This window comes from Miscanthus floridulus, chromosome 19 (genome assembly GCF_019320115.1).
Source record: "Miscanthus floridulus cultivar M001 chromosome 19, ASM1932011v1, whole genome shotgun sequence".
Taxonomy (NCBI): Eukaryota; Viridiplantae; Streptophyta; class Magnoliopsida; order Poales; family Poaceae; genus Miscanthus; species Miscanthus floridulus.
This window is the reverse complement of record NC_089598.1, coordinates 20,713,235-20,785,323: the sequence shown is the minus strand read 5'-3', so window position 1 is coordinate 20,785,323 and position 72,089 is coordinate 20,713,235. Positions and strand designations below refer to the sequence as shown.

General features: G+C 47.5%; 2 protein-coding genes, 1 long non-coding RNA gene and 1 pseudogene across 4 annotated transcripts; 1 reads left to right on the top strand and 3 right to left on the bottom strand.

Moving 5' to 3' along the window:
- Positions 1 to 11,693: 11,693 nt before the first annotated feature.
- On the bottom strand, positions 11,694 to 15,799 carry LOC136529137 (uncharacterized). 2 transcript variants are annotated; one of them, XR_010777211.1, is made up of 5 exons: positions 15,589 to 15,799; positions 13,623 to 13,749; positions 13,508 to 13,550; positions 12,332 to 13,426; positions 11,694 to 12,159 (listed from the first exon to the last, which is right to left on the bottom strand). It is a non-coding gene; the product is annotated as an uncharacterized lncRNA (long non-coding RNA). The 2 variants fall into 2 exon arrangements; XR_010777210.1 differs by having other exon boundaries at positions 13,508 to 13,749.
- A 16,176-nt stretch (positions 15,800 to 31,975) lies between these two features.
- On the bottom strand, positions 31,976 to 32,278 carry LOC136525692 (uncharacterized). Its single transcript, XM_066518588.1, has one exon. The coding sequence runs from the start codon at positions 32,276 to 32,278 to the stop codon at positions 31,976 to 31,978; it is 303 nt and encodes a 100-aa protein (XP_066374685.1).
- Positions 32,279 to 47,654: 15,376 nt separating this feature from the next.
- On the bottom strand, positions 47,655 to 51,149 carry LOC136527316 (probable galactinol--sucrose galactosyltransferase 6). The gene is made up of 7 exons (XM_066520004.1): positions 50,897 to 51,149; positions 50,482 to 50,775; positions 49,242 to 50,354; positions 48,923 to 49,132; positions 48,677 to 48,811; positions 48,259 to 48,568; positions 47,655 to 48,168 (listed from the first exon to the last, which is right to left on the bottom strand). Exons 1-7 carry the CDS (start codon positions 51,091 to 51,093, stop codon positions 47,833 to 47,835), a joined length of 2,595 nt encoding a protein of 864 aa, XP_066376101.1. The 5' UTR covers positions 51,094 to 51,149; the 3' UTR covers positions 47,655 to 47,832.
- Positions 51,150 to 71,546: 20,397 nt separating this feature from the next.
- LOC136528854 (probable galactinol--sucrose galactosyltransferase 6) overlaps positions 71,547 to 72,089 on the top strand; it is a 2,924-nt pseudogene continuing 2,381 nt past the window's right edge.

The window sequence follows — 72,089 nt, the reverse complement described above, 5'->3', positions numbered from 1 at the left end:
AGGCTTACACGTGCCACATGTGAAGGGAACATCAAGTTTGGGATTTTCCGGAGATGGTTTGCTACTTTATGAGGTTTAATTGAATTTCTGCGCAACGACACCGTTTAATTATAGGTTGAACTGAGTCTACCCATGAAAAGACTAGAAATAGTGCCAAACTTTTACACAAGCTCTAATGTACCCTAGGGATAAGAATTTTGTGGAGGTAGATGAAAAAATCTATTGGGTCCAAGATGAAATTCACCCTCTTTTTATCTCATTCAGCACACAGAAAAATATAATAAATAGAAAAACTGATCAGAAAAACCTAAGATCCTGTATGTGGTCTTAATTTTGATGTACATGCTTGCCAAAAAAATTCAAGGCATTTCGATATAGGTGGAGTATACATGCTTCATAGAGGTACATGTGTCCTTTCATCGAACAATGACTATACACATAGATTATCAAGGTTTCTATGGTTCATACGCATTCCGGTGTTGTATTGGTCTTAAACTTTTTCTTAGGCTTGCACGTGTCACGTGTGAAGAAAACACCTAGTTTGGGATTTTCTGAAGATGATTTGCTACTTTCTGAGGTTCAATTGAATTTCCGCGTGACAACACTGATTAATTATAGGTTGAACTGAGTCTACCCACAAAAAGATCTGAAATGGTGCCAAACTTTTACACATACTCTAATGTGCCCTAGGGATAAGAATTTTGTGGAGGTGGATGAAAAAATCTATTGGGTCCAAGATAAAATTTACCGTCTTTTGTCTCATTCAGCACACAAAAAATATGATAAATAAAAAACTGATCAGAAAAACCTAAGATCCAGTGTGGGGTCTTAATTTTGGTGTACAAGCCTGCCAAAAAAATTCAAGCCATTTCGACATAGGAATACATATGCTTCTATTTATTTAGTACATAAAAGAATTTTTGTTAATATATATAAACATCATTGTCGATTTAAAGAAACCGACATTGATGAGAATAAACTGACAATGATGCTAGTTATCACTATCGGATTTTTTTAAAAACAGGTAGTGATATATAAAAAATTAAAAAAATTGTGCTAACCCTCGGGTTCGAACACGGGTCTCGGGATGCAGAGTTCAGAGACTTAACCATTGCGCTAGTATAGGATGTGTGTCAAGGGCTATTTATTTTTTTCTTTTGACCTTTAGGCCGCTTAATAAATTATAAAATAGAACAAAAAATTTGGGCCGCCTGGGACTCGAACACGGGTATCGGGGGCTAAGTTGAGGGGTCTTAACCGTTGCGCAAGTAGGAGGAGTTCGAAAGAAAACTAAAAGTTATCCTACTAACACCTAACTGTTACACCACTTCACTACTGGTTTGGAGAATGACCCGGCAGTGATATACCCCCATCACTGTCAGTTTATAATCAAAACCGGCAGTGATGAGCTATTTTCCGAAGTAAATTAATAATTTATAAAATAGAACAAAAAAATTTGGGCCACTTGGGACTCGAATACGGGTCTTAGGGGCTAAGTTGATGGGTCTTAACCGTTGTGCCAGTAGGAGGAGTTCGAAAAAAATAAAAAGTTATCCTACTTAACACCTAACTTAACACTTAACTGCTACACCACATCACTGTCGGTTTGGGGAATGACCCAGTAGTGATGTACCCCATCACTGTCGGTTTACAATCAAAACCGGTAGTAATGAGCTATTTCCCGAAGTAAATTAATAATTTATAAAATAGATCAAAAAATTTGGGCCGCCTAGGACTCAAACATGGGTCTCGAGGGCTAAGTTGAGGGGTCTTAACCGTTGCGCCAGTAGAAGGAGTTCGAAAGAAAACAAAAAGTTATCCTACTTAACCCCTAACTTAACACCTAACTGCTACACCACATCACTACCGGTTTGGGGAATGACCCGGCAGTGTTGTACCCCATCACTGTCGGTTTACAATCAAAACCGGCAGTGATGAGCTACCTGTATAAAAGAGGCGCGGGTTGAAATTATCCAAATTCATTTCAACCCTGCGCCAACCCCTCCCCCCGTGCCACCGGAGCACCAGCCCACGCCAGAGCACCGCCCCATGTCGTCCACCGCCCCACGCCATCCACCGCCCCACACCGAAGCACCGCCCCACACTGTCCACCGCCCCAAGCCAGAGCACCGCGCCGTCCATGCCCTTGTTCCTCATCCACGACGCCGGCCATGCCCTTGTTCCTCATCCACGACGCCGGCCATGCCTCTCTTCCTCCACACCTACACTCCCACCACCGAGGCCTTCGGAGCGCACGGATAGCTGCTTTCCCACCCCCACAGTGAGTGCGTGGCTCACTGCCCGCTATGTGTCTGATGAAATGTCCCACAGTGTTGCTGCTTACTTGAATTAGTAGAGGTGTTGCTGTGAATCAATAGAGGTGTTGCTGCTTACTTGAATCCAGTAATACTTATTTTGGAGGAACGTTTGTGTAACACATTTTTACCAATTCACTTCTAAGAAGAAAAAAGTTGACTTATATCTACATTAAGTGACAGTATGTGATTATGTTTCTTGGCTATTCGTGTATTGCTGGTCAGGGGCGAAGCTAGAGCAAAATGATTGGGGGTGCATCACTTAATTCATAACTACACTAACCGATATGATGTTCAATCAAAAATAGCATAACTAATGTGCAACTACCATATTTTAATATCAAATTCAACTTCTAGCAATAGAGTTGAGATTTTGGTCCAAACATAACACTCACCATTTAACAAAAAGAAGACAACATTGATCACTTTAGTGTAGTCATCATTGATAGAATCCCAAAATCATGAACAAAACATGCCCCATTTAGCATAATATGTGATCCAGGAGACCATGATGAAGATCCCACTAGCCTAGAAGGAAAGAAAACAGATAGGTTAGTCATTTAGCAAATAAACTGTAGAATTGTCCATTAATAGTAGATGCATTGCATTACCTATCAGAGATCATATTTATGCCCTTTTCCTTCCATTATCATGAAACGTCGAACCACGGTCTCATTGGTCACTTTCTTCATTTCTTCTTTCTCTAGATAGCAAATAAGTCTAGGACTCAAGTGCTGATCACCCATGCGATTAGACAAAGTTGTTTTGACAATCTTCATTCCCCAAAAGCATCTCTCAACTGTTGCAGTAGCGACAGGCAATACTAGCAAAGCAATGCACATAATAAGCTGTTTTACTTTCTCTCATGATCAATGATTGCAAAGTGAGTGTTTTGTGTGCATTATGTGATTTAGTAAAATAGACTTTGCAGCCCTACAAAATTTTCATTTGAAATGTAACCTGGATTGCTTGGAGGATGAGTAACATGCTTTTATTTGCATTCCTAGCAGCCTACTTCAACGTTTTGTTTTTTACAGGCTAGGGTGTCCATGCCTATCCAAAGTAAAGTATGCTTGCTTACTTGAGAAATTCACATGAGCACCCCTGTTGCTAACTATTAACCAATGACATATGATACTGCATGCTAGCAAGTATGATTACTAAACCACATTGATCTCTGAATAATAAATAGTCCCATTATTTAGGTAATTTTTTATCATGTCAAGGATAAAGAACATTAAATAGATTTAGTTTAGCCATATAACTTGAATAATAACTCTTGTTCAGTGAGTTACCATTACCACTTACCACATGCCTAATTTACTTAAATGTATAGGCAACCATGGCATGGTATGTAGTGCATGTTGGTCACATGCCTAGGATTTATCGAACCTAGGAAGATTGCTATGCTCAAGTCAATCGCTACCCTAGTAATTTGCACAAAAAGTACAACACAAAAGCTGAATCTTTGAGGGCCTACTATAGTCATCCGACCTACCTTGCAAACCATGGGCAACCGGCCTACTATGGTCCAATGAATGCAAACCATGGCCATCCGCTGGCACTGGAGATTGAAGAGAAGCCACCTGCCGGAGATGTGAAGATTAGGAGAATTGCTCCTTAGTCTTAGAAAGATATCATGCTTTTATTTATGGCTATGGTCATTGCTTTTCTTATTTGGAAGTTGATGTAGGCTTAGTTTCATAGAACAGTAGGTGGACTTTGTTGTATGTGGTCAATCAAACAATAAATTTGTTCTAGGTGAACATATGCTATTATTTGACTTTGTTGTATGTGGACTTATTATTAGACTTTGCATTAAACATATTATATATATATATATGAACATATGCTATTAGTAGTTGTCCGTAGCCAAAACTAACCACGATCGTGTCACAGCCATGACTCATCGTCGCCTGTTACCCTGTCACCGAAGAACAGATCGGCAACAAGAAGCGGCTGATATCGCTGGGATGGGAGAGCCGCATGATCCGACAAACGGTGATGGTGCCAATCAAGACGGTGAGAATGGGCAGTCATGGACCCCGTTCGACCTGCTCGATCTAGGTCAAAATGACCAAGATGGCCAGGTAACTTTGGTATCATGTGACTATGTAGCCACACACGCTAATCAATTGAGAGGGTCATAGCTTACTTGGTGTCTCTAGCAGGAGCCTCCGCCGACCGAGGAGCCAGAGGGTTCGGGTAGCAGGAAGGCCAGATCTAAGCACAGCGTGTCAAAGATTCCTATTGGTAGGAATACACATTGTAACATTACTGAGTTCGATGAATTCGGGGATCCACTCTCACCGCCTATAGCTTTGACCAAATACAAGACTATCCTCGGGTTACTTGTTAGGGACTTCATCCCGATTAGGTACAGGAAGTGGATTGGGAAAGATGATGACACATGGAGGGTTCCCAAAAGTGAGAAGGATTACATATGGGATATCAAGATCCCAGAGTATTTCACTTTCCCAACGGAGTATGACAAGGAGTTAGTCAAGAAAAAGCAAAAGAAATCATGGGTCATGCTTCAAGAATTTCAAGGGGACTTTATACAAGAATTTTGTCCTACAAAATAAAGAGCCAGATTTCGATGGTGGACAGTTTAGCAAGCAGAAGGACTTCTGGCAGGATTTCAAGGAATACAGGTTATCCGAGGAGTACTTAGAACTGAGCAGGAAGAATAAGGAGAACTCACAGAAAGCGACAAGTCCTCATCATCTTGGCTCTCGTGGCTACGCCAAAAAGATGCCAGAATTTGAAGCAGAACTTGAAAAGATGGATCGCCTTGCTGAGGAAGGCGTTCTGGTTGAGACCGCTGATTGGGAGCCAAGATCGGTAATATACTGTATGGGGAGGAATGTACGCCACGTAGAGGATAGGAGCTTTAGCTCCACAAATCAACCCATGAGCGAACTCATCCAGATGATCTCCCAGGTAACTGAGGACGTGAGGCAAGGGACTCGCACTTCTAATAGGGAGAAAGACGTGCTCACCCAAGCACTCGGAACCAAGGAGCACCCTGGTCACACTAGAGGAACCGGTGTTGTTCCTTAGAAACTAGCATTCCCCCAAAAATCTAACACTTACCGGAGCCGCTCGAGGGGTAGAGCGGATCAGGAGGCAGAGTATTTGAGGCGACTAAAAGAGATGGAAGAAAGAATGGATGCACAGATTGAGGCAACTGTTGAAGCACGAGTCCAGTAAATTTTGCTGTCCAAGGGGTCAGGAGTACCACAAAACCCTACTCCTACTACCTTTAGCCCACAGTTTAGGGGTCACAGCAACTGTGGATCGACCCCGCTCGACGAAGAAGATGCAAATGTGTCTCATCTGGTGGACGGCATCACTGAACCCATCAATGTCAAGTTGTACATCCATCAGGAATGGACAAAAGATGACGTGGTGCTCGGCCAGGCCTGGCCTACGGGAGATGGGACCATTAATGGCCGCCCAATTCCACAGGGTATGCTCGTGTCACCATTGATATAATACTTGATAAGAAGTATAACAAGATACACATTGAGTACTCCGTAGCGGAAGATAGGCCGAAACTTGGTCATAACAAGGGCTCTCAAGTGGCCTAGCGCAAGCGCTTCATTAAGATTGACCGTCAATTATCCTCTGATGATGAGGACGATTGCGAGTCTTCTCCCACCCACGATGATCACTCACCATCTCCCAACAGAGATCACTCCCCTCCTCATCCCTTGCCATCACCCCCAAGAAGACAGAGGTCTCCTATTCCTCCTCGTCTGACTCCATCTTCATCAGCCCTGAGAAAAGAGAAGACTCCTCCTCCCCCTCCTCCATCTTCATCAGCCCTGGGAAAATAGAATTCTCGTCGTCATCCTCTTCCTCCTCCACCTCAGCCCAAAACAAGATCAAAGGCATCCTCGCAGTCGTAGAAAAGGTCCTTGGATTCGGTCGCTAATGCTCCCAAAGTGGACCAACAAAAAAGAAAAAGGTCGTTCAGTGGCAACATTACAAACTTAATGGAAGGAAAATTTACAGCACACATCTCGAAGGAAGATTGTATTTGTTTCTTCAATCTCTGTGGCTCACTGCCTCTATTTTTGTTGAAGTCCGAATTCGAAAGGCAAACATAGAATCAGTACGCTACAACAAGAGCCAATGAAATACACAATGAAGATTTAAGGAAGATACAGAAGTTCGTCGAAGACAACCCCGAATTAACCATGGAAGAGGCTGCGGCCATCTATTATGGTGTATAAGGGACGGCAACACCGGCAATGAAGTATGAAAGGGTCAATCTTTTGGTTCCCGATGACGAGTATAAAAATTTGACAACATATATGCGCCAATTGCATGAATATTACATGGCTCAAACAACAGAGACGGAGTACTTTGGTTTTGAGGTTATTATCCGTTCGCCACATGTTTTTAATTATCCTAAAGAAGAGAAAATCGATGTCGAGTGGGAGTACTTGTTCCAGCTACCAGAAACGCTCTCTCAATACATAAATGTTGACTTTATGGACTATGTAAGTACCCTACACGCACGATATTACAATTAACTACTCTCTCAGGACATAAATTGTTAACTTTTGAGCACTTCCCATGATTTTATGTAGGTGTATAGCAAAATTTTGCATTCTAAAAAGCAAATGGGATAACATAGGCTTCTTGTACCTCTTGCGAGTCAATGAGAAGACATGTCTAGGCCTCCATGGATGTGACGTGGAAGACCTGAAACAGAGATTGATTGCTGTTTTCAACAAATTCAAGATGAAGAACAAAACCCACATACTTCTAGCCTACAACTGCGAGTATGTGTTCTCGGCTTTTAATTTTATGCTTCTTTTTTCGTTAAGATTATTCTATAATTAGGATTCTGTGATTGCAGCCACTATTTCGTCTTCATTTATGATAATCTTACCAAAAATCTGATCAAGGTTTGGGACTCAAAGAAAAAAACATTTTATCATCTGGATGCACTAGTGGCAGTGCTGAATTAGTAAGCGATCCTAATAACATATTATTTTCTAATCACACATACCGTTTTCTACCGTTTCTCCTTTTAATGTTGCTCAATGTCCGAAGAAGACATATCGGTGGGACGCAAGTCCCATTCAAGGTTGTCGAAATAGAGGGGAAGTGCCTAAAACAGCCGGCGAGAAACAATGAATGCGGGTTTTATGTAATGTGAACAATGCTTCGCTACATCGACGGGAAATCAGAAGAAGCCGATAAGTTGGCGTGTATAATCCCTATTTTATTTATGTCTGTTAATCATTCAACGAAATGATTTACTGATTCCTCTTTGGATATCATCTTTTTTGAACAATAGCGCAAGAAATATAACCACGAAAGGCTGTTAGACAAGGAGATCGTCACGCTGCAATCGGAGCTGGCAAAATTCATCTTAGCCGAGGTATTGCAACAAGATGGAGTATTTTCCATTCCACAATCTATGAAGTTCAAGGACCAGTATGGCCCAGAGCGGCCCGCCAGATTGTCGTAAGAAGTCCGAGAAGCATTGCACAATCTATGAAGTCCGAGAACATTTCTTTTTTATTTTAAGGAATCGAGATCTTGATAAGAACATTTGAACTGTAACCGTAACATTTGTAATATTTAATATTGATGGACCTATCGTCTAAGTAGCGTATATAAAGCGAAACCCGATTCCACAAAAAAATATAAATTAAAATAAATTATAAAACAATAAAATGCGAACGTGACATCACTACCGGTTAGCAACAAACCGACAGTGATGGCACTGCCGGCTGGAGCCACAAACCGGCAGCGTTGGCTTAGCCATCACTGTCGGTTCTTATCACAAACCGGCAGTGATTCGTACGATAACACTGCCGGTTCAAACACAAACCGACAGTGTTGGTGGAAATGAACTCTACCGGGTGGTCTTATGAACCGGTAGTGTTGATGGAACTGAACTCTGCCGGTTGTGTAAAGAACCGGCAGTGAAGTTGAAGAACACTGCCGGTTTGTAGGAACCGACAGCGATAGCTTACCCTCATCACTGCCGGTATGGTTGTGCCGGTTCAAGATCCGACAGTGATGGGGTATTTTGAACCGACAGTGAAATACAATTCTGACGTAGTGGTTTATCACCACCGAATTGAATTACCAATCGATGATGATAATGGTTTATTTCAAATCAAAAGAAGCCTGATTAGCCATGACGATGAGCCTACTAGCCCATCATTTAAGCCAATTGTCGAGCTCCTTGCCATTGAGAAGCTTTGATCTATACAGGGATTTGGAGCGAGAAGACCACAGTGGGTAGACCCACACCAAGGGGGCGATGTGCTAGGTGTCTCCTGCATCGAAGGCCGTCGGGTCGTCCACGCTACCGGGGCACCATGCGTGGCTGCGTCGAAGGCCAACCACACTAGGGTACCACACCGGGCCGGTGCCGGAGGCCACCCACCTCGGCTACTAGCCCCTCTATGGGGGGATAAAGAGAAAGGGATAAGTACAGGAGAAATATAATAGGAAGGGAGGGAGAGAGAGAGAGCGAGCGGTGGTAGAAAAGTATGAGTACGATCCTGTAGTGGGTCCATTGGTCTACCCCACTAGCACCAATCACAAAGTGACACATGGGCCATTCGGCCTCACCTGTCATCTACCCTACGTGGTGGGGGTCACACATCATGTCGTTGGCGAAAACCGTTTTTTAGTAGTGAACCAATTAGGGTTCTAATCTCTAATTTATCACGTACTACCACTTTTAGTAAAACAAGCTACGACGGCACCGAAAAATGGTGGGACACATGGGTTGAGAGAGAGAGCGATGAACCAAAATTTTGAAATAGTACATACACATAAACTATAGTGAGATGAGCGGAAAGAATCCATTGTCCAGACGACGAAATATCATCATCTACGCCCATACATTTGCACGTAATTTTTTTCGCGAGAACACAAAAACCCAACAAAATGAACAGGATGGATGCTCTAATTAAATTGCCAGACGCCGACAAGAAAAGCGAAGACCCGTTTCACTCCATCACAAGTAATGTTTCACGCGCTGGCTCCTCGCCGTTGTTACTGCCGCCGACGCTAGTGCCCTGGCTCGACGGCGACGGCGATACCTGACGCGGCGACGCTAGAAGGCCGAGCGACGACAAGTACTTGTGCTTGAGCGCGTCCTCCTCGCGGCCGCTTTCGTCGAAGTTCTGCGCGTAACTGCGAGCGTCGTAGTGGAAATTCCCGGGCCGGCGGGGCGTGTGCTTGCCCGACCCGAAGCCGTGACCCTTCGATCGGATCCATGCTGTCGGAGACCGGAGCAGGGACGGCGACGCCGGCCGGTCCTGGTGGTGGTGGGCGGGGCCGGAGGCGTGTTCGTCGCTGCCGCAGGGAGCTGATGCCGGGCCAGAAGGGCGGCCGGACCAGCCGGAGCTTGCGGGAACGGGGACCTGGATGTGGAGGCGGTTGAGTAGGCGCCGCCGGTGCAGCTTTGGAGAGCTATGAGGACGGTCCGTGCCGCCGGCCGTTGTGTTGTGTTCAGGTGTTGAGGCGGAGGCAGCAGCCATGAGAATTATTGTCTTTTTTATTATCGGAGCTGTTGAGCAAAACTAGAGGGGGGTTTCGCTGAGCTCTGTTTCCCGTTCCCTCCTAGAGTGACAGATGAATATGATGATGAGTGTAGTAAGGCGTTTCAAACTGCTTGTCTTTATATATAGCATTAATGTTCTCATCTAGATTTTCTTTAATTTTGTGTAGCATTTTTAATTTTGAGTAGCATTTTTAGATTCACTGCACGTCGTACTTTATGTTTCGTGAACGCGGAGAAAAGGCTGCGTGTGAGGCGTGCATGGCACAACAGTCGACACTCAACAGCCCTTCCGTCCGAGGTGATGAAGGATGAGCGGGATCTCCGACGTGCATGCATGTGCTGTGATATCCTTCCGATCGCCTGGTCGGTTCCACGACTCTCCTTCACCTCAGGCTCAGCCATACCAGTGAAACCACCTTCACGACTTTTGTTATTTTGGAAACAGGTGGGAGGTATCTAACTAGATGGAGATAGGAGTATTTGTTGCCACTCTCAGCTTCCCACCACATTTAGAAAGACTCCGACGTAAATGACACATGGGAGAGAGAAAAAAACACTAACTTCTTGCTACTCTATACTCCCTCCATCCCTAAATAATAACTCTTCTTTTTTATTTCCGTGCCGTAAGTTTGACTACATTTGTATATCCAAATAAATTGATTATGAAATAGATTCAACAATCAATCTAATGATATTAATTATATACCATAAATATTAATATTTTTATATAAAATTAGTCAAAGTTATTTGTTGGAAAGCGAGAACGATAGTTATTTACGGATAGTGAGAGTACTACCAGCCTAGCCACTATTTTCTGTTTCATCTCCCAACCACCCTTGTGAAGTTGTTTTACTTTATTTCGTTAGGCACAAAATAGCTTCAAACAACTCTTGAAAGTGGTGGAGAAGTTGTGTCAAACAGAACCATAGTATAGCACATGTTTAGCTTAAAATTATCACGATATTTTATTTTTTTGCAATGCACGGGTATAATCATAATTCTTACAAAATTAGTTTAACACGTGCTTAAAATATTGGTTTTACACTTTTTTAAAAAAAATTATCCACACTCCCAACTTCGGCCAGCAAAAGATATACATTTTTTTGAGAAATGCCAACGAAAGATGAGCACGGCGAGCCGGCGACAAGGAATGGAGAAATCAAGGCTGAAGGAGGAGTCGGAGGCGACCTCGCTCAATCAGTTGACCAAGGCCCTTGCCGAGACGCCAATCGGAAGTCAAAGACGAGCCTCCGTGGTCCGTGCAAACGAATCAACGCTAGGCCTTCGGAAGTCTGCCAGGCGATCAGAAAACAATTCTGGGCTAGGCATTAATGGGCCAAATGGGCTACATCGCTGCAAATTAAGGGCCTGTGCCGTCCCACGGTCTGCACGCCCCAGGAAGGCCCTGATCTGCTCCTCTCAAGCAGAGCAGGGACAAGGCATGCTAAAAAAAAATCCAGCAGATCAGCAACTCTTTGCACTTGCACTCCTATACCACATATATAAGCCAGGCTACCACTGTCGTCCTATTGTGATTTGGGAGGATCATCGACTAGGCATGCCAAGTTGCCAACATGACTGTGCTCTATCACCTATCCCCTGAACACGTGCTTTGCGTAGAGTTCAGAGTCCGTTGGCATGCAATGATACAAAAAAAAAAATCTCATTACGGTTGTCTAGGTATAGCAGTTGTCATCAGTAGATAAGATACTCTGATGCGTCATGTGCTTCGTACAGTCATACTGAAACGTTTGGAAACGAGCGATTGGAAGTCCTGTAATAAAATGCCGAAACCAGTTGTTCAGACTTCAGACAAGCAGAACAGTCTAACAGTATGCGCATATTCCCTTCAATTGTATCATGAATCAGATTTGCCTAACAAACCATACACCACTCGAGTCCCTACCAATAATATGCTAGGACAACTTTATACTCATCAGAGGGGACTCTGATTACCAATTACCAATGAACCTAAATTTTTGTACCACTGGCAGCAATAGCCGCAATACCACCCTACAACTCAATAACAATCTTGTGAACCCTCTCCTTGGGCATCTTCTGCAGCTGAAGAATCACCAGCCCTGAGGAAGAATCATAGGTGAACTCCAGCTGAGCTGAACCCAGCATGCACTTCCTTGGCCTGACTGAAGAGTAAGCTAGGAGCCGGAAGCGGAACCGTTGCCATCAAGCAGCTTCGCACCACCGAGGAGGTGGTTAGGTCAGGCCTTCCACCGCCCCACCGCTGAACATGTCAACCAGTCCGATCGGGGCGAACCTGAAACCAGGTGCCAAATCCTGCAGGAAGTACATATAATTTCATCAGTTACTTTACTTGTTCACCAACTTCACTAATTCACGTCACTTGACAAACGGGCAGTGAATGTGACTGACATTAATTGGTTCCTTATTTTTCTTATCATAAATGTTGCTCATCATAGTACAAGAGAAGATAGAGATAAGTACTCACAATAGCATTCTGTGCATTCTCAATAAAAACTGTCTTGCTGCTGCAGTGGGTTTCCTTGAATAGATCAATCACGGTTGGGGTGCATCCTTGTATTTAGTTTGCTTCTGAGATTACATAGAAACCACAAATTAAACAAGTGACAGATAATACTAATAACAGAAATAAACTAACTGGACCATGCAATTCAAAATTTTGATATATAGTTTATTAGTGGCCAAGTGGCACCTAAAGACTGCTCACCACCTTGACTGCATGCACTACTAACTGACTAACCAACAAGCAAAAGACTTTGACAAACAAAAGATAGGAACAATTAGCATGTTCATACAATTGTAGACAACACAATGCAAACATACAATTCAGAGCTTACTGTTTCAGGCAAAGATCAAAACTAGCATGTCTACAGTACTCTGTTCTACTCTGTACACCTGTACAGAGAAGAAACTGTACAGAGACCTAAAACAAAACAAAGCAGCACAGCTGTACACCTGTACGAACCCGAACAAAAAAGAGAGAAGGGGACTAGCTAACCAAATAGTCCTAACTCAGAAAGGGCAACAGTTAAACTTTTAAAATGAAATTTAGTTTTTGAATAGATTGAAGTAGATTAAAAATATTCTTAAAAATAGATACCAGAATATAACTGAAGTTTAGTGCACTTCCGAGAGAGAAAACATGATAGTGTGATGCCAAAATGACAAAAGTAGGCTAAACTTAAATAGACAAAAGTCTGGATAACACTGTGGGTATGAAGTGGCCTATATTTTAATATGCTGTTAGATCATCATGCAATGTGACAGAAAATCGAAAGGTGCAGCGGTGATATGGTCTGCTGGTTCACACATACATGCAGCAGTTTGATGTGGCAACAGCCTGATTTCAAAATCATTTCTGTAAAAGGCTTAGGACTCTGAAATGCAAAGCCTAGACTATCCACCCCTCAATACAGAAACATTTGGACGCAACAGGGCATTTTTCATTTATGTCACAAATCATAATAGTAGCTTATCGCGACATAGCAATGAGCGATGTAGGACCGAGATCCAGTCTTTTGCTGTATAGCTCACGGCTATCTTTGGCTTTCAGACACTTCTCCTGTAGAAAGGCAACCATTAGTGAGACAGGTGGCCCATTTACTTTACTTAAACATTTGCGAGCGATATTTAGAAAGGATACCTTGTGCTTTGGGTTAGACCACATCTCCAAAAGTTTTTTTCCACTGCAATGATGTACCAGCAAATGAAGTGAGAACAACTTCACTCATACAGGCCAGTGGTGAAGTTGTTCTCACTTGGTTTGCTGGTACATCATTGAAGTATTTCTTCTTCAACATGTGCCTCATTCCGCTGTCCTTTTTTGAGTATATCTGAGCATGCATCTTTCACTGGCTGACTGTTTATGTCAATGTCGAATTGAATCTGCACAAGAGCATGAACATATGGTTAAAAGACACTCAAAGCATATAATTATGGTATGAGAAGTAACATAACATGCATATTCAAGAGCTAATTATGCTATGTGAGAAAACATAACAGCAGCAGATTATTTAACAAGTCAGCCTCATTTTTTCAATGGGATAGAACCATTTCAATTTGGATTGTTACTTTTAGTGGCTGGAATGACAGCTGAAATTTTAGCTAAAGAAAATGATAAGAACATGTACACTAGCATGCACCTAGACACCGGGTTATTTCCAACAGTGACTGATACAGTGCTACTTGTGTGCCATCCTTTCCTACTCTGATCTACAGTGTCTTGCAGCAACGTATGATTGCCAGTGCATGAAAAAAAAAGAGCCAAATTTCATTTCTACAATTATTTGTAAGGTGTTAATTCTTGGACTGTGTAAATGAAAACAGATACGTATGCATGAACTTTATTCAGGTTTGTGATGGAACACTTGATGTGTTGTCGTTCTCAACCACATGTACAATTAATATATTAGTTGCTGCAACACACCTATACAGGCTGCAAAAAAAAAAAAAAAGAAGAGAACTCGGCTGTGCTACTGCTGCATGCTGCAGCTGCAGAGCATCAGCCAGCCACTAATGCAGAGCACACACTAATGCAAAACAGCAGCAGCTACAGCCAGCCGGAAGTAGCTCATCTAATCAGGCCCGTTATCCACTGCTCCAATCAGTAACTAGCTAGCAATTAAGGTATATAATACAAGTCTGCAATGTAATATTACGACCAGTTGCTTCAAGAAGTTGAAGTTTACAACTTCAGCAGCCTATGATAGAAGAGTTATTCTCTACACATATAATTACTTGAAATAGTCATGACCCAACGCACTCAATCTCCCCTTAATGTTCCTACTGGAGTCAATGACATTATCTAAAAAAGAAATAGGGCTCCAATCTGCATAGGGAAGATACATCATACATAATGATAAAAATGGTATTTGACTTATTGTTCGATGCACCTATTTAACTCATTTTGAATCATGGATATCATGATCAATAGTTACCAGTGTTGTTCTAAAAATATGCCTCTAACAGATCACCAGGAACTCACCCACAGCCGAACACACATGAGCACAATGGTTTTTGGTGGCTGGAATGACTTTGATGGATAAGTCTCTGTGCTGCTTTGCGGGGCTGTTGGCTGTACTGCTGCCACAAGGAGGGGACTGCTGTTGCTGCCAAGTGCCAAGGACAGCACAGCACCCTTGACTAGCATCTTAGCATCTAGGACTAGCATCTAGGACAGCATGTTAGAGGACAGCATATTAGGACAGCATATTAGCATCTTAGACTAGCATCATATTAGGACAGCATATTAGCATCTTAGACTAGCATCTTAGACTAGCATCTTGGCATATGCTTGGCTGCCTAGCAGCTATAAATATGTAACCCCAACCCCTCAGGTTGGCATGGCATTTGTGTGAGCTTGTGTGAGAAATAGACAAGAAAATTGCCCCAACTCCTAGTGTCATCCTCTCTCAATAAGAGTAAGAATTCTCCTACTACCAAGAGTGAGAATTCAGCGACTAACAGACTTAGCTGAAATTTAGCTAAAGAAAATGCTATGAACCTGGACACTAGCATGCAACCAGACACCAGATTATTTCCAACAGTGATATTCAACACAAATCATACGACTTAGCAGAGATCTCGAGTTAGCATCAGCTGTACATAATCAACGCAAATCATACGACTTAGCATATGACAACCATCTTCCAAACTAAGCGATGGCAAAACAACAAAAGCCATCCTTCATTGAGGCTAAGCAAGGAAAAACAGGAGGTATCTTACCTCTTGGTTCAGCGCTGGTTGGCTTCCGGTTCTTCGGCTTCTTACCAGGAGCCATCTCGGACGTCGCGGTGGGGCGGATGGGGTCGGTGGGCGAGCGGCACTGGGGGGCGACGGGGTCCGTCATCCGTGGGCGGGCGGCGTCGCCGGTCCGCGGTCGTGGTGCTCGTGGAGCAGCGCAGTGGCGGCGGCAGGTGGTGGAAAAAGGATGAGACTTTTCCCTGTGTGCCCTTATAAAAGATCGTAATTCCCTGTGTGCCCCTGAAAAAATTCAGCGGTCTTCAGCGCCACTACTCCAACTTTTTCGTGTCATCCATGCCACTTCCGTCAGTTTGGGCTCTAACGCCGTTAAACTGCAGGTGTGAAAAGACGAAAATGCCCTTAAGTTCAAATATGTTATTAATTTTTTTGAGCATCTTAACGACTTCAAATGAAAAAACTCAAAACTAGAAAGTTGTAGATCTCGTCGAGATCTATAATTTTCATATAAATTTTTTTTTCATTTAATTTCGCAAAAAAAATAATATGATTTTTCTAAGATATATTAATCATATCAAATCATATTTTTTTTGCGAAATTAAATGAAAAAAAAAATTTATATGAAAATTATAGATCTCGACGAGATCTACAACTTTCTAGTTTTGAGTTTTTTCATTTGAAGTCGTTAAGATGCTCAAAAAAAATTAATAACATATTTGAACTTAAGGGCATTTTCGTCTTTTCACACCTGCAGTTTAACGGCGTTAGAGCCCAAACTGACGGAAGTGGCATGGATGACACGAAAAAGTTGAAGTAGTGGCGCTGAAGACCGCTGAATTTTTTCAGGGGCATAAAGGGAATTACGATCTTTTATAAGGGCACACAGGGAAAAGTCTCAAAAAGGATTTGGAGCGTCTCCAGCGGTTCCCTAATAATTTTTCCCTAATCTATCTATTATTTTACTACTTAAAAAACGAGGACGGGTTTCGTCCAATGAAAATTTCGCGTGCGCGCCTTTCCTGCTGGCCCCACCACCGTCCGCAGCGCCCGCGAAGTCTCCGACTCTGATGGGCTCGTGAAGGCTGGGTAAAAATAACCGACAACCGACAACCGAATCGAAAGAACCGGACCAAAACCGAAAGAACCGCAACTAAAAATTTCGGTTAGTTATTCGGTTCTCAGTTCTCAGGAACCGAATTAACTGATCAAATTTCGGTTCCTGGGCTCGGTTAACCGAAATAACCGAAGGAACCGAAATTCACAAACAAGTCCAATAAACCTTACACCCTAGGCCTAATACCAATTTAACCCTAGATATAAAAGGTGGATGACACCCCCTCACAGCCTCACACCCTCACATTTTTTTAAATCTTGGCATTGTGCTTTTTTAAAAATCTTTTTTTCTATTTTTTCTATTTTTTTTTGCTGCTAGTGTAAATCCTCGGTTAGTTTGATCGGAACCGGAACCGAACCAAACTAACCGAAACCGATTTTGCTCGGTTCCGAGATTTACGAAGAACCGATCGGTTCCTATTTGTAGAGAACCACGAATTTATATGATAAACCGAAGAACCGAACCGAAACCGATCGGTTAACCAACGCCCAGGCCACGAGGTCTCCAACTCTCGCACAGTCGGAAAGCCCCAACGCTGCCGCCGATCCGAGCAGACCCACGCGACCACGTCACCGCGAGCTCAATAGGCCTCTCCGCCGTCGCCGGATGAGCGGCACAAGCTCCAGTGCAGCGGCGCCGCCGCCACATCTCACCTGGTCCGCCACAAGCTGCGCCTGGATGCTGCGTAGGTCATGGAGCGGCCACGGCAGCTGCGCCGATGGAGGCATGGTGCGTCTTGGCCTCTTGGGTGTTCGATACGCACACAATATGTTCGAAGAAATGCCGGTGGAGGTGCTGTGACATGGGAATCCTTCCTCACCTCCCTCTTTGTATTTGATTTGAGATGCAACCTTGAAGAAGATAGCAGAAAACGCAAGGCCAAATATGATATGTTTGGCAAGAGCTTCACCCTACGATCGAATATTGATCAGGTTCAAGGTTAATACTTCAGTTCATCTTGCGTATGGGTTAGCAAGCTGCCACCCCTCGCATTAAATTCCACCTTGGTCAGGTACATACACTTTTGCTGGGAAATTCATTGTCAATTTGCTGAATTACAATTAACTGAACTAATGATAAGAGTTACCAATAATAGTCTGCAAGTCTCGCTGTCATTGTTTTTTGAACAAACTGATTTTAGCCAGACTCAACACTTGTTTTCCTATGCATTCATTGTATCACTAATCACTAAAGTGGTAGTACAATAATGTCGTTCACTGTACGGCAACAGTGGTCATATATCCATCTAAAATACTACCTGCTATCCCGTCAGCAATGTCTCCTCGTATTAAAAAAGCTCGTATATTTGTGTCCACTAATCACACAAGGCAAGAGAGGACACAGAAAATGTGTAACAAAAACAAAAACATGAATATACTGTCTAGAATTAGCTTTTTCTCACAAATTTTTGATTTCTCACAATCTGCTGTCTAACATAAAAATATTTCGATTTCGGATAATCATATTGGTTCCCTGCTTGGCATTGATTTTGACTTGGATAACAAAATTCACAAATTTTTTTTTATTTGCTACCGTGGAACGGACGGGCACACATCTAGTATACATATATTGGGGTAGCCTAATATTATCTTTTGTTAATATTGGGAGAGTTGCTGCAACATTATCTCAATATATCTCAACCAATACCTAAATGGAAGGTAAGTTTCACAAGAGTGTAAGAGAAAATATGGCTAAAAAGTGTTAGTTGGGATGATCTCCGTGATATTGGGAGAGTTATATCTCCCCCTTTCTTTAAGGGGAGATGAGGAAAATACTGGTAGCCACAAAAAAAAAGAGAGGTATCGGGGAATTATTGGAGCAAGAAAAAAGTATAGCTGTCCTCAATATGACAGTTTCATGGGATAAGGAGGTATTAGAGAACTGCTGAAGATGCTCGGTTTGGGAGAGCGGATAGGTAACAAGGTCCGGACAGTGGTAAAATCATCTTACTACCCTTGGCCTGAGTAAAGAGGTTCTAGAATATGTGTGGACAAAAAGATCATTTTGCAGCCAAAATTTCGGTCTAGCGGGAGGACATGTGCCCAAGGAATTTCTGTACGCGCTCACACAGTCACAGGCGAACTATACATATCAACCCTAGTATTTCAGTAACTTTGAAGCATTTTTTTTTTTTTGCCTTTTGGTGCATTTTTGTTTGGGTACAAGCCAACTTGAAGCTGACACATTCATGTCGAAATTCATAAAAAAATGCTCTCTTTGCTGAATTGGTAGAACAGGTTAACCTGAAGCTGGTACATTCATGTTCAAATCCAAATCAACAACTAGCACTGGTAAATTAAAGAAGAAATTAAAAAGAAACTATGTTAGATTGAGGACGTAAATTTAGATAACGGGGTTGTATCGTAAGAAACCTAATCAATTGAGCGTTTGTATCTTATATTCTTATAAAACAAAACTCCACTAGCTATTTATCTAAACATTCAAGCTGTCTAACTAGGCAATGCACTGTCACGTATAATTAAAATCCACTAAGCAAAACCCAACTAGCTATTTATCTCAAGTTCTCAACATGCCTATGCAACTAGGCAATGCGCTATCAGATAAAATTAAAATCCACTAGCACATGTCCACGTCATCAAAGACACATATATAAGCATTTTGTTGTCCACGTCATCATACCATGCAATCCAATAATCCATAATTTCCGTAGACAACGCGCGAGGTATGCTTCTAATTTATACTATTTAATAACACCTTCGACGAGGTGAGTTGAAAATGATGAGTTAATAGTGTGTTTCCGAATCATAACTGCGAGGTATATACGTCAAGTTAATTACTCTACAAAGAAAAAAAAATAGAGGGAGAGATATGGTATACACATCAAGGTAATTACTCTACATAGAAAGAGATGGTCAATACTCATGTAGGATTGAGTGATATTATACACCACCGTCAATTTTTTTGCGCGAGCTGTAGTATGAATTTAGAGAAACAACATCTGTCGCCGCCCTGTCTTTATATCATCTCACAACAGCTGTACGTAACATATATCATGCCCTCGATCTTTCTCTATCTCCATCTATCACGCATCCGTCGCCACCCTCTCTCTTCCCGTGTCGACCGTCATAGAGGCGAAGCTGGGCTCTTGCCCCTGCTTCTCCATCCATCTAAAAAGTTTTAGGGTCTCGTGTATCGTCTATTCCGACTAGCAATAGGTCTCAAAACCGTGTTCAACTCTCAAATACCTTCAGAGCAATGGAGGGACCTATGTCAGAAGCAATAGATCTCAAAAAATTAATTATGGACGGTATTTAGGAGGCAGACACTCGCATTTGGTGGGCAGAAGCAATGGAGACCTTGCCGGACGAGGTGGCTATCAGGGTTGCGGACTTGCGGTGACTACGTGGGCTATCTGGTACGTGCGAAGAAAATCTTTGCATGAAAATTTGTTTCAGAGTCCGCTGTCCACAACATCGGTTTATTGAGAGGTATATCGCTGACCTGAACTTGATTAAGCCGGATCAGCATCCAACACGAGGGGTTCAGCACAAGGGCCCGAAGGTGGATCGCTCCACCGGAGGGGTTTTCCAGATCAATGTCGATGCTGCCATTTCCAAGAGCAAGAACACAGGAGGAGCAGTAGCCGCAGCTATTGCAAGAAGCGCAGCGGGTGTCTTTCAAGGCGCTTCAATTTGGTGATCGAGGGTATCAGGGACCCAGAGACAGTGGAGGCAATTACATGCAGGGAGGGGCTGGCACTAGCTTCCAACCTCACGTTGAACAGGGTTTGGTTGGCCTGCGACAACAGTAGGGTGGTGAGAAGCTCTAAAGAAGAAGGCTTTTGGATCCTTGGCCAAATCATCCAAGAAATCGACGCCAAGGCTTGTTTGCCAGAGTCTTTTGTTCTTGTTCATGAGAACAGAGCTAGTAATGTGGGTACTCACTCTTTAGCTAGAAGTTCTATCTTTTTTGAGTTAGGTAGAAAGTTTGGCTGCTCCACCGCCGGAAGGCGTTTGTAATATTGTAACCCAAATTGATCAATAAAGAGCTATGCTTCTCAAAAGAAAAAACAACACTGCTAGCGCCCGAACATCCGGACGGACGCTCGCATCTAGACGCCCACGACTGCAGCCGGTTTCCCCTCCGTTTTGCGCGTCCACGCGTGGGCCCGCGTCGTTCGGACTTCGCTCGACCCCGCCTACGTCACCCACACCCACGCTAGGGCCCACGCCGCCCGAACGTGGCCTGCGCGGGGACTACTCGCGCCCCCTTCCACTTCCCACACCCGATCTACTTTTAAAGCATTTAGATGCAACATTTGCAACATGCAAAAAAAAAAGACAGATGAAAGAGTTGAAACATGCATATTGAACACTTGAAAAAACAATTGAAAACAATTGCAAACGTACGCAAACATCCAAATAAAACACTTGCAACATTATGTGTGAAACAATGCAACATTTAGATAATTACACTTGCAACATATGTTTGAAAAAAAAGATGAAACATTGGGGACATACGTGTGCAACGTACGTGTATAACCATGGCAATATTCCGATCAACTTTTGCAACATCCGTGTGAAAACAATTGAAGCATATCTCTAACACTCCGTTTGGATGTAGATATTGGGCCTCTGGATTTGGTATTGGTATTGTGAACCTACCAAGTCCACTGTTTGGATGGCTAAAAATTTCGAATTGGAATTCCAACCGAATACCAATTGGTATTGGCTATACCTGCGCCTCATCATCTCCAATACCGAGCCCGAGGCCTTCGTATTGTGCGGCATTCAGAAACACCCCAACGCACGGAAACCCCCGACGCCCCCGCTGCGCCCCCGCCGCGCAAACCACGGAGGCCCCCGACTCCTTCCCCGGCGCCCGCCGACGCATGGGGGCCAGACGCGGAGGGCGCCCCCGCTGCGCCGCTACTTCCCCGGCGCCCCAACGCACGCGACCCCGACGCCAGCGACCCCGATGTGCAGGCCGCTCCCCGATGCGCCGCTTGTTCCCCGACGTCGGCGCAACCCTTCTTCTCCATGGCTGGCGCTGCCTCTTCTAGTCCATGGCCGGTTGGGCCCTTCTTCTCCATGGCCGACATGCCCCTTCTTCTCCATGGCCGGCGTGCCTCTTCTTCTCCTTGCCGTGGCCCACCGAGATCCGCCCCCCATGGCCGGGGTCGAGCTCCCCCATGGCCGCGGCTGCCGAGATCCGACCGTCTGGCTGGGATCGAGCTCCCCCATGGCCACGGCTGCCGAGCCCGAGATCCGCCCACCATGGCCGTGGTCGAGCTCGCCCTGCCGTGGCTCGCCATGGTGGCCGCTGCCAACCTCTGTCCACCATGGCTAGTATCAAGCTACCCAGCGTTTCAATTCCATGCCTTTGCATCCAAACAGGAAATGGATTTGAGCTACATGCTAGGATTCCAAAACCCAATTCAATGGTCATCCAAACAATAATATTCGAATTATGGCCATTTCAATACCATGGCTGCTTTGTATTGAACCCAATTCAATTCTAGCCCCTCCAATATCTACATCCAAACATACCCTAAAGCATCTGAAACATTTCAAATATACACTTACAACATGCATCATATCCTGGTGCGGCCTCCTCCGCCATCTGCATCGGGACGCCGTAACCATAGCAGGAGGCGAAGCCAGATGGCTTCCGTGCCAAGGACCAGTGCTTCTCCTTGCGTCGATGGCGTCGTCGCGTGGGGCAGGTAGCGGAGCAGGAGCAACGACACGATCAGCAGGGAGGGCGCATGGAGCATCGGTAGGAACAGCGGCGGGAGGAGCAGGGCGGGTCAGAGAGCATCGGCAAGAACAGCGGCAGGAGGAGCGTGGCCAGCGTGCAGAGCATTGGCAAGAATAGTGTCGGTGTTTTGAGTAAGCACCAACGAGTAAATTTATATATTGTACGTCTGGTTCGGATGGTGTGCTAAGAGGAGACAAGGGTTATACTGGTTCGGGCCGAATATCCCTACGTCCAGTTTCGGGCTGCTCGTGTTACCAGCACTGAGTTTGTAGTAGGGGGTTACAAACTAGCGAGAGAGGGAGGTAGCTCCCAAGTCTCTATGGTTCGATTGCTCGATGTCTGATACGGTGTGGTGAACCGATACTATGTGATGCACTTGTTCTATGTGTCGGTCCCTATGTGGGACGCCCTGCTTTCCCTTTTATAGGCCAAGGTAAAGCAGGGGTTACAGCCGAAGGGAAGAGGGAAAAAGAAAGAGAAAATAAGGCTCCCGAAGGTGTGCCGTCCTCCTCTTCACGTGGGTCCCGCTGACCCTATAGATCGTGGTGGTAGTGGCGTCGCACCGGGGTCCTGTTGGCCGCTGCAGTATATGTGCGGGCGTCATGTGTCATTCTTGTCTTCCATCCCATCCGAGCAGACGGGATTATCAAAGGGTCCCTGACAAGGGCCATACAGGGGGCTGGCGGTATGGTGCTAGTCAACTGACGTCGGTCGACTAATGTTGGACGGTGGTCAGGCAGGGAGTTGGTAGCACAGTGTTGGCCTATTGACGCGATTGGCGATGTGAGTCTCCTAGCCTGAGACGTGCTCCCGGGCATGCGCCTCCACACCGTAGTGGTTGAAACAGTTCAGGTCCTAACCTAGGGCCACTGCTTTTGTCCGGTAGCAAACCCGACCCTCAGGGAATGGATGAGGCAGAAATCTCGCCCTAGGGGCCGGGTGAGACGAAATCCGACCTACGGGGGTCGGATGAGTTAGAGCCCATGCCTTGGGGTAGGACGTGGCAGAAACCTTGTCCTTGGGGTTGGAGCCCACACCTTGGGGTCGGACGAGGCAGAAACCTTGTCCTTCTGGAGTTGGATGAGACATGGCCCGGCCCCTAGGGGTCGGACGAGGCTGAAACCTCATCCTTGGAGTTAGACGAGGCGTGGCCCGGCCCTTGGGGGCCGGACAAGATCGCAGTTGCGTCTTTAACCATCAGATGAGGCGACATGATGCTCATTAATCCTTTGGTTCAGATACCCTGGTATAGGTATCCGATAGTAGCCCCCGGGCCTTTGGAGGGGTGAGACACTCCTGCAAAGGCTTTTTGCGATTTGTTGCTCCTGTGGCTGTTGTGCCGTGCAGGGTAACCGAGTAGGATTTAGGCACCCGCCTCCATGTGGGGGACTGGCAAAGTGGATATGGACACCCAACCCCTAAGGAGGAGACGCGCTGGTAATTTGTTTTCCAGTGGGTGCGCGCGAGCGCACCTGATGGGTGTAGCTCCCGAGCCTTTGGAGAGGTGAGACACTCCTACAAAGGCTTTTTGTGATTTGTTGCTCCTGTGGCTGTTGTGCTGTGCAGGGTAACCGAGCAGGATTTAGGCACCCAGCCTCCATGTGGGGGACTGGCAAAGTGGATACGGACGCCCAACCCTTGAGGAGGAGACGCGCTGGTAATCCGCTTTCCACCGGGTGTGCGCGAGCGCACCTGGTGGGTGTAGCCCCTGAGCCTTTGGAGGAGTGAGACACTCCTACAAAGGCTTTTTGTGATCCGTCACTTGAGAGCGCACGGGAGTATTGTTTGTTATTGTCGCTTTGTAGGATGGCGAGCCCCCAAGCCTCTAGGGGCCGGTCGCCTGGTTTCTTGTGTCACTTCGTTCACGATTTCCGCAACCGGAGGTGACTCGTCGTTTGTCTGCGACCGCGCGTTCGGTCTCTTTGTGATGCTGAGCCCCTGAGCCCCCGCGCGAAGCAGGGGTCCGGTTGGGGGGTTAGTTCATCTTGTGATCATCATCCCTCATGTGTTCATTCGCTAGAACGGAGGGGCTGAGTCGTGCCGTGCTTTCCTCGCTAGACGGAGCACGGTGCTCGTTGAGTTGTTAACGGGCTTGTTCGAGTGGAGCCCCGGCATCCCCTTTGTGGGGGCCCGGTTTGAGGTCAGCTGGTGACTAACTCTAGATTCTTGGTGGCTGGTCCATATAGTTCCTAGATCCGTTCGACCGTCTGAGGGCTCGATGCCTTTCTTTCGGGGAAAACCCATGGGCCTTGCATCATCCAAGACTCTAGGGTGCTCATGGCGCTTCACGCACTTTGGGTATTGGTCGCTAACGGGCCCGTCCTTAACATTCCCTCACTCTAGGGTGCCCTGGAGCGGCCGTGAACCCACTGGTGGGCCAGCCTTTGAACTCCTGGGCGTTAATGGGCTGTGGGAGCGTTTTCAGCTCTGTATCCCTACTTACCTGCAGCAACCTGTAGCCTTTGAAGATGAGCTGTCGCCCGATGGATCCTTCATGGGGAAGATTTGGATAGGCATGCACTTGTCTCTTAAGGTGGAGATGGGACTGATTCTACGAGGAATAGTGAGGGCATGAGCCCTGAAAGAAACAGATCTGGCGAGGCATGGGGCACGTTAATTTAGGCGAATGGTTCGTACCTCGCCCATTCCGCCCTTACCTTATAAACAAAGCCATTTTTTCCTAGCCTCCGTACGCGCCGCCGCATCCTTGCCCCTCCAATCTTTCTGCCTTTCGTTGTCGAGTTCTAGCCTTTGCTCCCCTATTTCTGCCCCGCCACTAGCAAAGTTCTCGTTCTCTAGCCCTACGCCACCACTAGCCCTATGTCATTGCCATCTCCTTTCCTTGATGGAGCCGTGGCCTCGTTTCGATGTTCTCCATGTGTGCATGGAGGGCCTAGTTAAGAAGGGCCTTCTCTGTGCAAGGACCGCGGCAATGGGGTGGATCATACATGGTGGCGAGGATGTGTCATCGCCGCCAAATGGCTACATCATCTCCTTTGTCCCCTTTCATGAGCGTGGGTTCATGACTCCTCCCCACTGATTCCTCCGAGGGCTGCTGCACTACTACGGGATTGATCTGCAGCATCTGAATCCCAACGGATTCAGCACATCTCGGCCTTCGTCGCATTGTGCGAGGGGTATCTAGGGATCGAGCCCCACTTCGAGCTGTGGAAGTATTTCTTTGCTGTCGAGCTGCAGAAGAAGAAGGAGAGGAAGAAGCCGGACCTGGCGGTGCCGATGGGATGTGCGAGCATCCGTCTTTGGAGCAACCGGGCGTCGAAGTACATGTCCATCCCCTTATCGAAGGCCAACAAGGGGTGGCATAAGCTTTGGTTCTACCTGAGGAATGATGATGACGCCCCCCTACCGATCTTCACCGGCCGTCTAATCGAGGAGGCGCCGGACGTGTGGAGGTACGGGCCCATCGGGAGGGAGCAAAAGAGGCTCGGTGACCTCCTTAAAGCCATCACGACTCTAAAGGGCCACGGTCTTTATGGGACCGGCGTCGTCGGGGCGTACCACGTTAGGAGGTTGGCACCGCTGATGGCGTGCACTCTTTCGATGTGGAAGATGACACCAGATTCTATGCCCGAAGGGATGGTGATGGCCGCTGGTGAGGCCCTCAGCATCGACAAAATGGCACAATGCCTCAAGGAGGCGATGGAGTGCCTAGTGGATCCATTGGTGGATCTTGCCCGGTGTACCCGGTCTTAGGGCACCCCGCAATGCGTCCGGATACGGGTTTCATCGAACTGGTAAGCCTTCTTTGAGTCTATTTCCTTGGCCGACCCTCCTTTGTTCTTAGATTCTAAGCGCCAGTATTTGTAGCCCGCCCTCATCGTTCGTGAGTCTGACCCACCACTGCTAGAGGATGTGGCTAGGAGGGTGTCGAACCTACCACGTTCGAGGAGGCAAAGGCGAAGAAGGAGCAAAAGAAGGCGAAGAAGGAGCGAGCGAAGCTCTAGCGTGGAAAGCGCTGGCAAGGCTCGAAGGAGAGCGATGGTGACAAGGAGGAGGGAGACGAGGAAGAGGAGAGGGACGAGTCCTACCCCAACATCCCATAGGGCATTCTTGTGCTTGAGGATGGGCAAGCCGATGCGGGTCAGGCCAACTTGACCCTAATTCCGCAGCATGCCCTAGTGCAAACCGAAGAGGATGTGCTCCAAGATCAGTGAGGGAGGACGTGCCCCCGAGGTCTGAGGAGCAAGTCCACCCCACTCCGACCGACCCCACCGGGGGAGTGAAGTGGCCAATTGCCAATGTGGCAGAGTCAAAGTTAAGCGGCTAGCCCCCGAAACATCCTTAGATAATGGCGTCGACATGAGTTAATGACTTCTTCGCCCTTTCGTTGCGATGTTGGATTTCATCGTGTGACATTGGTGCTTTTCGTAGGACCATCCTCAGCAATCGCCTGGAGTTGGTGCCATGGAAGATCCTAGTGCATCGGCCAATCCCCTAGGAGCCTACTGGCATGGTGCCAAGGGCACGCCGTGATGGCACCGAGGTGGGCACGGCGCCCCTGAGGAAGTGGGGGAGGCAGAGGCGCCGATTGCGTTGGGGGAGGCCCCTACGGAATCGGTGCCCGCACCGATCGACATGACGATGGCTTGAACTTTAGAGCTCGAGCTACCAGCCTCCTCTACCATCAGAGGGTCCACTCCTGAGGGAGCACTGGTGACGGAGGAGGTACCCTCGGCTCCTATTGGGCCGACACCAACGGTTGCGATGGTTGACCCCTCGGCTGGGGCTAGGCCCTCTCGGTCCCTTTTCCAGCCGGGTGATTAACCACTCGCATGGGGAGGAAATCGGCTCCACTAGGCCAGGCGACTGGACTTGAGCGACTCGGTGTTCACCCTCGATGACCCGGCGGAGGAGAAGGACTAGACGAGCATGCACTTAGGACTTGAGTCCACTGTCCACTCTCTGACCGACGTGTTGGGGGTGTTGAAGGATGATGTCACCCTGGCCGACCAGGTTTGTCGTGTCTCTATGTTTTCTACTTCTGAGCCCTGTTTATATAATTCTAACCTAAGTTTTTGTAGTCCCTTGCAATGCGTAGCCAGGAGAAGTCCCTATTCCTCTATCGTGAGAGGGAGGTCTGGGGGCTTGCTACCGAAGTGCCATGGCTGCAGGAGGAAGTGGTGAGCCTCCAGACCAAGGAATGAGAAGCCCGTTAACATGCCGATGAGGCCGAGGACAAGCTCAAGGCAACGGTCACCAATGCTAGGGAAGATGCCACGGAGCTCGGACGACTCTGCTCGGCCCTCGACCTTGCTCGGTGCTCGCTCGAAAATGAGCAAAAGTCAAAGGAAGAAGCCAAGGGCCTGGCCGTCGCCTTGGCTAGGGATGTTGGCATGCTCCAGAGGGAGAAGACGGTCCTCGAGGAGCAAGTGAATGGTGAGGCTCTGGTTACCTTCTTGCTTTGACTTTTGCAGTCGGTTTTCTAACGCTCTTTGATTTTCGGCTTGGGCAGCCTTATAGAGGCAACTCTTCGAGGTGCGGGGTCAACTCCAGTCAAAGAGCGATGACCACGACGCCTTGCGTGCTGTCATTAGGTTGGTCTTCGATGACCTCGGGGTCACCTCGGCCATGGAGACGAGGTCACTCGTAGTCCGAGTTACCCAAATCCCAGACTGGGTGCGTGCACTCGTAAGGGAGGCCCTACACACCAGCATCCATCGCACGTTCGCCATCTCCCGCTCCCACTATGCTAACATTGACCTACGGGTGATCAGTGAGGGCTTTGCGCCTAGCTACACTGATGCCGAGCTGGACGAAATTGAGAAGGAAGCGGCTCTCCTGGCGCAAGACCTGGCAGAGAAGGTCGAAGAAGAAATCCTACCAAAGAGTGTTTAGTTAGATAGATGAGTACGGCGTTGGTCCTTTTGTAAAGACTTTTATTATGGCCAAAAATGTTGTTTGGCCTCTTTATATATATATATATAAAGTTCGTTGCGATCTGTCCCTTATTTTATGTTAAGGCACTAGAAACTTAAGTTGCAAGCAACTAAGTAATGATCACGCTGGTGAGCAAGCAATGCTGTAGCCATCGGGGCGTAGGCTTTTTTCATTCTGACCAGCTTTACTCATTGTTAGTTTTTAGCAACTCTTATTTCTAGGTCTCATCATAAAAAGAAGGGTCAGATGGGAAAATGTTTCTGAGTATATGTACTCCTATCAGCCCCCGAGTAAAACTCGACCTTAGGTAGTTGTCGGGGTCGGGTGTTTCTGAAGACCGATCAGATCGGAAGCGAACCCGATAGGAGGTAACATTTTTCGGTTTTTGCAGAAACAATACTTAGTTTTGATAAGCAAATCGGAAGCTTTAGAATGGAAAGACTAAGGGTAAAAGCGACGTAGCTACTCGATGTTCCAAGCATTGGCGATGGCTTTGCCGTCATCGGGCTTGAGCTTGTAGGTGTCGGGTCGGAGTACTTCTGCGATGATGTACGGTCCTTCCCACGACGCTGAAAGCATGTGGTGATTTTTGTTGCTCTGGATGTGGCGAAGGACTAAATCGCCTACGCTGAAGGCGCGACCCTACACGCGTCGGCTATGATACTACCGTAGCGCCTGCTGGTATTTGGCCGAACGGAGCAGGGCGATGTCATGTGCTTCGTCAAGCAGGTCCATGGCATCTTCCAAAGATGTTTCATTTCCCTGCTCGTTGTAGGCCTTGACCCTTGGTGCTCTATAGTCGAGGTTGGTCGAGAGGATGGCTTCGGAGCCATAGACCATGAAAACAGCGTGTAACCGGTTACCCGGCTGCTAGACGTTCTTAGGCTCTAGAGTACCACGGGAAGCTCGGCGACCCATCGTCTACCAAACTTGTTCAACTGGTTGAAGATCCTAGGCTTGAGGCCCTATAGGACCATGCTATTTGCACGCTCGACCTGCCTGTTCGTGCGGGGGTGCGCTACGGTGGCCTAGTCGACACGGATGTGATATTCATCGTAGAATTGGAGGAACTTCTTCTCGGTGAACCACATGCCGTTGTCCATGATGATAGAGTTCGAGACTCCAAAGCGATGGATGATGCCCACGAAGAACAACATGGCCTGCTCAGATTTGATTACGGTGATCGGCTGAGCCTCTATCCACTTCTTGAACTTATCCATGGTGACAAGTAAGTGTGTAAAGCCCCCGAGCACCCTCTTGAGGGGCCCTACCAGATCGAGCCCCAGATCATGAATGGCCACATGATGGGGATCGTCTAGAGTGCTTGGGCTGATAGGTGAGTTTGCTGAGTGAAGTACTGGCATCCTTTGCAAGGTGCGTACGACCTACTCGACGTCGGCCACCACGGTTGGCCAGTAGAAACCTTGCCGAAATGTGTTTCTGACCAAGGTTCTAGGTGCGGCGTGATGTCCACAGACCCCTCCATGGATGTCTTCTAACAGGTCCTTCCCCTGCTCGGTAGGGATGCAACACTACAGGATTCCGGTGTGGCTATGCTTGTAGAGCTCCCCTTTGATGATGACGAAGGACTTGGCACGATGCGCGAGCTGTCGGGCCTTCGTCTTGTCTGTAGGGAGCACCTCATGGAGGAGGCAATCGAGATAAGGTGTTCTCCAGTCGGTTGGAGGGTCAGGCTCCACCATTGGGTCTTTGATGAGTTCCATGACCTCGGGGTCGGATGGAACTAAGGGTCGGTCAGTCCTCGAGCCTAGAACTGGCGGCTCATTGCCGGCCTATTCTAGTTCCTCGTATCAGACCAAGGGCTTGTGCAGGTCGCTAGCAAAGATGTCGGTGGGGACCATCTCTCGACTCGATGCCATCTTTGCTAACGTGTCGGCTGCTTTGTTGAGCCACCTCGGGATATGGTTGAGCTCGAGGTTGATGAACTTGTCCTCCAACTGTCAGACCTCATGACAATACGTAGCCATCTTGGCGTTGTGGCAGCTTGACTCCTTTATGACCTGGTCGATGACCAGTTGCAAGTAGCCTTGGACGTCAAGTCGTTGGATGCCCAACTCAAATGCGATGCGCAAACCATTGATGAGTGCCTCATACTCAGCCACATTATTTGAAACCAGGAAGTGGATATGGATTGCGTACCTCATGCGCACCTCGAGGGGGGAAACAAAAACTAGCCTGACCCTAGCGCCCTTCTTCATTAGTGATCCGTCAAAGCACATCGTCCAGCACTTCTGATCGACGGCCGTCGGTGGCATCTAGATCTCGATCGATTCAACCACAAAGTTAGCCAATACCTATGACTTCATGGCCGTTCATGGGGCGTACATGACACTCTGATCCATTAGCTCGAGCGCCCATTTCACGATTCTCCCCGTGGTCTACTAGTTCTGGATAACCTTGCCAAGGGGGAAAGACGACATGATGGTCACCTGGTGTGAGTCGAAGTAGTGGCGCAGCTTCCTCTTGGTGATTAGGATGGCATATAGGAGCTTCTGGATCTAGGGGTAGCATGTCTTGGAGTTGGACAAGACCTCGCTAATGAAGTACATGGGGCATTGTACCTTGAGAGCGTGTGCCTCTTCTCCCTGTTCTACAACCACGGCGGCGCTGACCACCTATGTCGTAGCTGTGGCATAGAGTAGGAGCGGCTCTCCCTTAGCTGGTGGGACCAGAATTGGGGCCTTCATCAGGAGCACTTTGAGCTTGTTAAGCGCCTCCTGAGCCTCAGGCGTCCACGTGAATTGGTTGGTTTTCTTTAGGAGCTGGTAAAGGGGGAGCCCCCGTTCGTCGAGGCGCGAAATGAAGCGACTAAGTGCTGTGAGGCACCTGGTAACCTTCTGAACTCCCTTTAGGTTTGGAATCGGGCCATCTTCGTGATGGCTGAGATTTTTACCAGGTTGGCTTCGATGCCACGCTCAAAGATGATGAATCCAAGCAGCATGCCCCTTGGGACCCCAAAGTCGCATTTCTCAGGGTTGAGCTTGATGTTGTTCTCCCGGAGCTTCCTGAAGGTCTGCTCCAGGTCGGCGACGAGCTAGTCGGTCTGCTTAGACTTGACTACAATGTCATCCACATAAGCCTAATGGTCTGCCCGATGAGGTCCCCAAAGCATTTGGTTTTGCAATGCTGGTACATAGCCCCAGCGTTCTTGAGTCTAAACGGCATCATAATGTAGCAGAATGATCCAAACGGGGTGATGAAAGACATCATGAGCTGGTCAGACTCTTTCATCACAATCTGATGGTACCTAGAGTATGCATCAAGGAAGCATAGGGTTTCATACCCTGAGGTTGAGTCAACTACCTAATCTATGCATGGCAAAGGAAATGAAACCTTCGGGCACGCTTTATTGAGGCTAGTGTAGTCAACACACATTCTCCATTTCCCACTTTTCTTTTTTATGAGAACGGGATTGAACAACCACTCTAGGTGCTATACTTCCTTGATGAAACCGGCCACCAAGAGCTTAGAGATTTCCTTGCTGATGAGCCTCAACTTTTCCTTGTTGAAGCGGCACAGATGTTGTTTGACCGGCCTAGAACCCGGCCTAATTTTTAAGGCATGCTCGGTGACTTCCCTTGGAATTCCAGGCATGTTTGAGGGTTTCCACACAAAGATGTCTCGATTGGCATGGAGGAAGTTGATGAATGCGCCTTCCTACTTAGGGGAGAGGGCGGTGCCGATGCGCACCGTTCTATCGATGGAGTGGTCGAGGTCGACGAGGACCTCCTTGACATTCTTCGTAGGCTCAAAGGATCTAGCCACTCGCTTTGCATCGGGCGCTCCTTCAGCGATGTCCTTTGTGATGGCAGCGAGCTCCTCGAAAGCGAGGGTTGCCAAAGCGAGCTTGTAGCTCTCGACCTCGCACTCATAGGCCCTCTGGAAAGAAGTGCCAATGGTGATGACCTCGCATGGGTCCAACATCTTGAGCTTGAGGCAGGTGTAGGTTGGGACGGCCATGAACTTCACGTAACACGGTCGCCCCAAAATGGCATGGTAGACCAGGGGGAACCTAACTACCTCGAAGGTGAGGGTCTCTGTCCTATAGTTGGATGGATTCCCGAAGGTGATGGGTAGGTCAATCTGCCCGATCGGTATGGCCTGCTTTCCCAGTACGATGCTATGGAAAGGCGCCCTGGTCGGCCAGATGCACGATCAGTCGACACCCATGTCATCAAGTGTCTCAGCATACATGATGTTGAGGCCGCTACCCCCATCCATCAGTACCTTGGTGAGCACCTTCATGCCGACAATAGGGTCGACCATGAGCGGGTACCTGCCTGGGTGTGTGATGTTATCCGAGTGGTCGGATCAGTCCAAGGTTATGGGAGACCCTAACCATTAGAGGAAAGAGGGTGTGGCAGGCTTGGCTTCATAGACCTCTCAGCGCGTGAGCTTCTGTCGGCGCTTGGAGCCATATGCCTCCAGCCCACCAAAGATCATGAGGCATCCATTTGGTGATGGAAAGCCACCGTCCTTCTCCCCGGTGTCATTGGCTTCTGCCTCAGGCTTCTTCTTCTGCTCCCATTTGTTGGAGCCGCTGGTGAAGAAATGCTTTATGAGGGAGCAGTCCTTGTACATGTGTTTGATGGGGAAGGCATGGTTTGGGCATGGCCCCTCGAGCAGTTTGTCGAAGTGATCGGGGGTGCCCTCGGCCAGTGCTCGACCGACTTTTCGCTCGGCGGCGGCCATGAGCGAGCCCCCACGCCCTTTCTAGTTCTTCTTCTTATTCGAATGGTAGGAGGGGCCTTCGTCAGCATTCTTGTCCCACTTCGCCTTGCCTCTAGAGCGATCGAAAATTGCTCCAACCGCCTCCTCGCCAGAAGCATGGTTGGTCACAATGTCGAGGAGTTCCTTGGTAGTCCATGGAACCTTGCGTCCCAACTTATGGACATGGGACTCACAGGTGGTCCCTGATAGGAAGGCTCTGATGATGTTAGCATCGGCAACATTGGGGAGCTCATTGCACTATCGGGAGAAGCGTCAGATGTACTCGTGAAGAATTTCTCCTAACTTCTATCAGTAGTTCTTCAAGTCCCAAGGGTTCCTAGGGCATGCGTAGGTGCCCTAGAAGTTCCCCATGAAAGATTTGTTTTAGGTTTGGCCAACTCTAAACGTAGTTGGGTGGAAGGTACTCTAGCCATGTTCGTGCCGAGTCGGCCAGGAACAGGGGGAGATTGCGGATGATGAAGTCATCACTGACTGCACCGCCGGCCTGGTAGGTGAGCCGATAGTCCTCGAGCCACAAGTTGGGGTTTGTTTCCTCGGTGTATTTCTGGACGCTAGTCGGAGGGCGAAATCGGGGCGGGAGTGCCACCTTGAGGATATGCCAACCGAAAGCCTAGAGCCCCGTTGGCTCGGGGCTATGACTCTGGTCCTCCTCGTGGTCATAGCGTCCACCCTATTGAGGGTGGTAACCATGGCTAGCGCCCTCCCCTACATCGTTGTGGGTATGCCGATGAGCGTCGAGGGTGCCGCGCGTATCACGGTTGCGGCCAAGGTGCTCCTGCATCGAAACCGTGATGCATGGCCTGCCGCCATGTAGTGCTTGGTGGTCTGATGCATCCTTGTCGGGCTGCACTAAGGGCATGCGCTGGCTAGCGTCAAGCTCCTAGCTCTGAGATAGTGAGCTCTCAGCCTGCTGCGTAGCCGCACGCTCGAGCAGTGTGCGAATCTCACGGTGGGCCCGTTGATCCTCAGGCATTGGAGGCTCTAGAAGCCCCCTGAGCAAGGCTGCCGCAGCAGTGATGTTCTAGCCTACCTAAGCGAAGTGTGGGAGCACTTGATCATCCTTGACGATCCTCTGGTTCACGTCATGGGCCATGGCGCGTGCACGTCCCCCGTCTCCATGGTGCTCGATCTCGCGATCGAGCTCCGTGCGTTCCTACTCGAGCTAGAGTCGCGCTTCTTCAAGCTCTAGGTGTCGGGCCTTCAGCTGCTCCACCCGCAGGTGGGGTGGGGCTCCTGCATCCCCCTCGACCTCATTGTCGAGGTTGTTCATCAGGGTAGCCTCCTCCTTGTGGATGCTTTCGACGTGTCCCTTAGGGGTACCTATCATGAAGCATTCACGAGAGGGGTGATGGCTCCTCTTGCTAGAGTTAGAGCCAGAGAGCAACTCTGGCTCCTCTACGAGGAGGTCATGGAAAGACTCCGCAATGTGTTCAATCACCCCCACGAACGCGTCATTCACGGGGGATGGAACCATATGTTGTGCCACAAGGTGGCCAATGGTCTCTGTGGTGTTACGGAGACCAAACAGGAGCACTATCGGGGTGCTCCAAATGAGGTATTCTGGGGAGAGCGGCTCTAGACCGGTATGCTGTGCCATGACATTGGCGAACGAGAAGGTGAGGTGGCATAGGCTCTCCTAGGACGGTTGGGCTCCTAGGAAGACACTGAGCTGATGCTCCAACCTCCTATAATCGAAGTCGAGGAGCTGGCCGCTCCTGGGGGCACGGGCCTCTAGTGCATGTAGTCGTAGCTCCTTGAGCGCCTTGGTGATCGTGTCGAGGCCGATGGAGTGGAGGGGTTGAACAACGATGGGCGCCCGTGCTAGCTCTCCCTTAGCTGTGACGATGAAGTCTAGGTCCCCAAAGTGCATGTGTGCACCTAGGACCCAGATGATGTCGTGATTAGCCATCTAAGGCCTGGTGTTGATATTGAGATGCGCAAAAGGCCCCTACCTGGCTCACCAACTGTCGGTGTTTTGAGTAAGCACCGATGAGTAAATTTGTATATTGCGCATCTAGCTCGGATGGTGTGCTAAGATGACACAAGGGTTATACTGGTTTGGTCCAAATGTCCCTACGTCTAGTTTTGGGCTGCTAGTGTTACCAGCACTCAGTTTGTAGTAGGGGTTATAAACTAGCGAGAGAGGGAGGTAGCCCGCAAGTCTCTATGGTTCTATTGCTCGATGTCTAATACGGTGTGGTGAACCGATGCTATGTGATGCACTTGTTCGATGTGTCAGTCCCCATGTGGGACGCCCTGTTTTACCTTTTATAGACCAAGGGAAAGCAGGGGTTATAGCCGAAGGGAAGAGGGGAATGTTTACACCAAAATTTGGGAGAAGAACATGGGAACTCAAAGGCTTCCAAGATTGTGTCAATCAAGGAATCAATTGCATAAGGATCGATATCAGCTAATTCAGATGCGATACTGGAACCAGCTCTCTTTAAATGACATCAGCAGATAACGATAATGAGCTATGGTTGGCGTTGGAGAACTACATATCGGACTCTACAAAAAGAGAAAGATTAGGGTCCAAGTTATCTTAAGATAGGAATGTTTTCTTCTATACCAAAGATTGTAATGAGTCGTACTCGAGTAGGATTCATGCGTAGGTTCTGGGTATAAATATTAGACCCCGGCTATTGTAAAGGATACATAATCAATCAAATACAAGTTACTTACTTTTTTAGCTCCGACCACCCCTAGGAGTAGGAGTAGAGTAGATCTCGGTGAGTTCTTTAATAAGTAGGGCTGCATCAGTCTAGCCGACCTCCGGCTTATCTATAAGTACCGTCATGGCTTATACTTCTATTCATACGGCTGCATCAATCTGGTCGACCTCCACTGTGACTCTGGTATAAGCTAGTTATCGATTCTTGTCTAGTTCAAGTACGGCTAAATCGACCCGGTTGACCTCCACTGCTTGAACTAGATTAAGGTCAAGTTATCGGCTCTATCTAAGGGTGGCGTCCTTCGGGTAGATTCATTAAGTTACCGATCTTGCTGAAATTTTCATTGTTATTAGTTTACAACAACATCAATTCGCCCGATTGAGATCGAATTAGATCAGCCTCATATCCTTTAGATCCATCATTCGTTTTGTTACAACATGATGTTATCTACCTTGAACAACGGTTTATGCTTCATCGGTTGTTTTTACTTCAATCTTGATCATGCATAGTATGCGGTTGAGGCATGAATAATCTTGAAGAGATTTGTTGGCTAGTTGAATCTGGTTTATAGTTCACCATTATGGCTGTAACGATACGGTCGATCCCCACTGATGGCACTATTGATTAGGGGATGCTAGTTAGTAGATCTGTTCCTGGTTAGGCGTGACCTTAGCTGTTTGCTATGCTTGCATCGGCTAAATAGCCAATTGCTTGTGCATTAACGCCTACGGTGTGCGTCTATGATTCTGTTAAGCGTGAATAGATCTATGTGCTTGAAGGGATTGATTCGTCATCTTTTTCACAGCTACATCGATCCAGTCGAACCCCACTGTTAGGGATAGCGAGTTGAGTCTAAGAAGTCCACGGGTTTGTTCATGTGAAATAGTTGATTGTTCACACGTTGTAGTCCTTTTCACCTGAATCCATCTGAGCCTTCACGTATAGCATGTCTTTCAGAAAGTCTGTCGAAGTACGGATGTGTTTGCAGATTCTTTGGTTTTAGTTTGTTACTATCATCATAGCTGCCATCGATCCGGTCGAACCTCACTGTTGGTGGTAGCAGATTAGATTTAGAGCGTTTGTAGATCCATTCATATCAGATAGTCGATTCATTCGTGTGCTATATCTTTTCCTAATTAGATTCATAGGCTTAATGGTTTATACTATCAATATCTGTCTAGCTGATGATCTTATTTACATATACGTGTACTGTACCTGTCAATATGAAATTAATCGCTACCCATAAGCTTTACAGTCCGTAACAGCCGATTTCTGTGCGGATCAGCTATTCAGTCGCTCTTACTGTATGGCTGTTCCCGAAGCAGCACACTTAGTACTGTCTACGCATAGACCGGCATGTTCCACCTTAAATTACTGATAAACTTTCTCTCTTTGTCAATTGCTGGGTCAAATTGACTAGCATGTCTCGGGAGGAGCATGTAGGATCGATCAACCCTGCATTGAAGCTAGGCGGATCTCTAGCTCCATTGAGCAGACCCTTCTGGCTTGCTCGTGTGCCCAGCATGAGATGAATTTTCATGTCGACACATGTTCTGGCATGCCCGGTGGGACCGCACAATCATCATGGCAGCTCACAACAACAACGACATCCTTATGGTACCTTTTGAAGACCTACCTGATGGAGATAAAGATGTCATCAACAAAGCTATTGAAGAATTTCAGAACAAGTGTTTGTTGTCCTACACCAAAACACATAATAATACAATTGTTCAAAAATATCCACTACCAAGAGTTCTGTTACATGGGCAGACAGATGCAGATGAGACTGAAGACAGACGTTTCTTCATGGAAGCTATAAACAAATCTATTCATGATGTCATATCGAACCATAATGAAATTTTCTTGAACATATTCCACAACACCATGAAGGAGGTGTTTCATGGGTTTCTAGTTGATCAGGTTGGGCCAGCTTATTACAACATTCTACATCTGTTGACTTAGGGAACCAATCAAGCCGATACCAGCTATCAAGAAGCAGCACCAACTAGTAATGATGATGTCCAGACAATTCAGAGTTCATCTGAGTATGCTCAAGGTGCTACTATGAATCAGATACAGTATAATCCTGGATCGTTAGTGCAGCATGTGCAACAATCGGTAGGGCAAGGTCAAAACCAGATGATTAATTTTGGCACATCAGGCCACATACCATCGTCGACTCAAAAAATAGCACAATCAATTCAAAGGATCCGTAGAGATATAGATCCTAATGTCTATAACCAGATACTTCAAGCAGCAAACTAGCAGAGGACCCAACAGATAGAGATTCCATGAGGGTATCATTATGGCACAAATTACAACACCCTTCATATGATTCTGAATCTAGGGTATCAAGGTACATGGGATTTCAATCCATAGATAGGTTAGCAGGTGTAGAGAAATCCAAATTCAAATACTGATAAGCTATTGCAGAGAGTGACCAAGATGATGAAGAATTAGTTTGGTCTAAAGCCAAAAGGGTTAACCTTCTCGTACAAACGCCCATATCCAGAATGGTATGATTTAGTCGCTCTTCCTATAAATTACAGGCTCCTAGAGTTTGCTAAGTTCACTGGCCAAGACAACAAAAGCATAATAGAACATGACAGTCGGTATCTTACACAGTTGGGTGAAGCATCCGTTGAAGAGGCACATCAAGTTCGTTTCTTCTCCTTGTCCCTGTCAGGGCTAGCCTTCACTTGGTTTTCATCACTGCCAGTTAACTCCATTGCCAATTAGGTTGACCTAGAGAAGAAGTTTCATACATATTTTTATACTAGGATAGGAGAAAAGAAGATTACCTATTTGACAACTATAAGGTAGAGAACTAATGAATCGGGCACCGAGTTTCTTCAGAGGTTCTGAGAGACTAGAAATTTATGCTTCTCATTAAACTTGGCTGATGATCAGCTAGCTGCTTTGGCCGTTCAAGGAATGTTGCCAACATGGAAAGAGAGGCTGTTGGGACAAGAGTTTGATAACTTGGGTCAATTGGCTCAACGAGTGGCAGCGCTCAATAGCCAATTCTAGAGTATGCGCAAAGATACCTGATTCTAGAAAAGTACCACAATGGCCGAAGCTTATAATCCATATTCAGTCGATGACAACTATGAAGACAATGAAGAAGAAGAGATTGTCGCGACTGAATGGAATTGGGGTAAGAAGACGGTGATGGGGTCAAACCCTTGGGGAGTAGGAGTCTAGGAGAGCTACGACTTTGACGTCACGAAATCAGACAAGCTCTTTGATTTCTTGCTTGAGAAGGGACATATCAAGTTGCCCGATAATCATGTTATGTTGCCCCCTGATCAGTTGAAGAATAAGAAGTTCTGCAAGTTTCATAATACTACATCTCATTCTACTAATGAATGCAGAGTTTTTCGGCAGCATATACAGAGGGCTATTCAGCAAGGAAGGCTTAAATTCGATACGCCTCGGAAGATGAAAATTGATGATAATCCTTTCCTAGGAAGTCAGAACATGGTCGATGCTAGGCTGCTCAAAGGGAAGACAAAGGTCTTGACATCAACCAGATCAAGAGAAACTAGAACAGTCGATCCCGAGATGCAAATATCGGCTGATGAATACAGAGAAATTAGAAGACGTCGCGACAAGCAAAAGAGCCGATATGAGTAGGGAGAAACATCAAAGGGTGGAGCGACAAAGCCACGTGTTACATCTCGAATTCTGTTAAATAAATGGCAGCGGCAGAAAAAAAGGATTATCAGCGTTGGTTAGAGGAGCAAGAATACCAGCGTAAACAGAAAAAAGAGAGGTATGAAAGAAAGCAAGCTGAATTATATTGGAATTGTCCTTTCTTCAGACATTGTTGGAATAAAGATTTGAAGTTGCCTACCAGAAATAACTGTCTAGAGTGCAGCGAACAATATTGGGAGTTTAGACAATCTCAAACTAGTCGCTGGTCTATCCATGCTCAAGACGTGTATCATCATAATAACATGGATCGGCGCTTAAAAATAAAAGTGTTCATGATTGGCTTGGAAAACGAGTTGTTGGCCAAGACTAGCCTAATTATGAGGAAGAAAGCAACGAGAGAGAATATGTTTGGTAGGAAGGCAAATGGTGTCCAAGAGGTCTGATAAGAAGTCAGAAACAAAGAGTGCAATGCCTAAGGAACAGAGAACTAGAACAGGCTCAAGCATCTGGTAGACCTCAAGTATGGCGTACTAAGCAAATAGCCGATAGGAGGCAACCATCGGTTAATATTCAAATGGCTTTTCTGTTGCCGTCAGAGTTCAGAGCTCTAGCAAATCAAGAATTTTACTCAGATTTTGATGAATCGGAGTATAAGGAGATAGTTGCCAAATTGACAGTTATACAATAGGATATATTTGATAAACTAGTCAAGCATCAGCACTTAAAGGCTTTATATGTAAAAGGTTTTGTTGATGGGAAGCCGATGAACAAGATGTTGGTGGATGGAAGTGCTTCTGTCAATCTTATGCCTTACACCACTTTTTTGTAAACTTGGCAAGGGACGAAGAGATCTGATTGAGACTGACATGATGCTTAAGGACTTTGGGGGTAATGCGTCTAAGACCCAGGGGGCAATGAACGTTGAACTGACAATTAGGAGTAAGACTCTACTTACCACGTTCTTCGTCATCAATGGAAAAGGGTCATACAGTTTACTCCTTGGTCGTGATTGTATTCATGCAAACTGTTGTCTGCCATTGACCATGCATCAGTGTTTGATTCAATGGCATGGAGATGATGTCGAGTTGGTTCGCGCTGTTGAGTCTGTGAGTATCGCAACAGCCGATCCAGTGTATTGGGAGCTAGAAGACATCGAGTGTTTTTTTTTGGCAAACTATGGGAAGGAGGCTTCATTAAGATCAGTAATGAAGGCCAATAGCGATCCAAGCAATCGGCTCTGAGAGTTTGTTTTAGGGTTAGTCATAGCTTCGCATCGGCCATTGGATTGAGGAAGAATAAGCATTGGTCCTAGGGATAGGTTTAGGCCGACGTATGTGAGCACTAAGTCAAATCATCAGTGCAATTTAGAGTTGATAGATCTATTAAAGGAAGTTTTGTTTCGCTTGATAAGATGCTTGGCCTAGATCGATCGATCATTTAACCTTTGGTTTGAAAAGTTCTGGTGCAACCTATCAATAGCGATCGATGAAAAATATTTGAAGGGATATTATCCTAGCGTTTGATCAACACTTAACAGCCGATTCGTTTAGTCATCAGCTCTAATGGTCGGTACCAGAAGGGTATCACCTCTAATTCAAAGAATGGAGATCTTCAAAGATATGAAAGCCGATACGATATGTATCGCCTCTAGAGCAAAAGCCAAAACAAAGACAATCATGACATATGCAAGGACATCACACTAAGACAAAGTCGTGAAAGAGCAAGAGATTTCATTCTTTAGTTTGCCCTAGATACAAACTAATCGAAGACCTTGTTCACCACATCTTGAGCGGATGTGATGTCCACAATGGCCTCCATCGCGACGACAAACTCTTCGAGCAGATCCTCATGCTCCTCGGGGTCGTCGCACATTGGGAAGCCAGTCTCCATGGCATGGAGCTCATACCCGGTCTAAACTTGCACCGTGATCAGCGCCACCGATGCGCCATGATGAACGCCGTGGAGGGAGATCTCCTGAACGCGGGCCGGAATGTCATGGAGGCAAGCGTTGATGAGGGGACCCCGGGCATTGACAACATCCACGGCCACGTTCACCGTCAGTTGGAGGGACTCCAACTACACTGTCAGGGTTGGCGATTGCAGAAATAGGAGGGCAATCAATATAAAGGCAATGGAAATCGGAATAAAAGCGTTCCTGGAATTCATCTTACCCGCCACCATGGCGTCAGATTCGGCCAGCCGCGCCCGAACAGCACTGGCCTCCTCCTCGGCCGCATGAAGGGCAGCCTGAGAGACCCCAAGGCAGATCTTGAGCTGGCCATTTTCCTGAGTCACCTCGGAATAGCGGTTATGAGCTGCCCTCCACTCTCGGAGAAAACACCGGGCGTCGTCGCCGTTGTAGGAGTCGGAAGAATCCAATGACGAGGCTAGCGCAGAAGATGCAGCATCAGAGGGCTCATCGGCCCTGGGAAGAGGATGAAGACTATCATTTAAAATGAATCTATAGACAAATTAGAATAGTTCATCGTCACCAACAGAAGATATCAATCTCACCTCATGCGTCACAGGCGCTGGTTCACTGACATGGCTTCCTCCGGAATCTCCTCCGCTGCATGTTTGTCGTGGTTGTCCTCACCGGCCATAGGGTTTGGTTGGGTCTATGAGAAGAGGGGAGAAAACTGCTATAGAGTCTGTGAGGGCGGAGAGGTGCAAAGGAACAGGAGCGGTTGCAAGTGTAGATGTGTACGTTCGAGGCCGGATCCCTCGGCTAGTATTTGAAGCCACGGAGCGAGGAGGTGGATGCCTTGGGATGTGCAAAAGGCAACCGCAATTAATAGAAGGCGAAGCGCCACCTCACTAATACCGAAGAAAATACAGCGCTGGGTGACTAAGGACAGAAGATCGAGGGGTTCCCTTAATGAAAGCTATGTTTTCAGACTTAATTGGATTAATGATTGGAAGTCTTGAATCGGCTATTTTCAAATTGGCTCTTTAGCCGAAAACAAGAAGTACAATTAGACGACAGAAAGTATGGTTACCATTGATTCTACACAAGACATATGATACACGAATTATAAGTCTAGAACATCATGGATTGCTTTCAACACTTTTAGCCGGATAGCATCAACATCTGCGATTTGTTGTTTATCTTCTTCGGCTGATCTAGGAATGTTCTCGAGGCTACTTTGGATGGCTCTGCCTTCTTTGACTTTGGCCAGCAATTCTTGTGTCTTTTGTTTAATGGCATCGGGTATTTGAGCCAGGGTGGACTTTTGATGATCAATGGCAGCCTTCACGTCTTCTAGCTCCTTCTCAAGTTCTGCATGCCTGGCTTCCAGTTGAGACAATTATGGGTCAATACTGAGGGAGGAGTTCTTCAAATGATCAATCAACTATGTCAACTCTTTGGCCTCTTGCCTGTTGGAGTTCCCCTTGGCCAATAAAGTTTCACGGTCAAACAGATTTCTCTGAGCCTTTTTCACCTTCAGGGCCTGATCTTCAAAAATAGATAAATGTGACAAGACTCTAGAGAGAACTGGGGATAGATTACCCTTAATACCCAAGAAGACTCTCCGCATTGAATTGGTATCTTAGACCAAATTAGCTATATTTTTCTCAAACATTGACAATATGTCTCTTAGCTAATTTCTGGTCTCTTCTGACAAAGCTTCCTTAGAGGAGGTGGCTGACGATCTGATTTCATCTTCAACAAGATACTCCTCAAGATTGAAAGAGTAGCTCAGGGCTGGAAGATTGAGTGCCTGTGTATAAGAAAATCTTGATTAGGAGGTTGAATCAGTTTTATAACAAAATGGGTGGTGAAGAGGATACAATACCTTCTCTGTAATAACCTCTGTCTAAAAAGGAGGAACAACTGATGATGCACCAGTAATATCTGGTTGAATCGGCTCTGAACTTTCAACGTTGGTATCTATAATATCAAGAAAAAATTTTAGTTCATGATTAATGCAGAAGGATAAAAGGGACATATAACTTCCTTACCGTCAGTTGTGTGCCGAACTGAGGAATTGACAGTCTGAGTGTCGACGGCAACAGGATCATCCTCAACGCCGACAGGGACATTGAGGCGTTTCCTCAGAAAGTATCTGGCGTGGTAAGAAGTCAGATTGAGAATAAAGATTGAATAGAATCAAGAATTTTTTAGAAGACACTTTGGCAACATCAAAGATAAGATAGAAGGACTCACATCTTCTGCCATTTTGGAAGCATCTGTTGTTTCAACCAAAATTGGCTCTTCTCGGGGATCGGCTAATGAAGGTCTAGTTTCTGCCGAATCGAACGCCTAGGACAACAGCTCCACACCCAGGGCAGATTGGGACGCAATGGTTGATAACTACGAAGAACAGGATTAGAAGTTGAATATCAGTTTGATAAGGAGATAGGTTGTTTACCTGAACAGCTGATGGTCTCATTCTACGGAGTCTTTTCCTAGTAATGGCTTTTTGGGTTGTCCCTTGGACCACCATGCGCTTTGAAGATTGGTATGTCATGATCGTGGGGGCAGCATGAGTTTTCATCAATTTCTTCAATGAGGGTGCGGCCGATCCTATCCTTGAGACTGGGCATGGTGGCTGATAATCTATAGGATGCCCCTTCCTATCCAAGCCTAGAGGATTGAATTCAGCGTCCTAAAAAGATCGGCTAAAACAGTTAGCAAGAAAATTCATCGAATAATTTCTTGAGAAAGAGATGGTAAGTTACCTCTCTGTCAGAAGTAAATTCCCCATCCAGAGCTATACACAAAGGGTGGACCAATCCACAGAAAAGATGAGAGTGTCATTCTTGCCACCAGGAGTCAAAGAGAGTGGAAGAGAGGTTGACTCTGATCCAGTCGTGCGCGCAAAGGGAAGGAAGATATGATCCCAATTGAAAGACTCTAGAGGCTTCCATCACCTCATTGATATCTTCTCTTGGCTTCAGTATGTTTTTAAAAGAACAATTGAGGGGGGAAGTTGACCAAAACCAAACTGGCGGGCTACGAAGGATGGATTGTAGAACTCATAAGTTGGAAGGTTGCTTGGAAGGAAGGAGCCTGTAGCCATTTTGCCATGACCATGACGAAATTCGGCTGGAAGAACGCAGGGCTTGATAAAGGAGTTAAAGATTACAGCCGCTATCTCGTCCGAACAGCCTGATTCAAATCGAAATTTAAATGGAAATATCAGCTCATTGTTCTCATCCTCATCATATGGTAGCCAAGTCAGGATGTCTGCATCAAACCCTCTATAGAACTTTTTGAAGAGATGGCCAATATCGATATCAATTGTTATGGCAGATGCAGCCTCACCATAGCTCATGCACTGATGGGTTCTTCCTTCTTTGACTCTATATTCCTCATCAAAGTTGGAAGAAGGGAAACTCAGGCTTTTGAGATCAGGCCTTACGATCTTGTGCATGTACAGGTTGAGCCACAATTGTATCAACCACCAAGGGCCACTGATAGTATGCACTGGTTCGTTCTTCGGTAATTGGGCAGTTACCTGATACATCAGATGATAAGCAGTCCCTAGCAGATACTTTCCAAGAGGGATATCCTTGCCTACTGCCAGATGCTCTGCCATAAGCTTATGATTGTAAGTCGGACCACAAGATGACCCACAGAAGATGAATCTCTCCAACCACATATTCAAACAGAAGATGAATCTCGGATTGGAATAAAATCACTTTTATCCCAAAATTGGCCTTTTTGAATATGTGGTTGGAGAGATCCCGCGTTCTTCTCCCAAAAAGGCCAGAATGCGGGAACTCAAAGGCTAGTTGAATCTGGCTTATAGTTCACCATTATGGCTGTAACGATCCGGTCGATCCCCACTGATGGTACTATAGATTGGGGGATGCTAGTTAGTAGATCTGTTCCTGGTTAGGTGTGACCTTAGCTGTTTGCTATGCTTGCATCGGCTAAATAGTTGATCACTTGTGTGTTAATGCCTACGGTGTGCGTCCATGATTCTGTTAAGCATGGATAGATCTGTATGCTTTGAGGGATTGATTCGTCGTCTTTTTCACGGTTGCATCGATCCGGTCGAACCCCACTGTTAGAGATAGCGGGTTGAGTCTAAGGAGTCCACGGGTTTGTTCGTGTGAAATAGTCGATTGTTCACACGCTGTAGTCCTTTTCACCTGAACATCTGAGCCTTCACGTATAGCATGTCTTTCGGAAAGCCTGTCGAAGTACGGATGTGTTTACGGATTCTTCAGTTTTAGTTTGTTACTATCATCATAGCTGCCATCGATCCGGTCGAACCTCACTGTTGGTGGTAACAGATTAGATTCAGAGCATTTGTAGATCCGTTCATATCAGATAGTCGATTCGTTCGTGTGCTATATCTTTTTCTGATTAGATTCATCGGCTTAATGGTTTACTCTAGCAATATCTGTCTAGCTGATGATCTTATTTACATATACGTATATTGTACCTGTCAATATGAAATTAATTGCTACCCATAAGCTTTACAGTCCGTAACAGCCAATTTCTGTGCGGATCGGCTATTCAGTCGCTCTTACCGTATGGCTGCTCCCGAAGCGGCACACTTAGAACTGTCTGCGCACAGACTGACATGTTCCACCTTAAATTACTGATAAACTTTCTCTTCTTGTCAATTGCAGGGTCAAATTGACTGGCACGTCTCGGGAAGAGTATGTAGGATCGATCATCCCTGCGTTGAAGCCAGGCAGATCTCCAGCTCCATCGAGCAGACCCTTCCGTCTTGCTCGTATGCCCGGCACGAGACGAATTTTCGTGCCGACAGGAAAAGAAAGAGAAAATAAGGCTCCCCGAGGTGTGTCCTCCTCCTCTTCACGTGGGTTCTGCTAACCCTGTAGATCGTGGTGGCAGCGGCGTCGCACTGGGGTCCTGTTGGCCGCTGCAATATACATGCGGGCGTCGTGCGTCATTCTTGTCTTCCATTCCATCCGAGTGGACGGAATGGTCAAAGGGTCCCTGACAAGAACCATACGGGGGGCTGGCGGTACGTTGCTAGTCAACTGACGTCGGTCGACTGACGTTGGACGGTGGTCAGGAAGGGAGTTGGTAGCAAAGTGCCGGCCTGTTGACGCGATGGGTGACGTGAGTCTCCCAGCATGGCCTGATGCGACCGTCAGTCGCATCAGGACACGCTCGAGACGTGCTCCCGAGCGTGTGCCTCCACACCGTAGTGGTTGAATTGGTTCAGGTCCTACCCTGGGGCCACTGCTTTTTTTCGGTAGCAAATCCGACCCCCAGGGAACGAGCGAGGCGGAAATCTCCCCGTGGGGGCCGGGTGAGACTGAATCCGACCCACGGGGTCGGACGAGTCGGGGCCCACACCTTGGGGTCGGACGAGGCGAAAACCTTGTCCTTGAGGTTGGAGCCCACGCCTTAGGGTCGGACGAGGCGGAAACCTTATCCTTGGAGTTGGAGCCCACGCCTTGGGTTGGACGAGGCGGAGACCTCGTCTCCGGAGTTGGACGAGACGTGGTTGGGCCCTTGGGGTCGGACGAGGCGGAAACTTTGTCCTTGGAGTTGGACGAGGAGTGGCCCAGCCCCTGGGGTTCGGACGAGATCGTAGTTGCATCTTTAATCATCGGATGAGGTGACGTGACGTTCATTAATCCTTTGGTTTGGATACCCAGGCATAGATATCGGACAAATAGCGGCAGGATGAGCGGGGCAGGTGGTGGAGTGGGAGATGGACAGGTGATGATGAATTGACTGGATATTAATAAACAAAGGTTGTGTCACATGGTCCCACACCCTGCGTCAGTCCGATACTCAGAGTAAAGGTCGGATGCTCGGATCAAAGAATTACCGAAAAAAAGGCAGTTCCTGATCTGCTCCTCTCAAGCAGAGCCAGGGACACATGGCACGCATTCAGCAGACCAGCGACCCTTTGCATAGGGGAAGAATTTATCTCAAGATCTCCTGTGTCTTGATGAATTCGGTTGGTTGGGCCATGCGCACGTATGTTCTACTCCTATACAACATATATATAAGTCAGGCTACCACTGACTTGATTCGTGCTATTGTGATTTGTGAGGATCATCAACTAGGCATGCCAAGTTGCCAACATGACGGTGCTCTGTCAGCTATCCCCTGAACACGTGCTTTGCACAGAGTTCAGAGTCCGTTGGCATGCAATGATACACAAAATCTCATTACGGTTGTCTAATTAGAGCAGTTGTCAGTAGATAAGATACTCTGCTGCGTCATGTGCTTCATGCAGTGATACTGAAACGTTTGGAAACTAGCGATTGAAAGTACTGTAAGACTGTAATAAAACACCGAAGGCCAGTTGTTCAGACTTCAGACAAGCAGAATAACCGGACAGTATGCGCATATTCCTTTCAATTGAATCATGAATCAGATTTGCCTATCAAACATACAATCACTCAAGTCCCTACGATTAATATGCTAGTAGAACTTCATACTCATCAGAGGGGACTCTGATTACCAATGAACCTAAATTTTTGTACCACTGGTGGCAATATACCACCCTACAACTCGATAACAATCTTGTGAACCCTCTCCTTGGGCATCTTCTCCAGCCGAAGAACCACCAGCCCTGAGGAAGAATCATAGGAGAACTCCAGCTGAGCTGAACCCAGCATGCACTTCCTTGGCCTGACTGAAGAGTAGGCACCGAACCTTCCACAGCCCTTCACCTCCATGCACACCAATCCGACAGCCTCGGAGCCCGAAGCGGAACCATTACCGCCGTCGAGCAGCTTTGCGCCGCCGAGGAGGTGGTAGGTCAGGCCTTCCACCGCCCCGCCGCTATTGAACATGTCGACCAGCCCGATCGGGGCGAACCTGAAACCAGGTGCCAAGTCCTGCAGGAACATAAGTACATACAATTTCGTCAGTCACTTGTTCACCAACTTCACTAATTCACATCGCTTGCCAAACGGGCACTGACTGACCTTGATCGGTGACACGGTGAGGATGTCATGTTCCAGGACCTTGAGAGAGACGGGCAACGCCGCACCGCACGGGAGGACGACGAGGTCGCCATCGGCATGTTGGTACATGGCGCAGTCGCCGTTCCATTCGGGGTCCGTCGCAGCCTCGGAGATGAGGTGGACGTCGCTGCTCTTGACGCCGCAAGTCAGGGCCTCGGTGCCGGTATGGTGGAAGGTGTTCTTCTTCTCCACGGAGCTCCACGCCGCGCCCTGGCAGTTGTACACGCCGAGCACGCCGGTGAACTTGTTCATGTTCCATATCTTGAGCAGGCTGCAGGAAGGAAGGATTGCCATGCCATGGCATTGTCACTTGTCAGAACACACAGTTGCTCAAAAGTGAACAGACCAAAAATTCAGCAAAAGGGGTTCGGGGGCTCACCTGACGCCGTCGCGTGCCGGGTCGGTGAACAGGCACTCCTTGGTCGGCCGGCCTGGCAGACGCGGGCGGAGAATGGAGCCGTCGGGCAAGACGATCTTCTTGAGCAGCTCGAAGTTGTGCTTCCCGGGTGCATCACTGCAAACATCACCAAGAACACACAATTCAGCAATCGCTTTCAACCAGACATAGGCATAACAATGCTGAGGATTCTGAACCGACAACCAATGCTGGAATGAATTGACCAACCTGACGTAGACGGGGCCTCCGCTGATAGCGCGGGCCGAGCCATGGTAGTCGCCGGCCTGGTGGAGCGAGTGGAACATGTCCCAGTCCGGGAGCATGAACTCGCCGAGGAACACGCTGTTGTACGCCACCGAGGCGATATGGATCGTGTGCGACACGGGGTCCCTCGGGTAGAAATCATCTGACGCCCTCACCACCGCCGTCTGCTTGGAGCTGCCGGTTGGTCGCATCAGCATCAGCATCAGATCGGTCAATGGTTCCATGAAAAGTCCCCAGATTTTCATGGTCAGAATTGTGAGAGCGAAGAGATCGGATCGCGTACCAGTAGAGGGCGTCGGTGTTGTGGCTCATGCAGGCGATGATGCCGTTCTCCGGGAAGTTCTTGGCGATGGAGGCGTCGAGCGCCTGGTGGTACTGCCTGGTGAGCTGCACGCGGCCGCCGTGGCCGGCGCCGAGCGTCTCCAGGATGCACTGCACGTCCACCTTGACGCCGTCGACTCCGGCGGCGGCGAGGTACGCGTGGAGCTCGTCGTAGAAGCGGTACACGGCGCGCGGGTGCACGAGGCCGAGCCCCTGCACGGTGAGCACGTCGGTCTTCATGCCGGGCTCGTTCTCCATGACACCCGGCGAGACCTTGGGGAACTGCATGCTGGAGCGGTAGTGCTCCGTCCCGGGCTCGCCGGGACGGACGCCGCCCCAGTAGCCGGTGATCGCGTGCCAGACGTAGACGTACTTGAGCCCGTACTCCTCCTTCGCCACGCGCACCACCGTCTTGATGCCGGCGGCCGGGTCGTCCACTTTCTGGAACTTGCTGTTCTCCTTGATGCCGGTGAGACGAGACAGGAGGGGCGGCTTGTCCTCTCCGGCAGGTTCGTCGGTGTCGGTGGCGGACTTGTCGGTGGTGACGGACTGCCAGCCGTCGTCGATGATGACGAACTTGGGCGGCGCGCCGCCGGCGATGAGGCTGCGGAGCCCGGCCTCGACGCCCTCCTGGGTGACGTCCTGGTAGAAGGCGTCCCAGGTGCACCAGCCGAAGTAGTCGACGATGCCCGGGAGCTTCTTCTCGGCGCGGACCCGGAACGTCCTGAGCGCGGACTTGGCGGCAGCGACGGCGCCGGAGATGGCCGCAAAGGGGTCGGACTCCGCGGCGCCCACGAAGAGCGCGCGCTCGAAGGACGCGGCGCGCGTGTCGGCGTCCCCGCTCTCGACGCAGAGCTCCAGCGCGTCGCCGGCGCCGCCCTGGAGGCTGGCACGGAACGCGCCCTCCACGAGGGGCAGGAACACGACGTACGCCGCCGCAGCCTCGTCGCCGGCGGCGCCCTTGGACTCGACGAGCAGGAACTGGGTCTCGTGCGGGACGTCGCCGCCTTTCTCCCCCATCCGCTGCGCCATCCACCAGAGCTTGAACCGGAAGCACGCCATGAACCGCACACCCCTGCCAAATCGCCAGCCAGAAATCAATGCCAGTTGGCAACACTAACAATTGGGTCGGATCTCGGATCGGGAAAAAAATCACCACTTTTCCCGCTCTTATTCTCTGATTGATGAAGAATCGTACGTACCTCAGGTCGCCGAGGGAGACGACGTGCCGGGCGGCCGGCTCGGCGAAGTCGGCGCCGATGAAGACCCCGTCGACCGCTCCCCCCGCCGCCGCCGACGAGGCCACCACTGCGTCCGGCACCCCGGACAGCACCGTCCGCCCGCATACCGACAGCGTGCCGCCGGCGAGCTTGACGGACGAGGCGACCGTCATCTCGCCTTCCTCTCTCGTGCTCCGGGACTGCTGCTGTGTCGGCGAGACGCTGCTCGACGTCGCCGACGACCCCTTGGCCGCCGCGAGAGTCGTAAACGAACACCTGCTCCCGGATCCAACACAACAAACACGACAAAATCAACACCGTTGCCAACCGGTAGACTGAAACAATAACAAGAACACCGGCGATGGCAGAAACGAATTCGGGACGGATTTACACGCACCGAGCCGGGGTGGTGGGAGGAGGAGGGAGCGGACACGGAGGCGAGGCGCGCAGCGAGGATGCGAGGAGCAGCGGGCGGGAAGGGAGGGTATATATACGGCGCGGCAGAGAAGATGGGATGGATTTGGAAGATGACGAGGACGCGACGGCCCTGCTGCAGCTGGAGCTCAGCCTCAGCCTCAGCGCCATAGCTGACATCGGTGGCGGTTAAAATCTGTTGCTGCTCGTATCGTAGCCTAGGCAGCGCGTGCGCGCGAGCACGTTCTCGATGGGACCGGATCGGATTGGGTGACGAGCGGGTGGGTGAGGCCAGTGGCCTGTGGCCCTGTGCTCGTGCTGTGGTAGGTCAGGGTTGCCCGGTTGGTCCTGTTCATATCCGGCACGGCAAAGCTTCCGTCTAGGCCGACGCATTTGGTGGCTTGACGCATTCGGTTGGCCCTGTGCTCGACGCGGGGACCGACGCGGCGCTATGGATGGGGCCGAGGCTGCCACGGCGGATCCGCGACACCGGATTCAACCGCGGTAGGTTGACCTTAGGATTACACAGCTAAGCAATTCATTAGGGCCCATTTGACCATCTGGAACACAAATTTTTAGAAATTATATAGAAATTTCACACAAAATTTACTTATTTTCATAGGAAAACACAAGAAACTAGAAAAAAAAACCCATATTTTAAATATTTGTGGCCCTCCGAAGTTGGCAATTTAAGGCGGTGAGAGGAGAAATTCATTAGATTTGCTATGACTGATTTACATCTAAGAAATAAATGGTGGCATATCATGGAGAAATCATAGAAAATTCACGCAAAATATCTCAAAGGAACGTACTATGGATTTAGGGAATGGTCTCTTTGGGGCGAATGGTTTGAGCCAATGTTTACACCACATCCAATCCACCATCTATAGCAGCAAGAGAAAGAAGAGGCTGTGGCGGTGAAACCGAAGGTAATGGCAACCGTTCTGGTGTTGGATTAGCTTTTTGGTGAAGATGTCGTCACCTTGTCATCGCTTCCTTTCTTCTCTCCATCTGCCATTGCCGTTGTGGCATTCGTCTCCGTGGACTATGTTGATGACTTGCACAACTACCATAAGTGACTTACTTGCCACACACCTGCTGTAGGATCTCTGGTTAGCCTAGAGGAAGGGTAAATAGGCATGTTAAAACAAACACTCAATTTTTTATCAAATTCACCCTACGGCACTGCTGCTCTGGAGGGCGGCACTGCTTGACTGCGGCACTGTCGCACCTGCAGACAACTTTGAGTCACGGTTCAAAATCCGTGAACAAAAACTTTGATCGGAGAAATTTTCCAGCTTACTGCAGGTACGACAATCACAGATCAAGAGCTAGAAGTAGTAGGAGCACCACATACAAGTAGATCGACTAGAAACCCTAGAAATCACCTCAACCACAATATGTCATGGAAGTAATATAAATCAAGCACAAGTGACACAATGATTTATCCCATGGTTCGGCTCAGCACTAAAGTTTGTCTACCTCTACGTTGTTGAGATTAGCCACTAAGGCTTAGGGCTTTCCAACCCTTCCTCGTTCTCAAGTCAAGAGACTTAACTCTTGAGATGAGGGGTGAGTTTACTAGCTTCAAGAGATGGTTACAAACCTTTCGGGGCTACCACACAAGTTGACAAGTTCCACAGGCAACACTCTAGCTGGCTAGGAGCCAAGCTCCAAGAGTAACAAACACAACCGCCGACCAAAACGTGAATCAAATGCTCTTTAGAGTTGAGAAATCAATGGAGCTGCTTTCTAATCAAGTTTGGACCCTTTTCCCTCAAGGATTGATGGAGAAATCAATGGATTGGCTTGGGGGCTTGAGGTCAGTAATGGAGGGAGAGAGAGAGAGCTCTTACTCTGTTTTGGGCGTGCTAAAGTGAGGAAGAAGAGGCAGTGTACCGTTGGGAAGGAAGGGGAATGGTATAAATACCCCTTAGCCCCCAACGGTCACTTAAGTCGCGGCAGTGCCACGGCTCAAGTGCGGTAGTGCCGTACTGCGGCAGTGCCTCTCTTCAAGTATGGCAGTGCCGCACCACGCATGATAGCAAAGGTAAGAGTGAAGTGTAGACTGTCTTGGCTGTGAATCTGAGATGCATGTGTATGTTTGAGCACTTGGTAGCACATATTAGCTTAAGCATTGTGTCCCACTTTATAGTATGGCTTTTTCTATACTTAAATTTAAAATATAAAAGAATTTAAACCTTCTTTGAGTTTGAAGTCATCTACATTTGTAATTGAGGGCTCCTCCGTTTCGTGTAGCATCCTCGAACATGAATTCTCTGCTTGTCATCTCGATAAATCTCATTAGTTCTCTAATTGCGTGGTCATTATCACCAAAACTCACAATTAGGGCTTGATTGCACTTTCACCTACTCTGTGTCCATATGGAAAGGAGGCATAATATGGAAGGGAAGTAGCACCAGAGACTATCATGAGACTGCAACCGACCAGTTCAACCCAAAAGCTTAAGCTGATGGGGAGAGGTGGTCAATTCTCTTATATTCCAACACTCCCCCTCACGGGGAGGCTCCCTCAGGCCTCAGACGTGGAATATGAGCGAGCAACAATTATTTTATTTAATTGTGCTAATCAGGATTCGAACTCAAGACCTCTGTCTCTGATATCATATTGAGTTGCATGCACCGACCAGTTCAACCCAAAAGCTTAAGCTGATGGAGAGATGTGGGCAATTCACTTATATTCCAACAAGTGGAAAAGATTACGACTTCAATCTCTTTCTTCGTTAATGTGTTGACATAATGACATGTCAACAAATCTATCTAGTTAACGCCGCGTTAATTAACTATCAGACAACCATGAAACATATGGAGTACATCAAGACAGGTCCCAAGGAGTGGCTTGGTGGGCTTGCATTGGTGGCCTATGGCTTGTCGGCCATCGCTTCCCATTTGCATGTTGAACCGGACTCGAGGTACGCAAGCCATGACATATAATCTTGTTCAGATCGGCTGGGTATGTTGTGACTTGTGATCACTTAGATCAAGTATAGTAATGTGTTTGATGAGCCAGCTAAAAGAGATCCACGTCATCAGGAAAAAGGCCATGTTAGGAGAGAGCATTGAACCGGCGCTTGTCTTCTCGTCGACTCAAACACAAGGGACGACGAGACAAAAACCAAGTCCTCTTCCAACCGGATGCAATCGAGGATCCACCGCTTTGTTCTCCCATCTATCTTTGCGATCCTGAGCTCCACTCCATTTGCAAAATACTTGTATATTTAATTTATTGTATGTGATATGGCACATGAGTCAGCTAGCAGTAAGCTAAATTACTATTTCTTATGGCCTCTCTGGCAGGGCTCCGGTAGCTCCGGCTCCGGCCCCGACACCCTCCACTGTTCATCGGAGCCGATTTTCTCTCCCCTCCTTTTCCACTTTCACTGACACGCGCGGAGCCGCCGGAGCTCGTTTTTCTGGCTCCACGGCTCCGGCTCCCGCAGCCTCCTGTCGGCCACCCAGCGGCCGACACCCTGCTACAGTGCCGGAGCCGGAGCCGGCCGGAGCCCTGCCAAAGAGGTGTTGACAAATAAGGCATTTTCATATTTATTTTAATCCATAAAAATGACGCAATAAAAATGAGAGTGAAGTCATGAATAAAAATATAGAAACAATTCATGGCAAATGTTAACATGATGATAATACAAACTATAGAGCCAAAACATATGTGAAACATTGTTTTACATAGCTGAAGCATCACAGACATGATCATAAATATTAAAAATGTGTTCTCAAATATCAAGACCATGATGATCACAAAAATAAAAGGAACCAGAAAACCAGCATAATCATCCAAATCAACCAAACAGAGCATGTTGAATATGAAAGCAGTATTGCCTAGAAACATCATGATATTGATAATGAAACTCAGAAGAGGGTGAAGAAGATTATACCCTGCGGCGGAGCCGCTCGCACCAGGAAAGGCCATGGTGGTGCTTTGTTGTTGTAGTCGTCCCGCTCGATGCGGTGCAGACAAGGACGCCGTGAAGAAGCACCGCTACTGGTTCACCAGCGAGTAGTCGTGCCACCACTGACACTCCCCAAAAATGTAATCGCCCGTCTTCACCCGAGCAGGTGAAGCCCACGACGGAGACGCGTTTCGGAGGCCTACTCTTCCATCTCTGGTGCTCGCCGGAGGTGGAACGGGAAGAACTTGCGCTGCTGGAGAGTGGTGTACTTCGCCAAGAGTCCTTAACCGAGAGGGGAGGATTTGTTTTATAGGCAGAGGCCAGAAGACGAGAAGCCGACGGCACCGAGGGATCACACCTCCCTTCTGCGGTGGGAGAGACGGAGACGGAGAGCCAGGAGTCACGGGAGTTACCAGAAACTCCTCCAATCAATTCCAATCAATTCGTCAGTTTCAAAAATAAAGGCCTCGCCCGCCCGTCCGCCTGCCTGCCTGCCTCGCCTCGCCACGCCACGCCACGCCCACGCCCACACCCATGCGCACGGGCTCGGGCCGGGCCGGGCGGCGGCGGCGGCGGCGCGCGCGCGCGCGTGTGGCATCCAGGTGATCCACTTTTACTTCTCAAATAGATCGACCAATGACCAAGTATTTAAGTAGAGTCGCCTCTCGATTAAATTCCCATATGGTATAAAACCATTAATGCACATGTACGGACCATAGAGTTTAATAGAGTTATTAAATAAATGGGCCAAGCCCATAATATCTAACAATCACCACCAAACTCTAGGGTACGCAGTTTGAAGTTCTCAGAACCACATTCCTTTTATATACCAGTGTTTCGATGGAGACTGTTAAGTTGAACATCCATCTAGAAAGCTAGCTACACTCATCCACAACTGAACAATGGACAGAACCTTGAATTGACAGTTTTGTGCGAGATGAGTTTCACATAGCCTCTTAACTGATACTAGGCTGCCAAGTGCCTTCCCTCTGTTTGAAGCATATAAGTCACACTTTGAGGCCTTTTCATGAGCATCTAGAGATTACCCACATCTCATAGATTGTGACTAGCAATCGAGCTCATATAGGTGTGTTCCTTATAGGATGTTCTGTAGGACAACATCCCCGCTATACCAAGCCGCTCGGATCACATTAAGAACTTAATCATCCTGCCTAACAGTATTGGAGAGACGGTGCATCTCCAACAAACTGAGCTATAATCTAAGGGGTCTCTCCCTCAGTCAATCAACAGCTTGTTTCGCCATCCTAATTCACGGGATCTCCGATCACATAGGATAGGTTACCACTATTGATGGCTCTAAGTGGGTCTCAAACCCAGTTCCCTCGACGCACCTTCTATCACATTGCGTGACAAACCCTTAGTGAATTGATCTGCCAAATTATTTGATGTATGGACATAGTCCAATGCAATTACTCCGGAGTTTCTCAGTTTTCTGACAGTCTTCAAACGTCTCTTCACATGCTTTGTGGACTTCATGTTATCCTTAGAACTATTTACCTTAGTGATCACAGTTTGATTATCACAGTTCATGGAAATTGCCGGGATTGGTTTCTCAACAATCGGCAAATCCATCAGGAGATCACGGAGCCACTCTGCCTCAGCACTAGCGGTATCCAATGCAGTCAGTTCTGCTTCCATTGTAGACTTCGTTAAGATAGTCTGCTTGCAAGACTTCCAAGAAACAGCACCACCTCCAAGTAGGAACACGTATCCACTCGTGGCATACAACTGATCCGCATCAGAAATCCAATTAGCATCACAATAACCCTCTAGTACCCTCGGATACCCGGAAAAGTGAATGCCGTAACTCATTGTCCCTTTCAAATAGCGTAGCACTCTCTCAAGAGCATTCCAGTGAGTATCTCCCGGATTTGACACAAACCGGCTCAGTTTGCTTATAGCGAACGAGATATCAGGCCTGGTTGCGCTAGCTAGGTACATAAGAGAACCAATTATCTGTGAATATCTCAATTGGTCTCTTGCAATTCTGTGATTTTTCCTCAAATGAACACTTGGATCGTACGGAGTAGGAGCAGGCGTACACTCACTATACCCAAATCGGTTCAAGACCTTTTCCACATAGTGAGATTGCATAAGAGTTACCCCACCATTTCCTTCCTCCCTTGAAAGCTTAATGTTGAGAATAACATCAGCCTCTCCCAAGTCTTTCATCTCAAAGTTACTCGACAAAAATTCTTTTACTTCTTTAATCATATTTAGATTGTTGCCAAATATTAATATATCATCCACATATAGGCATAGAATCACACCATCACCACCACCAAACCGATAATATACACATTTATCAGCTTCATTCACAACAAAGCCGGCTGATGTTAAAGTTTTATCAAACTTCTCATGCCACTGCTTGGGTGCTTGCTTTAGGCCGTACAGGGACTTCAATAACTTACAAACTTTACCCTCTTGACCATTTACAATAAACCCATCAGGCTGATCCATGTAGATCTCTTCCTCAAGCTCTCCATTTAGGAAGGCTGTCTTAACATCCATCTGATGAATGATAAAACCATGTGAGGCAGCCAGGGATATCAACACACGAATGGTCGTCAATCGAGCAACAGGTGAGTAAGTATCAAAGTAATCTTCACCTTCCTTCTGTGTATAACCCTTAGCAACAAGCCTAGCTTTGTACTTCTCAATTGTACCATCAGGCCTCAGCTTCTTTTTAAACACCCATTTGCAGCCCACAGGTTTGCAACCAAATGGACGGTCAACCACTTCCCACGTCCCATTGGACATAATGGAGTCCATCTCACTTTGCACTGCCTCCTTCCACATGTCAGAATCAGAAGAGGAATATGCCTCAGAAACGGTTGAGGGAGTGTCATCCACGAGATATATAATAAAGTCTTCTCCAAAGGATTTTGTAACTCTTTGCCTCTTACTCCTTCGAGTGACAGTATTATCATCCTCCTCAGGATTTTGCTCAAGCTCATGGGTGTTATCATCAGCGTGTATATTCGATTCATGAAATTCAGGAACAGGATCATGACTAGACACGCTAGATGCACCTATTTTCATTGGAAATTCATTCTCAAAGAACGTGGCATCTCTAGACTCCATGATCGTTCCAACAACCATATCAGGAGCACTAGAATTTATTATTAAAAACCGATAGCCCACACTATGAATGGCATAGCCTAGGAAAACACAATCTACAGTTTTTGGTCCAAGCTTTCGCTTTTTGTTTATTGGCACGTTCACTTTGGCCAAACAACCCCAAACGCGAAGATAAGAAATATTTAACCTCTTTTTCTCCCATTCCTCAAATGGAGTGATTTCTTTGTTCTTTGTGGGCACTCTATTTAGGACATGATTCACAGTTAAAATTGCCTCACCCCACCATTCCTTAGATAAACCAGCTGTTTCCAACATGGCATTCACCAAGTTAGTTAGAGTGCAGTTCTTTCTCTCAGCAATCCCATTGGATTATGGTGAGTATGGAGGTGTCCTCTCATGGATTATACCATGCACCGAGCAAAACTCAGAAAATTCATTAGAGAAATATTCTCCCCCGCGATCGGACCGCAACCGTTTGATTTTCTTTTCAAGTTGATTCTCAGCCTCAGCTTTAAAGGTTTTAAAATAATGTAATGCCTCATCTTTTGTTTTAATCAGGTACACATAGCAATATCGAGTGCAATCATCTATGAACGTTATGAAGTATCTCTTACCACCTTTTGTCAAAATTCCGTTCATTTCACAAATATCGGAATGAATGAGTTCAAGTGGTGCCAACTCTCTCGCCGCAACTGCCTTGTGAGGCTTGCGAGGTTGTTTTGCCTCAACGCATGTATGACATTTGGAGCTTTTGGCAACATCAAATTTAGGAATTAAATTCAAACCAGCTAAGCGGGACATGCAACCAAAATTAACATGACATAATCGAGAATGCCAAACATTCATCTCAACATTAACATTATTAACGACATTATTCACTGCAAGAGGTAAAGTATCAACCAAAGACAAGCGAAACAAGCCTCCGCTCTCATAGCCTTTTCCAACAAAGGTTCCATACTTCGACATAACACATTTATTCGACTCAAACACAAGTTTAAAACCGTCTCGACATAGCAGAGAGCCACTAATAAGATTTTTCCTTATTGAGGGGACATGATGCACGTTCTTGAGTTGCACGGTCTTCCCCGAAGTAAGCTTTAGATCCACCGTACCAACACCATGAACACCAGCACGCGCGCCATTCCCCATCAGCAAGGCTCCACTCCTCTCGGCCTGGTAAAAAGAAAACAAGGACTTATCACCACACACATGTATATTTGCACCTGTATCAACCCACCAATCAGGTGAGGAACAAACTGTAAATGCAGATAAATTACCGTACCCAGAAGCATCTGCATCAGTCTCAATGGTGTTGACTGTCTTCGCCTTTGGTGGGGGCTTCCACTTAGCCTCAGGACACTCTCTAGAGAAGTGCCCAGTGTTCCCACAAGTGAAGCAGTTCATCTTTGCCTTGTCTAATCTCATCTTCTTATTATTACCTTTCTTGAAGAAGGTAGTGGATCTCTGCTTAAGCTCCTGTTGGGGCTTCTTCTTTTGTGGCTTAGGACGAAACTTTTGCACCACATGTGCACTAGTAGTCGCTTCACCATTCCCGCCCTTGCTCTTTCCCTTAACATCCTTTGCTCTTGCCTTGTCTTCAACATCAAGAGTGCCAACAAGTTCAGCAATGCTAAACTGCTGCCTCTTGTGTTTCAAGGTAGTAGCAAAATCAGTCCAGGAAGGTGGCAGCTTAGCAATAATGCACCCTGCCACGAACCTGTCAGGGAGAGGACAGCCGTACAGCTCCAATTCCTTCACCAGTCCCTGTATCTCATGAGCCTGTTCGACTACAGGACGGTTATCAACCATCTTGTAGTCATGGAACTGCTCCATGATGTACAGCTTAGAACCAGCGTCGGACAGACCGTACCGGGCCTTAAGGGCTTCCCACACAGCTCTGCCAGTCGGGAGTGGTATGTAGGCATCAACCAGAGAATCATTGATGATGCTCAACAGTGCAGCCTTGCACATGGTCTCAGCATGTCCCTAAGCCTGCTCATCCTCATCGGATCTCACAGTAGCAGGCTGCTCATTGAGCACATGACCACAGCGCATGGCCGACAACCACAGAAGGGCTTTCTCACGCCACCTCTTGTAGTGAGTGCCCTCAAACGGCGTAGGCTTTAGCATGCCCGCAAAGCCAACAGATGAAAATGACCTGAAATTACGTTTTTGGAATGTTGACAAATAAGGCATTTTCATATTTATTTTAATCCATAAAAATGACGCAATAAAAATGAGAGTGAAGTCATGAATAAAAAGACAGAAACAATTCATGGCAAATGTTAACATGATGATAATACAAACTATAGAGCCAAAACATATGTGAAACATTGTTTTACATAGCTGAAGCATCACAGACATGATCATAAATATTAAAAATGTGTTCTTAAATATCAAGACCATGATGATCACAAAAATAAAAGGAACCAGAAAACCAGCATAATCATCCAAATCAACCAAACAGAGCATGTTGAATATGAAAGCAGTATTGCCTAGAAACATCATGATATTGATAATGAAACTCAGAAGAGGGTGAAGAAGATTATACCCTACCAGGAAAGGCCATGGTGGTGCTTTGTTGTTGTAGTCGTCCCGCTCGATGCAGTGCAGACAAGGACGTCGTGAAGAAGCACCGCTACTGGTTCACCAGCGAGTAGTCGTGCCACCACTGACACTCCCCAAAAACGTAATCGCCCGTCTTCACCCGAGCAGGTGAAGCCCACGACGGAGACGCGTTTCGGAGGCCTACTCTTCCATCTCTGGTGCTCGCCGGAGGTGGAACGGGAAGAACTTGCGCTGCTGGAGAGTGGTGTACTTCGCCAAGAGTCCTTAACCGAGAGGGGAGGATTTGTTTTATAGGCAGAGGCCAGAAGACGAGAAGCCGACGGCACCGAGGGGTCACACCTCCCTTCTGCGGTGGGAGAGACGGAGACAGAGAGCCAGGAGTCACGGGAGTTACCAGAAACTCCTCCAATCAATTCCAATCAATTCGTCAGTTTCAAAAATAAAGGCCTCGCCCGCCCGTCCGCTCGCCGCCTGCCTGCCTGCCTCGCCACGCGCACGGGCTCGGGCCGGGCCGGGCGGCGGCGGCGGCGCGCGCGCGCGCGTATGGCATCCAGGTGATCCACTTTTACTTCTCAAATAGATCGACCAATGACCAAGTATTTAAGTAGAGTCGCCTCTCGATTAAATTCCCATATGGTATAAAACCATTAATGCACATGTACGGACCATAGAGTTTAATAGAGTTATTAAATAAATGGGCCAAGCCCATAATATCTAACAAGAGGTCCTTACTCTTATGGGTTGATGAAACCTGCCATGTCGGCTTAGCAGCTAGCTACTCACCGCTCCTGCGTGCTCCGGCTCTGGCACTGTTTCACGCACGGTAGCCGGAGCCGCAGGAGCCGGAAAAACGAGTTCCGCCGGCTTCATGAACAGTGCTCAGTGGACAGTGAGACACAAAGTAGGAGAGAAAACAGCTTCAATAAACAGTGCTGCTACAGTATAAGAGAGAGAAACCGGCTTCATAAACAGTACCGGTGTCGATGAAGCCGGAGCCGGTGTCGATGAAGCCGGAGCCGCCGGAGCCGAAACAAATGAGCCCTCAGTCTTCTAGCACGCTAAGCTATGCGCTGGACCGCTGTCATGTGCCAATAATACGGAGACCATGGATGGGAGGGATATGCCCTTTTTTCCTCAACAGTGCATCTTTCGAAATATGTATGGGAGGATATGCCCCTTTTCCCCCCTCAACAGTACAAGCAAAAGAAGAAGAAAAACGCTATCTGTCCGGAAGTTATTACGTACAAAGCAAATAATGGAAAAAATAATGCGGTTTTACCAAAGGAAGAAGGGAGAATGCACGAGGCGATAGAGAAGTCTGATGCTTGTACAAAGTCTGATGCTTGTACAAGCTGACGTGTCCGTCGCCTATAAATCAGTGGATTTTGGTGATCTCAAGAAGGACGCGGTCTTCAGATCTAGGTGTAATTATAGATTTGTTTGTACACGAGTGGTGTGAGTATTGTGCGTGTGTTGAGTGGGTGTGCGTGTGTACGAACACAGCTGTACCCAGATAAGAAACAATAAAAAAAAAGCTGGAGGCAGATAGATACCTATCTCTAATTTTACTAGAGAATGACACGGATGATCATTTCCTCAAGCTATCATTCATTGGCCTGAAAGCCTCCAGAAGCTTATTATATCACTTTGACCCCGGCACAATCATCATGCACAGTATATATGCATAGTTTGTGTGATGCGCATCTCACTTTGGAATCATTATTAATTAAAAAATAAAAACATCTCGGCGATGCCGACCTCGAACTGAATGATCCAGCTCGAAATGGGAGTATGGATCTGCTCTGTCTGAAAATGACGTGTTCCCAATCTCGCTTGTCTGATCTGAAGCAACTAGCCTACCTCCGTCCAATTTTGCTCGGCGCTTTTGGCACCTGCACGATGACAAGCCGATCGAAGAGAAGGGCTACCGCCGCCTACCGGGGCCGTTTTGCCGGATGCCGATGGACCTGCAACGGCGGATTGGCGTCTGCCCATATGCCCATCAATGGCGGTAGATGGCGCCAGCTGCCCAGCTGCATGCACCATGCAGTAGCAGTAGGCGTTCTGTTCGTTTGGTCTTATTTGGCTGACAAGCTATGACTGAAAATATTGTTAGCTAATTTGGTGTGAGAGAAAAATACTATTCATTAACTCAAAAAGTACGACTTATAAGTCAAACGAGCCAAAACGAACACTCGGCCACTTTGCACGGACGCCTCTGTCTGTCTCTGAGGACTGCAGATGGGTTGGGACGGTACACGGTAGGGTCTGCAAATGGTACTGTAGCCTATACAATTGATTATATCATACATAGCTGGAGACAATCACGCAATTGATTGGTGCCGCTGGTAACAGCAACAATAGGGTCAATCAGTGGTCTGGCCCCGTGTGGCGTGGTGATGCTGTTGCCCTGTGCGTCGCTGCTATCTGGTATCAGTATTCAAGGCGCGTCGCTACTATCCTGGGACTGGCTTATGAACGTACAAGGCGTGACTGGTTGGCTGGAGATCACTTGGCCTGGTCCATGGGATGCGAGATGAACAGCATGTTCGCTTGATCGTAAATGATTATAAATTTTTAGACAGAATAGTATTTGTCTCTCACACCAAACCAGTCAGCAGTAATAATTCATGATCGTATACGATCGTTTCAGCCCCAGCCGAACAGACCGGAAATTGTTTGGTTGTCTAGAAGACTGTTAGCACAAGGGAATTTGGGGGAGGAAGAACTGGAATCGGAGATAGGCAGCATAAAGAAAAGCGACGAACAACGACGAGTACTTGAATTTAGAACAAAATGTAATCTGTTTACAGTTATTTGATGCCCTCTCTAACACTCAGCTCGGGAACATATACTTAGCATGTTCGCTAATTGATTTCTGGGCTAATGAGCCTGACTAATGCAGCTTTGTTGTGAGAAAAAAATACTATACCATGGCTATAAGCCTGACTAAAACAAACGAACAGGCGACTATCATTGCCTCTCTTGCTCCGCACGATGACAGCCTATCTATTGGACCATGTTGGGCCGTAGAAGCGGGTATTGGGCCTTCTGGGTCGGCGCTCTCCTGGGCTCGACGACCCGGCCCCGAGTCGGCGCTCTCCTGGGCTCGATGACTCGGCTGGGCTTTCATCTTCCTGCTGGTCACGGGTATGGTTAGCTGATGGGCTAACAACGACGTCTAGCTAACCAGTCACGCCCATAACTCCATAAGCTATGGACTCCACAGGCAACCGACATGTGGGGCCGCATAATTTGGTGGCTCGGTCACGGAACCGACTCGTGCGGCGGCGGCGGACGAGCGATTGGGCGACCCAGAGTAAGTCTGCACGAAAAACTCGAAGCTCGTCAGCTTGATCGGCTCGTGGCTGGCTCGACTTGGCTTGGCTCGGCTCGTTAAGATAACGAGTCGAGTCGAGTTAAAATTTTAGCTCGTTAGCTATAACGAGCCAACTCGAGCCAGCTCGTGAGCCGCTCGCGAGCTAAATAAGTCAAGCTTCCATGAGAAAAAATATTATTTAAGATAGTTAGATGCATGAATACTATAGTATTTTATTATACTTGTATATATATTAGTGCATATTAATTTTTTTTATTCGATTTAAGGTTGTTAGATTCATTTCTTTTGTATTATTATTATTCTCAAACTTTAGATAAATATAAATATTATATTTTATATATTTTTTATACCTGGCTCGTGAGCTTAACGAGTCAGCTCGAGTTTTTAACGAACCGAGCCGAACTGGCTTTCTGGCCTGTTAGAATAACGAGTCGAGCCGAGCTAGCTCATTATCTTAACGAGCCAGAACGAGCCGAGCTGAAACGAGCCGGCTCGTTTCCAGACTTAACCCGGAGGGCGTGTGCGTGCACAATCCAACAACGCAAGCGCGGCGTGGGAGTGGGAACCCTGGCGCGGCGGGTCGCGAGGAGACGCGGCGCGACGGAGCCGAGGCTGCCACGGCGGATCCGCGTGGACGTGCCAATCCGCCGAGCCCGCCCAGCTGCCGGTCGTGGTCGGCTCTCGCCCCTCGGCCTGTCGGCGGCCATCAGCGCTGGCTAGCTGCCAATTTGTTTTACGGGACCAGATCCGGGTACGTACGCAAGCCAAACCGAGTAATTTTTTCACGTCATTATATGGCTATTTTTATCTTCTTGATCGTGCCACATCGACGCCCCAACCAATCATACTAAGTCCTACCCCGTTTTCTTGGCCTACCATTTCGATGGAAAATCTGCCACGTCAGCTTATCAGCTGCTACTACTATACGTAGAAGTAGAAAGCACTTGAAGCAGTTCGGCTGGTGGCCTCAACAGTGAATTTAGTTCGGCTGGTGGCCTCAACAGTGAATTTGGGATGGTTTTGGACGATTCAATAGTGCTGAAACCAACGGAAACAATCCGGAAGTAGACCAGCCGAACGCAGTGACTATCGACTAGCACGCCAGCTCCTGTCAATAATGTAGGGAGAGAAGATGTAAGATGCCACGCAAATAATGCCAATCATTGCGATTTATTGCTAAAGAGAGAAGGATGCATGACGAGTACGTATCGATAACGAGTGATGAGATGACAGGGAGGGGGCGAGGTCTGATGCGTATATAGTTGGCCATGCAGCCTGAGCCCGTCGGCCCGGCCCAAGGCCCGTTTTTTTTCCTGGCCCAAGCACGGCCCCGCTCGGCCCGGCAGCTAGCGGGCCCGGGCTAGCCCGGCCTAGAGGAACAGGCCGTGCTTGGGCCTTACAGTTACCCCAGGCACGTGGGCCTGCTACAAAACAGGCGACCCGCTAGCGGCCCGGCCCGCCAATCCCACGCGGCCGCACCCCTAGGCCAGGGTGAAAGGTCCTAATATGGCTAGAGGGAGGGTGAATAGCCTATTCAAAAATCTACAAATCAACTAAAGCAATTTAATTAGTATGACAAATAGCGTAATACAAACTTGCTCTAGCTCTACAAGGGTTGCAAGCCACCTATCCGACAATTCTAGTTGCAATGATTACTTAGGCACCCAAACTTGCTATGTAACTACTCACTAAAAGCTCTCAATCTTGCTACTCTAAAGAGCTCAATTAGATGAATGACAATAATAAAGCAAGCTCTCAATTCTAATTACACTAAAGAGCTTGTATCAACTAGTTTGCAAGAATGTAAATAGATGAGTAGGGTGATTATACCGCCGTGTAGGGGATGAACCAATCACAAGATGAATATATAGCCAATCACCGGGAGAATGCCAAAGACAAGAGACAATCGATTTTCTCCCGAGGTTCAAGTGCTTGCCAACACGCTACGTCTCCGTTGTGTCGACCAACACTTGGTGGTTCGGCGGCTAAGAGGTGTTTTACAAACCTTGTCCACACGATAGGACACCGCAAGAACCGACCCACAAGTGAGGTAACTCAATGACACAAGCAATTTACTAGAGTTACCTTTCGGCACTCCGCCGGGGAAAGTACAACTCCCCTTACAATCACCGAAGATGGCCACGAACAATCACCAACTCGTGCCAATCCTCCACCGCTGCACCGAGCCGTCTAGGTGGTGGCAACCACCAAGAGAAACAAGCGAAATCCGCAGCGCAACACGAATACCAAGTGCCTCTAGATGCAATCACTCAAACAATGCACTTGGATTCTCTCCCAATCTCACAATGATGATGGATCAATGATGGAGATGAGTGGGAGGGCTTTGGATAAGCTCACAAGGTTGCTATATCAATGAAAATGTGCAAGAGAGCCCCCTTGAGCCGGCCATGGGGCTATAAATAGAGCCTCAATCAAATAGAGCCGTTATACCCCTTCACTGGGCAAAACGCGCTCTGACCGGACGCTTCGGTCACACTGACCGGACGCTGGCCCTCAGCGTCCGGTCGCCCGATTCAAGCGCACCGGCGACCGCCTCCTCCATGCCTCCCCGCGCGGCCCCACCTCCAGGGCGAGCGCGCTGGCGACCGGATCTGCCTCTGGGGCGAGCACGCCGGCCGTCTCCCTCCCGCGCGTAGCCGTCTTCCTCCCGCGCACTGGCGGCCGGATCTGCCTCTAGGGCGAGCGCGCCGACGGCGACGACCGCCTCCCGTGGCTGCCCTGTCTCCTGCTCTCCCCTTCCCTCTCTCGTGGGCCTCGAGCTGGCCCGACAAGCTAGATTGAGCCGTGCTTTTCGGGCCGGCCCAGCCCGAAAAACGGCCCAACAGGCCGTGCCTGGGCCGTCGGCTAGGCCCGTGGCCCTTTTAGGCACGACCCGGTGGCCCCGCGTGCCGTGCCTGGCCCGTTAGCGCCGGGCCGTGCTTTTGACGGGCCCATGCCGCGCCGGGCCGGGCCGGCCCGTTGGCCATCTATAGATGCGTACCTACTAGCGTCATGTTCGCTTGGCTTATAAGTCGTACTTTTTTAGTCAACGAACAGTATTTTTTCTCTCACAACAAATCAGTCAACGGTACTTTCAGCACTGGCTTATCAACCCAGCGAACAGGTCCCAACGATGTGCCACGATACAAGCTTCACTGCAAGCCTGCAACATAGAACATACTACTGTATTCTTCGACCTTCACCAGTAGTATCTTGTACTAATGTACTGTACTCTGTTTATCTCAGCCTCCTGACGACTGTCCTCGCGATAGCGTGGCTCACACTGGCGTTTGCAGTAAGGGAGCACATCACATGAGCTCATCACTGGTTCACTGGGATGCTGACCCTGCCACAATCATTTGATTATTCTGCATGATCTATAGCTGGACTGAGATCAGCTGTAATGCTAATGATACACAGTACTAATAAAAAGGCTAAAAGCTAGTAATCACAAGTGGTGGCCCTTTGAAAGCTACAGCTACGGCCGGAACCAAAAGATCGTCAGATAATATAATTACGCTAGTCATGATCAGAAACAAACAGCATACACTGACAACCAGCTCGCAGGCATCGCGCTTTGAAAACTTTATTCAAGAAAAAAAAATCTCGGGTTGAACCGAATGATCAAGGGACGGACAGACGGCAGAATATATATTTTTTTAAAGGAGGGCAGAAGCTTTATCGTAATTTTTATTAGACGGGAAAAAAGATTAAAAAAAAAAGGTTTTAGTACACAAACAGCTACTCACCTGAGCGCTTCAGCCGCAGATATTTTCGCACCGGCCGGCCGGCTCTTTGATTTCTCTCTGATGCATGCGTCCTATGGGATTGGGGAATGGAACACGGATCTGCTTGCCACTTTCTTTGGCGGCTCGCCCGCAGTTTGGCCCTCTCTCTCTCTCGCCTGTCCATATGCGGATATGCCAGCACCTGCTAATGTAAGGACAAGCTGAAGGGTTGCCGCCGTTACTGATGGACCTATACGCCTCGTGGTTGCTCAATGCTCCATGGTGAATTGGTGATTGATGACCCGGCTAGGCTAGGCGGCTAGCTAAGCTCGTGATGGGAGAGCGCGGCTGGTGGACAAGCCGTGGATCGGTGATTAGGATGACAAGCCGTGGATCAGATCGGATATTTCGCCAATGGCGGTCGCGTTGGCAGTCGATCGGCGGCAGCTGGGCTTTTATATATATATATATATATATATATATATGCAATGATCAGGGCAAGTGGTCACGGGTGACATGCAGATAATCATGCATGGAGTTGATTTGTGTCAGTAGTCACATACAGTGCAATTGGGCCAACAATCAGTGCTGTGGTGAATGGTGATGCTGCTGCTGCTGCACTTTGCACTGTACGCAGTCGGCAGTTCCTACCAGCAATTCAGCACAGGCGAAACTGCTCACAGTGGCCAAATGTGTTGGCTTCTTCATCAGGTAGGTAGGTTCAACAATAGATAAACACAGACGCACTTGCTCCTGAATATAACGAGAACTACATACCGTTCAAAACTTTTGTGTCGCGACACAATTCGTACCATTTTCTCGTATTTAAAAAGCAAGTTACATGCTACTCCTGCTCCTTGCGAGCACATAGTTGATGATGTCACACTAGAGTGACTCGTTTGCACAATTATTAATTTGTTTCTTCAGTTGCCATTGGCTTCGATCTACTACTAGATGTCTCTTCCTCTTCGTGTTAACGAACATGTGAAATGACACACATCTCATGTTCATGTTTACTCCAATACTCCCTCAGTAAAAAAAATACAATTTTTTGTTTTATGAGAAATCAAACAATTTAAAATTGATCAAATCTATATACAAATAATAATGTTATGATACATAAATATCATTATATTAATTATAAATATATTTTTATAATAAACTTCTTTGAAAATATAAATGCTGATATATTTTTTTATAAACTTGCTTGATTAAACTTAAATTTTTTTGACTTGTTCCCAACCTATAATTACAAATCTTTATGGAATGGAGGGAGCAAAATACAAGATTGATTCTAATAGAGTGCTTATATACCTTTCTAAAAGCAAGATTAATCCGTGTGTGCTAATTTTATGCTAATTTTAACTATCTCACTTCAGGGCATGCTAATTAAGTTTGGTTGACCATCAAAAGATTTTCTAAACCCAAGTGACACCAATAAGTCAACGAAGCGAGGCAACTGATATGATCTCTGGATTCATTAGCGCTATGGAGCCTGAAGTCTAAAACAGCCTTAAAAGAACACCACAACTGAAAAACACTAGTACTCATGAACCAGAGGAACCTGTATGAAGTCAATTGGAGCTTGCCATATAACACGCTCCAGGTATGGATTAAAGGTCTAAGCTTTTCACAGACCTTTTTCTGAAGATACCTGGAGCGAAAATCTTCAATTCGCAAGATTGTGAATCCAGGAAACGCCAAGAAGACCCTTTGAATTTCTAAACCTGCTCCTGCTTTTCTGGGACTGGGAGTCTGCTAGACTGGGAGTACAGTGATCCAATTGGTATACATGAAACGTAATATTTGATGCAGTAAATAAGTAAGCACGCATGGAGGCTCGCCGCAAAATTGTTAAGGCTTGTTTGGATTGGCCAGGCAAGCAATTCTGGCCCTAGACATCTAAAACAATATTTTAATTCTCCGTCTTTGTTATTACAAAAGATAACCTTAAGTAACCTCTAATTTTTTTCAATCTAAATTGGCCACCTATGGCATTATTAAAAATAATCCACGATAACCCCAAAATTAGCGTATAAGATTAGACACTCTCTAAAGACATCCGATGATTTACCCATCTTTCTCAGTATGAATAACCCTTGGAATCCTAAGATATTTTTGAATTAATTACATATGTCATTATTAAAAACTAAAAATCATTCCAAGTTACCATTTTAGTATAAGGATACACGTCAGTATGCAGACAATGTGTACTCTTTGTGTCTCTTTTTAACTATCGTTCTTTGACTAACTATATAAAAAAAAATATTAATATTTATGGTACATAATCAGTATCATTAGATAGACTGTTAAATTTATTTTCATAATAAACTTATTCTGAGATACAAATGTTGCTAATATTTTCTACAAGTCTAGTCAAACTTAAGAAAGTTCGACCAGAATGAATACCATAATGATACTTGAAAAGGGGCAAAGGGAGGATATATGAATGTAAGAAGCAATAACCACATTGATTCCATGTCAAATATATAACTCAAGCTAATATTTCAACAAAATACATGATAATACACATGGAGGAGCAATACAAATGAGACGACTACGAATGAGAGTAAAAGTATATAGATTAAATGGTAGCTAGGGTATATCAAAAAATCAGTAAAGAAAATTATCTATATGAGCATCGTGTTAGAGTATGAACATGTGGGGGAGAGGAGATAGGAAATTTTGACCAAGTGTGGGCCGTCAAATTTATCTATGAATTTTTATGCCTTAGCGTTACTAGAGGGTTAACGTTGTTAACTTCTAAAATCAGGCGCTGATGAGTCAGCATCACAATTCTTCAAAGGGAATAACTCTGCCCGTAGGTCCGTATCTCGATGCAGCTCCACCACACCGGTCCCCCACGTAACAGAGCCCCCGCCGCGCCTGCGTGACAGGGGAGCCCACCCGCTCGCCGCGCCCAGGGGGTCTCAATCACGTCGTGCTCACGTCACCTCTATCGCCAGGTTCTGCATCTCCGTGTGTGGGAAGATGCCAGAAGCTTATGCTCCCGGACCTCCAGCGAGGCTAGCGGAGGCAGCATGTCGTGCGGGAACGTGCCGTGTGCGCCAGCACGGACGCCTGTGCGTCCTCCGATGGAGGGCTGGCGCCAGCTTACAGCAGACGCCGCCATGGCTCCCCGCACTAGCTCTCTCTTCCTCGCTATACTGCCCTACTTTGAGATCTACTTTTGTAACACTCAGATGAAACAATTACAACATATGATTGAAACAGATGAAATATTTGAAACATACATTTGTAACATAGTCAATGTAACATATAAAACATCTAGATAGAACACTTGCAACATACGTCATATGAAACATGTTGTTGCAACATATGTGTGAAAAATATACAAGCATCCAAATCAAAACGTTGCAACGTACGTCTATTCCAACCGTCGGGTCAGAGCCAGCGGCGAGCGGCGGCGCACGAGCACCACCAGCACCCAACAACAGGGGCGCGCACGAGCACCGCCACCAGCCAGCAGCGCGCGCGAGCACCACCTGCCAGTCCACCAGCACGGGCCTTGGCTCAGCCTAGCGAGCGGCGTGTGCTACGAGAGGGAGCAGGAGGCGCGATGCACGACCTGAGCGAGGAGCGAGGTGCGGGCGGGGCGCGCAACGGACGGGAGTAAGGAGCGAGGAGCGAACCGCACAATGTGATAAAGTGGTGGGGAGAAGGCCGAGCGAAATGAGCTAGCGGTGTCTAAACGAGAATAAGAGACTGTGCATGTCACGCCATGCAGCGAGTCGCTGGCGTCCACGGTCCTGTTGGCAGCATTTTCGTTCTTGAAAAGAACAAACAGGACAGGTATGCACAGAGCAAGGTTTGGTCACTAGTAGTCACTCAATTCGGATCCCAATAGCAACCTAAGCAAGTGGTAACTGGTGTCTGTGACACTGATCTCGCATTTGGCGGCGCAGCCTGACACAGCTCGCCGCCGCCTTCCCCCCGTTCCTCTTCTGCCCACTGCTCCTCGCATACTTGCCACTCACCTTGCCATCCTGACTCCTACTCGTCGCGGCGACCAAGGGTCCCGTCACGCCATTGAGTAACGTCTCGCCATCCCAGTCAGGCAGTGAGAGTAAGGGAGAGGAAGAGCAGATGACGATCACCTCATCCGTCAAGCTCGTTGGAGGCACGCTGTCAGTCTACGGCCGGGCGGTCCTGTCCGGCGTGCCCGCAGCCGTAGCGGCGTCCTCTGCTGCAGCGGGGGGAGCAATCGACGGGGTCTTCCTCGGCGCCGACCTCGACGAGTCAGACTCCCGCCACGTCGTTTCCCTCGGCGCCTTACGGTCTGGTGTCGACCCTGAGAACACGAGGAAAATGCGATTTTTTTTATCCATTCCGCTCCTGATGTGAAGTCTGCGATTATGGTGCAGGGACGTGCGGTTCATGGCATGTTTCCGGAGCAAGCTGTGGTGGATGTCGCAGCGGATGGGGGACAAGGGCGGCGACGTGCCACACGAGACGCAATTCCTGCTCGTGGATTCCAGGGGCGCCGGCGCCG

Coding starts and splice junctions, on each gene's coding strand:
- LOC136525692 (XM_066518588.1), bottom strand. CDS start 32,278: ATGGCCGTCCCAACCTACACCTGCCTCAAGCTCAAGATGTTGGACCCA.
- LOC136527316 (XM_066520004.1), bottom strand. CDS start 51,093: ATGTCAGCTATGGCGCTGAGGCTGAGGCTGAGCTCCAGCTGCAGCAGG. Junction 50,355..50,481: donor GTCTCCCTCGGCGACCTGAG/GTACGTACGATT, acceptor GCGATTTGGCAG/GGGTGTGCGGTTCATGGCGT. Junction 49,133..49,241: donor AACACCGACGCCCTCTACTG/GTACGCGATCCG, acceptor ACCAACCGGCAG/CTCCAAGCAGACGGCGGTGG.